General features: G+C 43.4%; 3 protein-coding genes across 3 annotated transcripts; 1 reads left to right on the top strand and 2 right to left on the bottom strand.

The window, feature by feature from the left end:
- Window positions 1–17,447: 17,447 nt before the first annotated feature.
- On the bottom strand, window positions 17,448–52,665 carry abcb7 (ATP-binding cassette, sub-family B (MDR/TAP), member 7). The gene is made up of 16 exons (XM_013133689.3): window positions 52,516–52,665; window positions 48,268–48,345; window positions 48,020–48,094; window positions 43,283–43,402; window positions 39,287–39,419; window positions 34,088–34,356; window positions 32,040–32,128; window positions 31,810–31,897; window positions 30,430–30,604; window positions 29,484–29,641; window positions 28,608–28,771; window positions 28,233–28,362; window positions 27,762–27,933; window positions 26,039–26,142; window positions 20,628–20,735; window positions 17,448–19,681 (listed from the first exon to the last, which is right to left on the bottom strand). The coding sequence occupies exons 1-16, from the start codon at window positions 52,663–52,665 to the stop codon at window positions 19,463–19,465; spliced, it is 2,232 nt and encodes a 743-aa protein (XP_012989143.1). The 3' UTR covers window positions 17,448–19,462.
- A 277-nt stretch (window positions 52,666–52,942) lies between these two features.
- LOC105030080 (uracil phosphoribosyltransferase homolog) lies at window positions 52,943–58,773 on the top strand. The gene is given in 7 exon segments (NM_001304111.1): window positions 52,943–53,302; window positions 53,399–53,441; window positions 54,113–54,182; window positions 55,209–55,271; window positions 55,355–55,516; window positions 57,712–57,810; window positions 58,115–58,773. Coding segments are annotated over 7 exon segments (807 nt in total). The 5' UTR covers window positions 52,943–53,039; the 3' UTR covers window positions 58,222–58,773.
- A 675-nt stretch (window positions 58,774–59,448) lies between these two features.
- Window positions 59,449–71,147, bottom strand: zdhhc15b (zinc finger DHHC-type palmitoyltransferase 15b). The gene is made up of 11 exons (XM_013133698.4): window positions 70,990–71,147; window positions 70,311–70,337; window positions 69,452–69,546; window positions 69,155–69,275; window positions 68,950–69,019; window positions 68,458–68,490; window positions 67,648–67,768; window positions 67,022–67,154; window positions 63,988–64,114; window positions 63,142–63,257; window positions 59,449–60,950 (listed from the first exon to the last, which is right to left on the bottom strand). The coding sequence occupies exons 1-11, from the start codon at window positions 71,105–71,107 to the stop codon at window positions 60,898–60,900; spliced, it is 1,014 nt and encodes a 337-aa protein (XP_012989152.2). The 5' UTR covers window positions 71,108–71,147; the 3' UTR covers window positions 59,449–60,897.
- Between the last annotated feature and the right edge of the window lie 942 nt (window positions 71,148–72,089).

The following is a 72,089-nucleotide window of genomic DNA, read 5'->3' as shown; positions in this document are numbered from 1 at the left end:
TAACAAATCCAGCATCAATCCAAATGTTGTCTCACTTCATCTCTTCCTTATCTTCTTTATCTACCTCCTCCCCTATCCTCCTCCTCCCCCTCTACTCAGCCCCCCACCCTCCCCCCTGCTCCCCACCTTATTACTAATCCAGACCAGAAATGTTCCCTGTCTGTTTGGAACTAAAAAACAGAACAGCAGTTCAGAAGACATCACACCCTGAGACACCAATTAGCTTCCAGCCCAATCATCTGCACACACAAAAAGACACACAGACAAACACATAAAGACACACAGACATACACACACATACAAACACACACACACAGACACAAACCCACAGACAAACTTACACACAAAAACACAGACAGAACCAGAAAAAAAACACCCGCTATGAAGCTGCTTTCTCTCTCGTCATGTTTTAAATGCTGCCGAGATTTTCAGCCCAACACGCCATGTTAGGAATATCCTGGTACAAGTACAATCGACTGAGGAGCTTCACTAAACGCCAGACGTATTTGTGACATATTTTTGGCTTATTCAACTCTGTATTCCAGCACTTTGGATTTTTACTGATACAGTGACTATGGGAATGTGGAGCAGACTGTCAGCTTCAGTTTTAGGGTATTTTCATCCATAGAAGTATTTGGAAAGTTGGCTTCCCAGTTATTTTCCTTTCAGACAGACGTGTTTGTCACCATATTGTCAATGCAGAACAGACATCAGGCAGCCTGCTACACCAAGGAAGACCACTAGAGTGGATGACAAGGAAAATAATGGTGGAGAAATAAAACCTTAACAAAAGTGTTAAAAAACATGTTGTGTGCTCAGATACAACCAAAGGCCTCTAACCTCATTGGCCGACACATAATCACGCAGGACAATGGCCCCAGAAATACACTGCCACAAGCTATAAAGGAGGTTTTCAGGGGACAAAAAGAGAAAAAGTTGTTGATTGGTCAAGACAGTTACTCATCTGAATTCAATTGAGCATGCCTCTCACATGATGAAGAGAAGATTGAAGGCAAAAAGACCCCAAAAAATGACGAACTGAAGATGGCTGCACTACAGGCCTGGAAGAGCATCCCCAGGAAACATACCCAGTACAGGCCTGGTAGAGCAACCCCAGGAAACATACCCAGTACAGGCCTGGCAGAGCATCCCCAGGGAAGATACCCAGTACAGGCCTGGCAGAAGATCACCAGGGAAGATACCCAGTACAGGCCTGGTAGAGCATCCCCAGGAAACATACCCAGTACAGGCCTGGCAGAGCATCCCCAGGGAGGATACCCAGTACAGGCCTGGCAGAGCATCCCCAGGAAACATACCCAGTACAGGCCTGGTAGAGCATCCCCAGGAAACATACCCAGTACAGGCCTGGCAGAAGATCACCAGGAAACATACCCAGTACAGGCCTGGCAGAGCATCCCCCAGGAAACATACCCAGTACAGGCCTGGTAGAGCATCCCCAGGGAAGATACCCAGTACAGGCCTGGTAGAGCATCCCCAGGGAAGATACCCAGTACAGGCCTGGCAGAAGATCACCAGGGAAGATACCCAGTACAGGCCTGGTAGAGCATCCCCAGGAAACATACCCAGGACAGGCCTGGCAGAGCATCCCCAGGGAGGTTACCCAGTACAGGCCTGGTAGAGCAACCCCAGGAAACATACCCAGTACAGGCCTGGTAGAGCATCCCCAGGGAGGATACCCAGTACAGGCCTGGCAGAGCATCCCCAGGAAACATACCCAGTACAGGCCTGGTAGAGCAACCCCAGGAAACATACCCAGTACAGGCCTGGTAGAGCATCCCCAGGAAACATACCCAGTACAGGCCTGGCAGAAGATCACCAGGAAACATATCCAGTACAGGCCTGGCAGAGCATCCCCAGGAAACATACCCAGTACAGGCCTGGTAGAGCATCCCCAGGGAAGATACCCAGTACAGGCCTGGCAGAGCAACCCCAGGGAATATACCCAGCGTCTGGTGGGATCATTGGGTCGCAGACTTCACACAATCAATCAACCCCAAGTTATATAATTTCTAATCCAATGTGCTGAAATAGAGCTAAAAAAATACATTCCAAATACATGTCCAATTGTCTATTTTGGAGTTCACTTAAACAGGAGTGTGGTGTAACCTGTGAAAGCTGACTGTCATGGCCTGAATAACCCTGAAGATAGAAATACAGAGACCCAAGATATCAAGGCCGGATAGAACAAAACAGTTCTCAGCAGAGCAGCATCTTCAAGCTGTTCCTTTATGTCATGTTGAGTGGTTTGTATGGGACCCAGGAAGAGGAGCTGCTATCCACACACACACTTGTTTATACATTCCATGAAAACACATGTATACCAAGGTCACACATATGTACTGAACACTCAATACTGCTGCTGTTACTGTCCACTGGTAGCCCTCTACAGGTTCATAAACACACATAAGCCAAACTCCCATTAGCAGCTCTTCCCTGTCCACAGACCTTCCCTGTCCACAGACCTTCCCTGTCCACAGACCATCCCTGGTAAAAAGACCTTCCCTGTCCACAGACCATCCCTGGTAACAGACCCTCCCTGTCCACAGACCCTCCCTGTCCACAGACCCTCCCTGTCCACAGACCTTCCCTGTCCACAGACCTTCCCTGTTAACAGACCTTCCCTGTCCACAGACCTTCTCTATCCACAGACCCTCCCTGCCCACAGACCCTCCCTGTCCACTGAACCTCCCCGTTAACAGACCCTCCCTGTCTACAGACCCTCCCTGTCCACAGACCCTCCCTGTCTACAGACCCTCTCTGTCCACAGACCCTCCCTGTCCACAGACCCTCCCTGTCCACAGACCTTCCACGTCAGCAAATCCTCACCGTCAGCAGCTCCTCCCCCTCTGCAGACACTATAATGTTATTGATATAATTGTACTTTATTTACTCCTTTATTTCTCCTCTCCCTTCCTCTCCCTTCCTCCCCCCTCCTTCGTCATCCCTCCTCCACTTCCTCTCTCCTCCACTTCCTCTCTCCTCCTCTCCCCTACTCCCTTTCCCCTCCTCTCCCCTTCCTGCTGTGCCCACTTCTACTCTCCCCTCCTCTCCTACAGGACAAGTCGCTGGAACTGTTGCATTCTGACAGACCCTTGGCTCCGAAAAGGAGCAGCCCTTGTCTGCTTGGCTGCCGATGATGGAAGCAGGGGCCATGGCTCTGCCAGAACACACACACAACACACACACAACACACATACAACACACAACACACACACACAACACACACACAACACACATACAACACACACACAACACACATACACAGTGCTACTTCTACAGAGGCCTATCCAAACAGACTTCCAGTTAGGCTCCAATCCAATCAGAGAGTCATGTGAGCACATGCACCAATCAAAGAAGAAATGAGAGAGTGTGTGAGAGTGTAGACCAATCACAGGAGAGCCCATACATCCATGGTGTTAGATTTATTAGCTCACCTGTAGCTCACTGGATGACAGCATGACACCTATAACACCAGGTTGGTGGATTGGATTCCCACAGGGGGCCAATATCAAACAGCCCATGAAGTTGATGCACTCCCTAGTGGAAGTCGATCCGCTAAATGATTGAGTTTCTGATCAGTCTGTTTGTGATTCTGCTAAATGATTGAGTTTCTGATCAGTCTGTTTGTGATTCTGCTAAATGATTGAGTTTCTGATCAGTCTGTTTGTGATTCTGCTAAATGATTGAGTTTCTGAATGGTCTGTTTGTGATTCTGCTAAATTATTGAGTTTCTGATTGGTCTGTTTTTGATTCTGCTAAATGATTGAGTTTCTGATTGGTCTGTTTGTGATTCTGCTAAGTGATTGAGTTTCTGATCAGTCTGTTTGTGATTCTGCTAAATGATTGAGTTTCTGATTGGTCTGTGATTCAGAGTAGCTGAATTAGAATACACACAGAGTTCTATAGACACAGAGATGTTGAACCAGGACTTCTTCAGATTAACACTGTTCCCCTCTAAGCTACAGTGTGTGTGTGTGTGTGTGTGTGTGTGTGTGTGTGTGTGTGTGACACCCACACCCACACACACACACAGTGCAGGGCCCAGTCTTGTTCAGTCCCTTGGGGATACTGTGGTTCACTCCCTAAGGCAGACCTGCTTCTCTCTCTCCCTTCATGTCTCTCTTTCACCTGCTAGCTCTCCCTCTCTCCCTCTCTCTCTTTCTCTCCCTCCTTTCTCACTCTCTGTTTCTTCAGGTTGGGGTTCGTGGGGGTGCTGAGGTATTCCGCTGTGTCTAGATTGAGATGTAAATCAGTGTACATATATCTTTTCATACAGCCTGTTATTCCCAGGGGAATCACTCCAGTCCGTTATTCTGTTTCCTGTGACTGAATCTGGTTATGATGCATCTGCACCCCCCCACCCAGTTCTAAAGGGATTCAGCTCATCAGATCGTCAAATTATATTCAAACCAACAAGTAGAGATTACGAATGAATGAATGAATGGATGGATGAATGAATGCATGAATGGTTCCACAGTTCTGTGGTATTGTTCACTGAGATGAATCAGAACCCAAGCAGGGTCTGAGAGGACCAGCCTTGGAATGCAGAGGCCAGATCACAGCCGCCTGTCTCCTTCCTCTGCACAGCCCCTGAACAGGACGCCTCAGCCTGCTGACACCATGCCCTGCTTCAAACTACCACGACGAAGCAGACAACGAGGACCACCAGCTGGTCAGTATACAACATTATCGCTACAGCAACATGGTGAAATCACATTCCAGTGTAAAAAAAGCAACAATAATCAACAATAAACAACAACATCCCTAGTACTTTGTTGTGTAAACTAAATGTGCCTGTGGCTGTCCGCATGGGCCCTCCCGCCTACACCTTTCACATTCCCCGAGGACTGCATCTAGACCTGACAGGTACCAGGAAAAACACACACCTGTCATATAGGTCGACAAAGTAGGCAGCTCGTGTGTGATCTCTGGAAGCTCTCAGAACAGCTGCGTGTCAGGTTCTGACACGGTGCTGAAGAAATAATCTGCTCCATAAGGGTACTTCGATATATATAAATAATACGTATAATTTATAAAAGACTGTGGAGCTGGGACCCACAGTTCAGGTGGTGTGTCTATGATGCGTTTAAATGTCTGTAATTCTGAGATTTATTCACCATGGCCTACACGCAGTACAAATAATTGTCTCTCCGTCTCACCCTCAACAGCATTTCTCAACCTGTCAATATGACTGAAAAACAGACGATTCAATATAACGCCCACAAAACCGCTTGTTTGTCTGCGGTTACAAAACTAAACAGGTAGATACTGTCGAACGTTCTTTATGTCCGCAAGGTAAACAGCTGATATGTTTAACATACATGCCCTTTGATGGCTAAACTGATATACACGTTTACACGTGGCATATTTTAAAACGTCGCTTCACTGTATAGTGTGTAGGACATACGGATACTCTCTGCTGTAATGTCATGTTTTTTTTCGCAGAGAGAGAAAGAGAGAAATTGGGGAGAGAGAGGAGAGAGAGAATATGGTAATCTATCGAGCAGTGACGACTGACTGATGGATCTTTCCTACGACAGCTGTCCCAAGAACCAGCGCATGCTTGGAGTAGCCCATGCAGTTCTTCATAATATGGCTGTTATTTATATATAAAAATATATATAATGTCTGTTTTGTTTATTTACGCATACACAGAGCTGTAATTGGTATTCGCACAAACACATCCCCCAATAATAAGGCATACCCTAGGGCGGCAAAAAAAAAGCTGCTGTGAGCCTGTGAATAACGGCGTAATATCGAACTTGCTTCCTACCTCCAGCTCCTGCAGCAAAACTGCGTTTTTCCCGGTTGTGAAGTGATCCCTCTCCGTCGCCTTTTGGACCGATATCAGAGATGTGTCTTTCCACTAAAACACGGACACGACCGCGGCATGATCCCGTGTTCCTCCGCCGCCACCAGATCAACGGGCCTCGGCTAGAGGAGTCGGGTGGACGCGCCTCTCTCTCCCTCAGCGATGGAGGAGATGGCAACGAGATTCTCCTCTCCCCCGCCGCTCCATTTTCAATTAGCCTACACAATGATTTGTATTCCAGAAAGAAAGTCAGCAGTGAACCATGTCATGTAAAACCTCAGTGTGACTGATTCAGATCGTCCGGTAGCGGTTTATAACTCCGGCTCCTTTCGCGGTGTTGGACCTTCACGAGGTGCTTGATGCTGCCATTGTCACCGTGGCGTTGGAGGATCGTTTTTTTCTTCCTTTTTTGCAGCTGGACCTCTCCCCCTGCTTACCGGGCGCCGTCTCGAATGCGCGCTCTTGCTATGCTCCCTCGCGCTCTCCGTCTTTTTTCTCTCAGTCTTTTACCCTCTCCTCCTCTCTCTGAGCCTAGGATAAGCAAAGGACGTGCACACCAGTCGACGCAAGCAAGGCCAGGCACGGACGCACACATCGCTCTGTGTGTGCACGCGTGGCGTTCGTGCATGATAAAATAGGTACCAGGCCAGTACTTGGGCCCAGCGGCTCTAACCGCTTTCTTAATTACAGTGAGACACTGCAATGGCATGAATAATAACGACACATAGAGCCGTACATGCTGACAATAATATATTACAGGCCTGGAATTATTAGATTAGATTATATTCAACTTTATTGTCATTGAACAAGTACAAGCACAGTACAACGAAATGCAGTCAGCAACTAAATAGAAGTGCAAATAGAAGAGGGCTGAAATGTACATGTACTAAGTAAATCTATATTACAAGTGGAATGTATAGATGTGCAATGAAGGTAAATGCAGTAAAATGGCAATTCTAAATGGCATTTTAGATGTGCAATGGAGGCACATTGAAGGAGTAGGGTAGCATGTGCAACCCGGATGCAGAGATAGCAGCAATGAGGTCCCCGACTACTACATCATAGGCATAGCGACTGGGATTATCAGCTAAATCATAGGCATAGCGACTAGGATTATCAGATACATCATAGGCATAACGACTGGGATTATCAGCTAAATCACAGGCATAGCAACTGGGATTATCAGCTACATCATAGGCATAGTGACTGGGATTATCAGCTACATCACAGCGACTGGGATTATCAGCTACATCATAGGCATTGCAACTGGGATTATCAGCTACATCATAGGCATTGCGACTGGGATTATCAGATACATCATAGGCATAGCGTCTGGGATTATCAGATACATCATAGGCATAGCGACTGGGATTATCAGATACATCATAGCGACTGGAATTATCAACTACATCATAGCGACTGGGATTATCAGATACATCATAGCGACTGGGATTATCAACTACATCATAGCGACTGGGATTATCAACTACATCATAGCGACTGCAAATATCAACTACATCATAACGACTGCAAATATCAACTACATCATAGCAACTGCAAATATCAACTACATCATAGCGACTGGGATTATCAGACACATCATAGCGACTGGGATTATCAGATACATCATAGCGACTGGGATTATCAGATACATCATAGCGACTGGGATAATCAGATACATCATAGCGACTGGGATTATCAGATACATAATAGCGACTGGGATTATCAGATACATCATAGCGACTGGGATTATCAACTACATCATAGCAACTGCCTATGGAATGTAATCATCCACTAAATGGTCAAACCTGCTCATAGCATCACGTCTCTGAATGTATGGAAAGTAGACCCAAATGTGAGTCCCTGGGCACATCCTAAATAACACCCTAACCCTAGACAGTGCTCTGGTACTTCTGACCACGCTCCAGGGCCATTCATGGAGAGTAGGGAGACATTTAGCACACAACCCTTGTATAGTCAGAGGATGACCCCTGACCCATGATTCGAGGCAGCGCGACCCCATTAGTAGGTCCCAGGAGTCACAGGTCACAGTACACAGCACAGTGTAGTTGCCTAGTGGATCGTTGCCTTTAATACTCTTGTTCCAATTCTCTGTGCAGCTCAAGCTGTCATCACATTCAAATTAATAAAGGACCCATAACAGCTCAGTGTAGGTTGGGAGTAGTGGGGGTGTGCACGTCAGTGGTGAGTAGTGGGGGTGTGCACGTCGGTTGGGCGTAGTTGCCAGGCAGGGGGGTTGCCAGAACTTTGGGGCCCCATGAAAAAAAAATATTATGTGCCCTTAACACAGAAATCAGAATGTTTCAGATTAAAATAACATGCTGAACAATATGTGTTATTAAATGTACTCAAATGTGTAAACGTCTGTGGCTCCAAAATACAATTGTGCAGATTCTAGTTTCCACCCGTTGCCTATATTAACAGTATTGTAAAAAATTTTACTCCTAATGTTAACAAAGGCTGTTAAGAAAAACCTCATGAGATACACAACTGGTGACTTACTTCTTAATATATGATATTATAGTCAGTTTTAATGAAGAAATTACCAATGGTCTATCTTTCAGATTAAATAATTTATTACAAATTCTTATAAACAAGGCTAACCGCATTCTGCCTTATGCATAATTCCTTAATATATGCTTAAATAACCTACCTAAAATAAATAAAATCTTGAACTATATGAACTGCATGTATAAATGTGGTACCTACAGAGAACAAGCACCCGTGAAACTGCAACTGTAGTGTCAAGACATTATGTGGGCATTACTGAATAAGTTCAACAGGAGATAAACCATAGCAGAAAATACTCTGAAACAGTATTGTGCCATTCCCCGGGCTGGTTTGGGTATTTGTTCTTGTGTTTGTTCCCTGTAAACAAAACTCATAGGTTACGCTGCATCAAGAGCCCAGAGTTGAGCCTTCTTGTGAGCAAACTCATTTATAATGTCTCCAAAGTTGCATTTTCTTGCTAACTGGTTTTCACTTGAAAGGATGGCACGGCTGTTCGATCTGTCTTGGCATATTTTAGATCTTAGATAGTTCTTTATAAGTTTCAGCTTACTGAAGGCACCCTTTAGCAACTGTTACAGGCATTTCACAGTAGATTTGCAGTGCATGGCACGTCTCCAGAAATGCTCTGTAACTGCATCTTGTGGATGGCATTTAGGAGCGCTGCAGGAGAAAGGCCATCTGAAAAAGAAGCACCATACATTGTCTGTGGATGGCGCACTTCATTCTCAAATCTGGGAGATCTTTGGAGTACTTGTTTCTCAATTTGTGGCAAGATACACAAATCTGGTTACCAGTCATTTTCCTAAATGTAAGTATTGGTGAAAACTCATGTAGCTGCAATCGTGTGGATAATATCCAAATTACTGATTAGACTATCCAGAGCCCCATAAAACACTGTTTGGAAATACAGTGTCTGACTTCTGTTCTTTTGTTACATCATCTTAAGTCTCATCAGGGAAGCGTTTTTGTGTTTTTTGGTGGTTCCTCTATTCACTGGGGAACTGAGTAGTTAAACCCATTTTATTGGCCACTGTGGAGGCTTCTGCCTGAAGAGCGTCCCACCAATTCCGCAGAGCCTGTACTTCTTCCTTTAGTGCCTTAATGTGAGCCGCTTCAGTGTCCAGACAAATATTCACTGACTGAAGAATTAGGCCTTTATTCTCAATACACTGCAAAAAAAAAACAGAAAGTGTAAAAGAAGATGTCTGGAAAGACATGAAGTAGCTCTTCAGACCTTTCTCTTCAGATTTGGCCTAGTTTGTCAGGCTGCAGATAGCAAGAAGCATGTCTAGGGCCTTGAAGATAGACGGTAAATGAGTTGCCTCTGGTCAGGCCACAGCAATACATGCACAACATCATGTGTCTGAAAGGCAGTTAAGACTGCAGACAGTCTTTTCCTTGAGACACAGTCAAAACAGGCAGATACTTCTGGGCACCACGGAGCTGCGTGTACACCCATAAGATTAAGAGTATGGGAGGCACAAGGTGAGTATGTGGCCAGGGGATTATTTTACATTATGTGTGCATGAACGCCCTTCTCTTTCCCTGACATATTAACCCTATTATCATAGCCTTGACCTCAGCCTTCTGCTATGTCAATACCATGCTGTTCTAATTCACCCAAAATCATTTCAGATATAGTACTGCCTGTCTTTCTAGCAAAGTCTTTAAATTCAAGAAAACGTCCAGTTATTTCCCATTCACCTGTTTCCTGAACTTATCTCACCTATAATACATTTTGCTCAGTATGGGAAATGTATGGAGTTGCATCACATATAACTGAGTAATAGATTGCATCTTCTCTTTCATTTAGTTTTGTTTTCAAAACCCTTCGACCACATATTCCCTAAAACGGCTCTCAGGGCAATGAGTTGAGTAATGAGTTGGTCGTGCTCCTTTCTTTTTGTACCTGAATTTCTGTATGTGCTAACATAATAGCGAGTCATTATTTGACAAATGTTCAAGTAAGCCTAGTCCATTATGTACATCATCAAGATTGAGTGATTTCCCCAAGAATGGCAGATTCTTAGATGCTAAGTACAGTGTCACATCCATAGTCTCTGTTTTTATACATTTCTGACTGGATTTGTTTCTGCAGCTGTCTCCGCCATCCTCATGCTCTGGTAGTTTGTCATGTATTCTCTGCCATTTCACTGATATCTATGAGATCCTCTCACCATTAACATCCTTTGACTGAACCTTCACGCCCTCTACCTGCAAACATGACACACTCTACCTGCAAACATGACACACTCTACCTGCAAACATGACACACTCACAGCCTCTCACAACTGAACCTAACTCTCACCCCAGATTACATCACCAGAGTTTCAGACACCTGTTCTCCATCTCCACTTCCTATATATTGTTGCCCTCTGCCACTTCCCCGTTGTGGGGTGTTGTTCATATTTGACTTATCAGGCCTGTGTTCGTGAAAACCATTTGACTCAGATTTTCATGTACTGTTTTTCTTGTTGTTTGTTCTTCCCCACTCCTGCTTCTACCTGTGCTTTCACTAGCAATCTGAACCCCCGCTGATGAACCTGGCCTGGCTGAGCCCCCCCGCTCCTACCTGGCCTGGCTGACCCCCCCCGCTCCTACCTGGCCTGACTGACCCCCCCCCCCCTACCTGGCCTGACTGACCCTCCCCCCACCCTCCTACCTGGCCTGACTGACCCCCCCCTCCTACCAGGCCTGACTGACCCCCCCCCCCCCTCCTACCAGGCCTGACTGACCCCCCCCCCTCCTACCAGGCCTGACTGACCCCCCCCCCCCCTCCTACCAGGCCTGACTGACCCCCCCCCCCCCTCCTACCAGGCCTGACTGACCCCCCCCCCCCCCCCTACCTGGCCTGACTGACCCCCCCCTCCTACCCGGCCTGACTGACCCCCCCCCCCCCCCTCCTACCAGGCCTGACTGACCCCCCCCCCCTCCTACCAGGCCTGACTGACCCCCCCCCCCCCCCCTCCTACCAGGCCTGACTGACCCCCCCCCCCCCCCCTCCTACCAGGCCTGACTGACCCCCCCCCCCCCCCCCTCCTACCTGGCCTGACTGACCCCCCCCCCCCCCTCCTACCAGGCCTGCTTGTTTCATTTCCTGCGGTGGGTGGGGGTGGGGGGGCATCTTGAAAATACTCTGTATTTGTGTTTTACATCCTGTTTTTCTATTTTATTATCACAACCAGAAGCCAGTACATATATGGCAGGAACACGTGTATATACCGTTCCATGAGTTTTGTTGTGGGGGGTCATCTTGAACCCCGGCCTGGTGTCACCACGCCAGTGGATTGCTCCCGAGAAAAAATAACACATGGAATGCAATTTTATGCCTTTACACTCCTACTATAACTTAGCCAGTAGTGAATCTACATATTGTTAACTGTTAGGCTAATAGTTGTTCATGTAGAATTCTCTGTATATTTTCGCTTCTGTTTGCTGACTTACTGTACCTGACATTCTCACTGCATCACCTTCCAGGAGAAGGTTCAGGGGAGAGGCCCAGGGAACAGGTTGAGGGGACAGGTTGAGGGGACAGGTTCAGGGAACAGGTTGAGGGGACAGGTTCAGGGAACAGGTTGAGGGGACAGGTTCAGGTTCAGGGGAGAGGCCCAGGGAACAGGTTGAGGGGACAGGTTGAGGGGACAGGTTGAGGGGACAGGTTCAGGGGAGAGGCCCAGGGAACAGGTTGAGGGGACAGGTTCAGGGGACAGGCCCAGGGAACAGGTTGAGGGGACAGGTTGAGGGGACAGGTTGAGGGGACGGGTTGAGGGGACAGGTTGAGGGGACGGGTTCAGGGGACAGGTTGAGAGGACAGGTTGAGGGGACGGGTTCAGGGGACAAGTTGAGGGGATGGGTTCAGGGGACAGGTTGAGGGGACAGGTTGAGGGGACAGGTTCAGGGGACAGGTTTAGGGGACGGGTTCAGGGGACAGGTTGAGGGGACAGGTTGAGGGGACAGGTTCAGGGGACAGGTTGAGGGGACAGGTTGAGGGGACAGGTTGAGGGGACGAGTTCAGGGGACAGGTTCAGGGGACAGGTTGAGGGGACGGGTTCAGGGGACAGGTTGAGGGGACGGGTTCAGGGGACAGGTTCAGGACATAATAAGTGGTAGAGAAAGGGAGATGATCTGTTTTTGTAGTGGGAGAGCTTCCTGTACACACACACACAGTCACACATACAGACATCATCTTCATATAACATTATTTTCTCCTGTTGTTTTGAGCAGTTATTTTCAAGAAGTTAGTTGTAAAGGGTCTTTAAACTCTGAACTCTGTCTTTAAATACACTATAAGCCATTTGATATAGTGGGTATTTGAAGACTGCTTTGAAATAAATAATAAACAGTTATTATAAAGCTTTTATACTTCACATAGCGGAAGGCAAGAAGACTTAAACGATCGCCATAGTAACAAATTATGACGACAACGTTGGATTTAATGAAGTACATTTCCTTCACAAGGAAATTATTTTAAGGATGGCAACACCATAGAGACCAAACGCCTTACTAACCGCGCAGGAACAGGTTGACCGTAAGCGTTATTTTTTTACTGGTGAAAAAAATATATATATTTCAGCCAGGTGGCTTAACCAATCTGTGTCTCATTATTGAAACAGATTTTTTTTTTCTAGCTACACTACCTGACCAGCATATCTTGTATTACTATTTGTTCTCTGATGATGAACTATGCTAATTGTAACACTATTATGGAAAATGTGCCACGCTAACCTCAGTCAATGCGCTCACATGGACTCTGATGGTTGCTGGAACATTATCTTAGTTCTTGTCATTTCACAATACTTTTATTATCGACCTTAATCGTAAACCATATTTCAGGAAACAGCTCTCTTGTGTGATGACTTGTTTGTTCTCTCTGCTATAGGCCTATAGCAAATATCACCATTAATCCGTCACTCAGCCAACCGTGATTGATTAAATAGACCGTAGTCTGTCGATACAAAAGGCTACAGCATGACCGTGCTAGAAGTACGAGGTATCCGATTTATTGTGAGGGTGCAGTAGCTCTCAAAATAATTCAGCCCCTTAGACATTTCTACATTTGATTGTTACAACTTAAGATCAAAATGGATTTAATTAGGAGTTTTTACAACTGATCGAAACAAAAACATCCATAATGTCAAAGTGAAACACAAAATAGTTCTAAACTTATTACAAATACAAAACAAAAAAATATTGATTGCATACCTACTCACCCCCGTTGTTGTAAAAGACCTGCATTGATTGAAGTAGTCAACGCATCATAATCGCCATAGACGTTTGCGGCAAAATGTGATACCAGTTCTTTTTGCATTTCACCATTCATTTATTCCATAAGTAATTTTAGAATCACTCCAGAAAGTTCTGTGTTCCCTTTTGGATTACTCCAGCTCTGTATTTTGCTGACCGTGTAAATCTCGTCAGGCCAAAGTGACGTTTGTCAGCATACTCGCTTCAATTAGTTCTAGAAGAAATATAAAGCTCCGAAAAAAATTAAGAGACCACTGCACCTTTTTCTTTCCTTTCCAAAAAAGTCGAAAAGGAAGGTTTTAAGTGAGGAACAGAAGGGTTCATATTAAGAGACCACTGCGAATCGAACGCTTCTGTTCCTCAAAATTTTCCTTTTCAATGTATTTGGAAAGGAAAGAAAAAGGTGCAGTGGTTTCTTAATTTTTCCCGGAGCTGTATTTGTTTATATTTGATAAATCATGAAGGCTAAGGAACACTCAAAACCAGTCCGGAATAGTGTTCTTCAGAAGAACTGATCAGGGGTAGGATATAAGACCATCACAACTGTGAATCTGTCTAGAACAGGCTGAGGTGTGAAGTCAGGGAGGCCATTGGCAATTCTGAAGGAGTTACAGTCTTCCTTGGTTGAACTGTGATACTGTTCATACTGCAACAGTAGCCTGGGTGAATCACAACCGTGACCTTTATGGAAGAGTGGAAAGACTCACATTGAATCACCACTAGTCTCCCTGAAGGCATGTGGGACACTCTGAGACCAAGAGGAAGAGGATTATATGGCATTGTTATTCAAATCTGGACCTCCACACCATTTCTTCATTGCAACCCCCAATCAGGGATTTATTTAGACCTGGAACACCTGGTGTGCAATTACTGATGAGATATTATGGAAAATGAGCAAGCTCCGGACCTCGTAGGGTAAGAGTTGAATAATCCCGTCTGTTCGGATGAGTCCAATGAGACTTTTTATTTATAATTTACCATCCCTCATTGTGGTTTCAATATGCACCTCATCCATCCATAAAAATAGTTGTTTTATTCTTAATATCTACTGCACATATTATAATGTATTTTTTTATTGTCTTTGATCGCTTATTTTCTGCATTTGATACTCTTGTGTAACTACGTGTTGTCTTAAAGTTGTTATGCCTTTGGCCAGGTGTGATGGTAATTTGCTTCAGAAACTTCCCCAACACCAGTTCACCATTGTTCTCAATCTGTCTACCTGATTAAGAAACTGTGAAATTAAATAAAAACAATTTAAAACCCAAGGCAGGAGAAGTGAAGACAATCATCAACTATACAAAAAACATGTACTTAGAAACTAATCAAATCTGTAGTCAGACTTACAGAATGTGCGTTCATATGAAAGGTTGTGGTCAAAGATTAACATTATCATTCTGCACACCCACACCACTACAGAAGTTATGTAACTCTTCCTTCTTTCTTGGTATGAGTTCAAATTGTATAGGGCCGAGTTCAAACATGACCAAATCACAAAGCAATTAAGGGGAATTGTGTCACCATAATTGTGTCACCCCCTCATATAGAGGCCCCCTCATATAGAGACTCCCTCATATGGAAGCCCCCTCATATAGAGGCCCCCTCATATAGAGACTCCCTCATATGGAAGCCCCCTCATATAGAAGCCCCCTCATATAGAGGCCCCCTCATATAGAAGCCCCCTCATATAGAAGCCCCCTCATATAGAGGCATCCTCATATAGAATCCCCCTCATAAGGAAGCCCCCTCATATAGAGGCATCCTCATCAATCAATCAAATTTATTTATAAAGCCCTTTTTACAACAGCAGTTGTCACAAAGTGCTTTACAGAGACACCCGGCCTTAAACCTCATAAGGAAGCCCCCTCATATAGAGGCCCCCTAATATAGAAGCCCCCTCATATAGAGGCCCCTCATATTGAGGCATCCTCAGTGTAAATCATCAGTATCATTAGCATTGTGTAATAAGTCCCAGTGTAAATCATCAGTATCATTAGCATTGTGTAATAAGTCCCAGTGTAAATCATCAGTATCATTAGCATTGTGTAATAAGTCCCAGTGTAAATCATCAGTATTATTTGCATTGTGTAATAAGTCCCAGTGTAAATCATCAGTATCATTAGCATTGTGTAATAAGTCCCAGTGTAAATCATCAGTACTATTGGCATTGCTTGGTTTGTTATATTTTATACGTTTGTATATTATAACATATGATTCTCACATCAATATGCTTACACAGTGCAATCTATCTGCCTCCTTTTAGATCTACATCTCGAGGTGCTAGATCACATTAGGGGTGTGTGTGTATTTCATGTGTGTGTTGTGTTTGTGTGTGCATCCTGTCTATGTTTTCTATGTGTGTATTCTGTGTGTATTGTGGAAGTGTATGTATTGTGTGTGTATCCTGTCTGTGTATGCCTTCTATGTGTGTATTCTGGAAGTGTGTGTATTGTGTGTGTATTTGGTGTGTACTGTGGAAGTGTATTTATTGTGTGTGCATTCTGTGTCCTGCTGCCTGCTGTCCATATTAAAGACATTATTAAAGGCTTTTTGCTCTGCTCTGCTGCCTTCCTGCTGTCTGTGTGTGACAGACCAAGGATATTTCCCTCATTACTTTCTGAGGAACACACACACACACACACACACACATTTCTCAGCCATCTTCCTACAGTGAAAAGCTGTAGACTCATAGCATTCTGTTCACAGGCCAACCTAATATTATATGGAGATGGTCACTGAAGACATGCCTTAAGATCTACACATTAAACATTATATATAGATGACTAAATACATCTTAAGATCTATATACAGATGGTCAGTCAACATGTCTTAAGATGTACAATACATTGATCTATTGAGTGAATAATTGCACCCTCTGAAAACTTTAGAATTTGTTTACCTATTTGGAGATCTGGGCTGTATTCACAATCTCCAACTGAGCTTGTTTAGTCCAGGACTTAATCCTGGTATACGAAACCTATCTATGGTGTTCATGTTAACACTACTGACTAATAAAGATAATTAATACCTGTGTAACACCTGTCTATGGGGTTCATGTTAACACTACTGACTAATAAAGATAATGAATACCTGTGTAACACCTGTCTATGGGGTTCATGTTAACACTACTGACTAATAAAGATAATGAATACCTGTGTAACACCTGTCTATGGTGTTCATGTTAACACTACTGACTAATAAAGATAATGAATACCTGTGTAACACCTGTCTATGGGGTTCATGTTAACACTACTGACTAATAAAGATAATGAATACCTGTGTAACACCTGTCTATGGGGTTCATGTTAACACTACTGACTAATAAAGATAATGAATACCTGTGTAACACCTGTCTATGGTGTTCATGTTAACACTACTGACTAACAAAGATAATGAATACCTGTATAACACCTGTCTATGGGGTTCATGTTAACACTACTGACTGATAAAGATAATGAATACCTGTGTAACACCTGTCTATGGGGTTCATGTTAACACTAGTGACTAATAAAAATAACTAATACCTGTATAACACCAGTCTATGGTGTTCATGTTAATACTATTGACGAATTATGAAAACAAATACTGGTATAAAACCCCAAAAAATGTGTCTGGCTTCTCTAGGTTTCTTCCTGGGTTCCTGAATTTTTCATAACCAGTGAGCTGCAACATGTTGTTTATGAAGTAAATATGTGTATTTTCTCTTAACCCTTGGAAAGTACACATGCTTAATGCTCTAGGTCAAACTGACCCAGGGCTTTATAAGGCACCTCAAAACAGACATTACCATGCAGAAATTTATTGTAATGACCATCAAATCACTCAGCTATAATTAAACAACCTTTTATGTCATGTATTTATTACATATATTACATATATAGCACAGCTAATAGTATATAATCATCTACTCGTTTCCACCATAAAGCACAATTTGCAAACATATTGTTATAATAGCAATCACATTATCTGCAGAATGAGTTAATAGTATTTCACAAACATTGTTTTGGTCTGTATTGGATATAGACATATGGAAACAGATTCTGTACGGAGAAAAGGATCCCAAATAACATATGATAACAACATGATAGGACAAAGGGCTGGCCGTGGTCTTCGTAGGGCGAAAAATGGACTGAAAACAGGAGTGACAGTAAATGTAACTCTTCAGCAAAAATACACGTACAGGTTCGACAGGTTGTTATAAAACAGAGATCATTAGCTGCGATATTTCATTCTGATTTCTCGGCAATCATTTTATTGGGGCATATGTACAGTACATACAGCGAGGGTGTGTATTCCTCATGATGGCGTGTTGTGTTCAGCACCCTAGACAACAGAACAAGGGTTAAAAACCAACTGTAAAACCTTCTAATCTGCCCAAATATCCCAGGAAAATTAGACATTAATCAGGAAATACATACAGTCTTCCACATTCACATGCAGTAGATATAGAATTTGAATGAGTCCTAGAAAAGAAGCTTCTGGGTGTTCAGAAGAGCATATGTATGTAGGATGGATGAAGGTCGTACTCCTGTGTTGTTTCCAGTGTCCTCTGCAGACCAGAGAGGGTTTCATTCAAATACGTGAACATTAACTGCCATTGAGACAGTCCGCTGATTTGATAGGTTGGACTATAGAATGTCTATCTGGCAGAGGCCATGAGGGAGAATGACTACATTTTCAATATCACATGTACACAGAATAATCAGAAAACCTTCAATAAGGTTTTTTCATACATTATCTTTTTAATATGCAGGTGTATTTTATACGGAGACTAGTCAGCCAATTAGATTACTCTGTCAGTGGTGGTGGATGTGTTCAGGGCAGCTATATAAAAACAGAGGCTTCTAGTGGTCACCAGTGTGTAGATATTCTTGACCTTTGAGTCCTTCGGATGGTAACGTACGTCCTGGATTGTAATTATGTTATTTAAAGAGTGCGATTCTTGTTGCAACCTTCAAAATGACTGATTCATACAAGTAGATGTTCTTTGTTGGAGAAAAATACATTTTATAGCCACAGATACCTGGACAATGTGTGACAGAGGTTTAGTCTTGAGAAACCTTTGAATCCTGACTTAGACAATATACACATCCTTAACAAAAAACACCTACATACCTTCCTAATTATATGTAAAAATAATTAACAAATAAATTCTGTCAACATATGTTATCAAGGCATATCTCTACTTCCTACAGAGGTTAGGGTCAGTTAGAAATACCAACACCACCTCTGAAAGGGACCTCAACCACCCACCAAGAACAGAACCCATGGAGACAAACATCATACTGATCAATGTCTTCCACCTTCTCACTCATCTTATGTTTGGCTGAACCGATTTGCAGAACAATGTCTCCCCGTCTCGCTCTTGCCCAGTTCTGACAGTCCAAATGAGTCCCCGTCACCTGCTGAGTCAATTAACAATTTCAGATGTCAGTGAACCAGAGTGTCATTCAAGAGAATACCCGATCCAAGTTCAGTTAACTACCCACGAGCATTGGAACTCGTCACAGAACGGTTGCCTTGGCGCTGGTCCTGATGCATTGTGGTCAATTTCAGCCTGATGAGCATCCAGTCGCGTCGACGTGGTTCACGGGAACAAGTGAGAGGAGCACAGAGCAACACAACAAGGTGTCACCCACAAGCATCTGAAGAGACAATGTGGTGAGTGACACTTCATGTTCTCTGTAGGATGGGACCTATTCCTCTGTGTAGGCAGCCAATGACGGCCTTCCATAGTTTCCTCCACCAATCACCTTTTCAGGAGGAGCTGGGGGAGGGGCTGAGTGCACGCTGGTGATGAAGATAGGAAGGAGGTGTCGGTGGAGGTGGGACCTCCTGCCCTTGTCTCTCCTGTCAACAGGAGCAGTTTCCACAGCCCTTGACACTGTTCATGATCTCCTCCTGCAGTTTCTTCCTCTCGGCCTCCTTCTGGCTCAGTCTTTCTGGTGGAGGCGCGTCCACCCCGCTCTTGCTGTTCAGGATCCGGCTGTTTTGGGTGTTCCACAGGTCAGCGTACAGGGAGCCCGTCGTGGCCAGGAGGGAGTGGTGATCTCCTCGTTCAGCTACCTTCCCCTGAGGATAGACACACAGGAAGACAGAGGGATGGGAGAAGGGAAGGGAACGGAGAGGAGGAGAGAAGAGGGACAGAGATCGACAATGTACAGTGTTAAACTTGCCCTGTTAAATGTACTTAATGGGGAATGAAAGAATGAGGGTTATTCTGGTTGAAGCTGGTTGAGTCAGCCTGCAGCCCATGTAAAGACCTTGACACAGACCGAGCAGGACTGAATGACAGCATCTTGATCAATAGAAGACAAACTCTACAGTAATCAGTTGGGTTGTTACATAACACAGAGACACCCCCACACACACCACACACACATCCAGACACACACCACACACACATCCAGACACACACCACACACACATCCAGACACACACCACACACACATCCAGGCACACACCACACACACATCCAGACACATCCTGATCTCTCTATACAGAACCTCATCTACACCAAGACCACTTCCTGATCTCTCTATACAGAGCCTCATCTACACCAAGACCACTTCCTGATCTCTCTATACAGAGACTCACCAACACCAAGACCACTTCCTGATCTCTTGTTGTGGACCTCTGCTTTTCCACCGAGGAACATGGGAAACAGATTTCCAGAAAGCAAAGACACACAACACGCCAATCTCACCACCCTAATGCCCCCCCCCCTCCCATCAACTGCAGTCTGAGGGACAGTTCTGGTCATCCCTCCCTGGTTACACCTCCTGCTAACTGTCTCGTTAAATACACTGAACACTGTTTTACACTAATCAGAACAATTATATAATAGGCCGTTTCAGACAAGGCCAGGGAAATGGTGAAACAGGTACAAATGGTCGACAGAGGATGGAATTTCAGATGGTTTGAGGACAGTCAACAGATATGAGGCCTGTCAATCAAGAGTCCTTACCAGAGAATCCAACACATGAGGTTTTTCACCTGTATGAAAAGGTCCTCTTACCTTGTTGAGAACAATGATTTCATCTGCGTCTACGATGGTGGACAATCTGTGAGCGATGAACACTGTTGTCCGATCCTGGACCAGACCCTTCATCGAACTCATTATGTTCTAGAAACACACAAAAATATTATACAATAGTTATACAATGTTCTAAAACAGTGGTCTCAAACTCTGTTCCTGGAGAGCTACCCTCATGGAGATATTTGCTCCACAAACAATTCACTTTTTTTAATCAGGTGTGCCAGAAAACAAATGGCTACGGTAGCTCTTCAGGAACAGGCTGATGAAACATACATATCATGGAGTATTTGAAACAGTTCTAGAAGCACACAGGAACACCCCGGTTGTTAGAGAATGTTCTGGATTGTTCCAGAAACACAAAGGACTATGTAGGGTAGAACTTTGGGGTTTGGTCCCAAGCCCCTCCCGACCATATAACAGACAACATTGATGCAGTACGCATAAATAAACACTACTCCAGCAGGAAACATGCTGACTATGTCACGCTGTCTGTCATTTCCTGAGCTGTGTGTGCACAGGAACACAACACATTTCTCCGTTGATAATTTATTTTTACTTGATTTTAACATTTTACTAGGATTTACTTTTTAAACAAGTCTATAAAAAATATATTTTAACATTTCCTGACCTATACCTTCACTAGATTGTAAGATGGAACCTTTCAGCAGAGTCCAGGCATTTCATAACTGATTATGCAATTATTGCAACAGTTTGGGAGTAACATTTATAGATACATTTCAGGAAATGTTTATTTTATGAGGCAGACGGCATCCACCCAATTCCTGGATTTTAACTCAACACTACGAGGCAGCCTTAAAGAAGTGAGTGGGAAAACCAACCTCATCCAAGGATATCACTGATTTTAACTTGCAGTCCCATTGCTCTACCTCTGCCTTAGCTGAGGAGATGGATTATGTAAACGACGTAACCCTATTTTGTACAAATAATGTCAGCTCAACCTATGCTATCAGTAGTATAATATCTGACTATTGTATTAGTGCACACCTGCATAAACAAGAGCTTTTGTAAGCAAGCTGGTCCCTGTACAGTTAATCCGTGTATATATATAACTACCATTATATATACCCCGATCAGCCATAACATTATGACCAGTGACAGGTGAAGTGAATAACACTGATCATTTCGTTATCATGGCACCTGTCAGTGGGTGGGATAGATGACGGAGCAAGGGAACATTCTGTCCTCAAAGTTGATGCGTTAGAAGCAGGAACAAAAGGCAAGCGAAAGTATCTGAGCTACTTTGACAAGGGCCAAATTGTGATGACTGGATCAGAGAATCTCCAAAACTGCCCTTGTGGGTTCTTCCTGGTCTGCAGTGGTCAATAACTCTCAAAAGTGGTCCAAGGAAGGAAAAGCAGCGAACCGGTGACAGGGTCATTGGCAGCCAAGGTTAACTGATGGACATGGGGAGCGAAGTCTGGCCAGTTATGTCCGATCAACAGACAAGCTACTGTAGCTCAAACTGCTGAAATAATGCTGGTACTGATAGAAAGGTGTCAGAACATACAGTGCATCACCGTTTGTTGTGCATGGGGCTGCGTAGCTGCAGACCAGTCAGGGTACCCATGCTGACCCCTGTCCACTGCTGAAAGTGCCTACAATGGACACGTGAGCATCAGAACACAGAGCAATGGAAGAAGGTGGCCCGGTATGATAGGATGCACTATCAGAAGAAGGCAAGCTGGCGGAGGCAGTGTGATGCTTTGGACAATGTTCTGCTGGGAAACCTTGGGTCCTGCCATTCATGTGGTTTTTACTATGACACGTACCAACTACCTAAGCATTGTTGCAGACCATGTGCACCCTTTCATGGCAATGGTATTCCCCCAATATAATTTGCTCTTTCAGCAGGATAATGCGCCCTGCCACAAAGCAAAAATAGTTCAGGAATGGTTTGCGGAACAACAAGTCCAAGGTGTTGACTTGGCCAAGAAACTCCCCAGATCTCAATCCAATCGAGCATCTTTGGGATGTGCTGGACAAACGGTCCGATCCATGGAGGCCCCACCTCGCAAATTAAAGGACTTAAAGGATCTGCTGCTAACGTCTTGGTGCCAGATACCACAACACACCTTTAGAGGTCTAGTGGAGTCCATGTAGCAATGGGTCAGGACTGTTTTGGCGGCAAAAGTGGAACCTACACAATATTAGGCAGGTGGTTATAATGTTATGGCTGAACAGTGTACATACCCTGCAGTTACATATACCTACACTACCGCTATACTGTATATACCTACACTACCGCTATACTGTATATACCTACACTACCGCTATACTGTATATACCTACACTACCGCTATACTGTATATACCTACACTACCGCTATACTGTATATACCTACACTACCGCTATACTGTATATACCTACACTACCGCTATACTGTATATACCTACACTACTGCAATATCCACGTACACAACCGCTAGATACAGCTCCGGTGTGTATAGAGGTAGTGTATGTGTGTGTATATAGCGGAAGTGTGTGTGTGTGGGTATATAGCGGAAGCGTGTGTGTGTGTGTATAGCGGAAGTGTGTGTGTGTGTGTGTGTATAGCGGAAGTGTGTGTGTATAGCGGAAGTGTGTGTGTGTGTGTGTGTGTGTATAGCGGAAGTGTGTGTGTATAGCGGAAGTGTGTGTGTGTGTGTGTGTGTATAGCGGAAGTGTGTGCGTATAGCGGAAGTGTGTGTGTGTGTGTGTGTGTATAGCGGAAGTGTGTGCGTATGTGTGTGTATATAGCGGAAGCGTGTATGTGTATATAGCGGAAGCGTGTGTGTGTGTGCATATAGCAGAAGTGCGTGTGTGTGTGTGTGTGTGTGTGTATATATAGCGGAAGTGTGTGTGTGTGTGTGTGTGTGTGTGTGTATATAGCGGAAGTGTGTGTGTGTATATATAGCGGAAGTGTGTGTGTGTGTGTGTATATAGCGGAAGTGTGTGTGTGTGTGTGTGTGTGTGTGTGTGTATATAGCGGAAGTGTGTGTGTGTGTGTGTATGTATAGCGGTAGTGTGTGTGCGTATGTGTGTGTATATAGCGGAAGCGTGTGTGTGTATATAGCGGAAGTGTGTGTGTGTGTGTGTGTATAGCGGAAGTGTGTGTGTGTGTGTGTGTGTGTGTGTGTGTGTATAGCGGTAGTGTATAGGTGTGGATATAGCGGAAGTGTGTGTGTGTGTGTGTATAGTGGAAGTGTGTGTGTGTGTGTGTGTATAGTGGAAGTGTGTGTGTGTGTGTATAGCGAACCACTGCACCTTTTTCTTTCCTTTCCAAAAAAATTTAAAAGGAAGGTTTTAAATTAAATGATATTGTCAAAGCCTCAGATGAGAAATAAAGCTGTGTTGCTCTGTTTGTTGACCTGTCGAAGCGGTTTGATACAGTAGATCACTCAATCTTATTAAAACAGCTGTCTTCATTGGGCCTGGCCAAGGACACTTGCCTCTGGCTTTAAAATAACCTTAGTGACAGAACACAGTCTACTGTAGTTGATGGAATTAAATTCACTGTTCAAAAAGATTAAGGGAATACTTCAATCACACATCAGGCCTCCATGAAGGAAACATATTAAAGATACAAATCTTTACTGGACATTGTGTAATTGGTTGAGAACCAACTGATATAACCACGGTAAATGGAAAGCAAAATCTCCAACAGATTGAGAGCTGGATTCCTGTATGCACTCCCAACAACATCTGAGCATGCTCCTGATGAGACAGCGAATGGTGTCCTGTGGGATCTCCTCCCAGACCTGGATCAGGGCATTAGAGCTCCTGGACAGTCTGTGGTGCTACTTGGCCACGTCGGATGCACTGATATCCCAGAGGTTCTCAAGTGGATTCAGGTCTGGGGAACGTGAGGGCCAGTCATTGGCATCAATGCCTTCATCATCCAGGAACTGCCTACACACTCTGGCCACATGAAGCCGGGCATTTTCCTGCACCATGAGGAACCCAGGGCCCACTGCACCAGCGTAAGATCTGATGATGGGTCTGAGGATTTCCTACCGGTACCTAACAAGTCAGGTTACCGTTCGCTAGCACATGGAGGTCTGTGACCCTTCAAGGACATGCCTCCCCAGACCATCACTGACCCACCGCCAAACCGGTCATGCTGGATGATGTTGCAGGCAGCATAACGTTCACCATGACGTCTCCAGACTGTTTTTCAATATGTTCAGTATGAACCTGCTCTCATCTGCGAACTGCCAATTCTGATTTTCTCTGGCGAATGCCAATCAATCTGCACGGTGCTGGGCTGTGAGCACAGGTCCCACTAGAGGATGTCAGGCCCGCATTCTGCCCTCATGGAGTCTGTTTCTAACAGTTTGGTCAGAAACATGCACACATGCTGGAGGTCATTTTGTAGTGGTCTGGCAGTGCTTCTCCTGTTCTTCGCACAAAGGTGCAGATATCGGTCCTGCTGCTTGGTTGATGCCCTTCTACAGCCCTGTCCAGATCTCCTCATGTAACAGCCCGTCTCCTGGTATCTCCTCCATGGTCTTGAGACTGTACTGGGAGACACAGTACACCTTCTTGCAACGGCACGTATGGATGTGCCATCCTGGAGGAGCTGGACTACCTGTGCAACCTGAATGAGCTGCAGGTACCGCCTCATGCTACCAGTAGTGACAAGGACACTAGCAAAACGCAAAACTAGAGAAGAATCAGTCAGGAAGGATAAGGAGAGTGGCCACCACCTGGAAGGATAAGTGTCTGTGGCCACCACTTGCAAAACCCTTCCCTTTTTGGGGGTTGTCTTGCTGTTGCCTCTTGACATGGCAGGAAAGATTTTGCCAAATGAACGCAACTGGTGTGACCTTAAGTTAAATGTTCTCATTCCTGTAAGACATTTTACATTTCTTATAAATTATCTATTTACTGTCAATTTGTTTTTCTTAATATGTCTTATTTCCATTTTAAATGTGTTTTTATAGTCATAATACAGGACTCAGCTGTAAAAGAGACCTTGGTCTAAGATGATTTCTCTGGATAAAGGTAAATAAATAAAATGTGACAGGCAGGACATACACTCTGGAGAGAAATTACATTAAAACTTCAGGCAACTAAGTCAACACACACACACACAATATTATTCCTCCTCCCTCGCCTGTGCTCTCTATGCACCATATTGTATGTGCATGCCAATATGAAACATCTTCACAATAAGCAAGTAAGAACATTGTCAATTTCATTCAATATGAAATTATAATATCAAATGTGGCCCATTCCCCCTCCATGGAAGTCGGTGATCAGAACACAGCTCTCGTCCGAGTCTCTACCACAGGGGCACTCAAAGTTTAATGAATTGTAGTCGTTATGAATTAAAGGTTACACAAATGTAGGTTTTGATGCTGAAACATTGATAGAGTATGTGTTCATTACCTCCTCAGTGATGGAGTCCAGTGAGGATGTGGCTTCATCATAAAGAAGAATAGGAGGGTTCTTCAGAATGGCCCTGGCTATCGCTACACGCTGCTTCTCTCCGCCTGACACACACACACACACATACAATAATCAAGTCATGACAAACAGGGCAGCAGGTGAGATCACAAAGAATCTTCTGGCTGAAAGTGGTTTGTCATTCAGTCAGTCAGGCTGGTATCAGACTGGTATTATAATCAGCCAGTCAGGCTAGTGTTAACAGACTGGTATTATATCAGTCAGTCAGGCTAGTGTTAACAGACTGGTATTATATCAGTCAGTCAGGCTAGTGTTAACAGACTGTTATTATATCAGTCAGTCAGGCTAGTGTTAACAGACTGGTATTATATCAGTCAGTCAGGCTAGTGTTAACAGACTGTTATTATATCAGTCAGTCAGGCTAGTGTTAACAGACTGGTATTATATCAGTCAGTCAGGCTAGTGTTAACAGACTGGTATTATATCAGTCAGTCAGGCTAGTGTTAACAGACTGGTATTATATCAGTCAGTCAGGCTAGTGTTAACAGACTGGTAGATATAAAATTTGCTAGTAGTAGAACAGTGTGTGTGTGTGCGTATAACCAGCAGCAGTACAGAACAGTATGTGCGTGTGTGTATATAACCAGCAGCAGTACAGAACAGTGTGTGTGTGTATAATCAGCAGTACAGAAGTGTGTGTGTGTATAATCAGCAGCAGTACAGAACAGTGTGTGTGTGTGTATAATCAGCAGCAGTACAGAACAGTGTGTGTGTGTATAATCAGCAGTACAGAAGTGTGTGTGTGTATAATCAGCAGCAGTACAGAACAGTGTGTGTGTGTGTATAATCAGCAGCAGTACAGAACAGTGTGAGTATGTGTGTGTGTGTGTGTAACCAGCAGCAGTACAGAACAGTAGGTGTGTGTGTGTGTGTAACCAGCAGCAGTACAGAACAGTAGGTGTGTGTGTGTAACCAGCAGCAGTACAGAACAGTGTGTGTTTCTGTGTGTGTGTATAATCATCAGCAGTACAGAACAGTAGGTGTGTGTGTGTGTGTAACCAGCAGCAGTACAGAACAGTAGGTGTGTGTGTGTAACCAGCAGCAGTACAGAACAGTGTGTGTTTCTGTGTGTGTGTATAATCATCAGCAGTACAGAACAGTAGGTGTGTGTGTGTGTGTAACCAGCAGCAGTACAGAACAGTAGGTGTGTGTGTGTAACCAGCAGCAGTACAGAACAGTGTGTGTTTCTGTGTGTGTGTATAATCATCAGCAGTACAGAACAGTAGGTTAGAAGCAGCCTGACTCTGGATGACCTCGTGTTCAGCTCCTGCTAACTCTCTGCTAGTCACGTACAAACACTGAGTCATTAACAGTCCTAGTACACTCCAACATACTGGGGAGAAGACTCCCCTCCCCCTCCTCCCCTCCCCCTCCTCCCCTCCCCTCCCCTCCCCTTCCACATCCCTCTCTCTCTGTATTCACACCAATGACTGTTTTTGAATTTCTGAATACTGGCTGAAATTAATTGCTTTTCAACATTTTGTGAAAATGTATCAAGGTTAAAACTTTATATTTAATTTTGGAAGTATTTTCTCATATTCACCAATGAAGGCAGGCTGAGTCTGAGTTTTTGTCCAAGTTTAGTAGAGATTATGTAACCAAATGTTCTCTCTGACTGTGTGTGTGTGTATATATGCTTGTGTACCTGAAAGTTTGAGGCCCCTCTCCCCGACCTGTGTTTCATATCCATGTGGCATCCTAAGAATAGCATCGTGTAGCCCTGCGAGCCTCGCCACCTCGTGCACCTCCTCTGGGGTGGCGTGGATGTTCCCATACTGCAGGTTGTAGAAAATGGTGTTGTGGAAGAGCACGGCATCCTAGGTAAGAAGAAATGTTTTATAGGGAAAACAAATGTTCTAGGACAACAACAAAGGTTGAATCAGTAGACAACGACTGAGACCCAAACTTTCAATGTGAAATTACTAAAACACTTAGTTTTTGTTTGTTCATGTCTTCTAATTCAATAGGGCACTGGTGAAACTGGTTTAGTTTGCAGTGATTCTGCACCACATGTTGCTGCTGGATTGAGGATCAGAATCAAATTAGCCGATTTTCGCTAATGCTAACGTAACTTGACTTCACCAAAACGTGATCAGAGCCCACATGTTAGTCATACCTGGGGCACTACTCCTACAGCCCGCCTCAAGCTGTCCAGGCTCACATCTCTGATGTTCTGTCCTGCAATGTAGATGTTCCCTTTCTGGGGCTCATAGAAGCGGAACAACATTCGCACTATCGTGCTCTTTCTGAAATGAGGCTGGGGTTAATTATTCTTCCTCCAAAACAACAAGCGGAACATGACATCAAAACCATAGAAACAACAAGTGGAATATGACATCAAAACCATAGAAGATATAGCTGAGATTAGATTGAAGCTGATTTGTAAAACTCATGTAAATGTTAAAACACAGATCATATTAGTGAAGTTGTCAAATTGTTTAATATCAAGTAGAGGTCCCTGACATAAGGGTTTCCCCAAAGGCAGACCTACCCAGATCCACTGCCTCCTACAATGGCCACCTTTTTCCCAGCTGGCACTTCGAAGGTGACCCCATCTAGAACCTTCTGTCCCTCCAAGTACTCAAAGTAGACATCCTCAAACCTGATGGTGGCTTCCTGGGGGGTCACGAGGAGAGGAGGGGCCAGATCCTTCTCCTAGGAGCATACAGCAACACAAGAAAATTGATATAACAAGATATAATAATCAGGTCTCTATAGTCAAGCATGTAAACCAGGTCTCTGTAGTCAAGCATGTAAACCAGGTCTCTGTAGTCAAGCATGTAAACCAGGTCTCTGTAGTCAAGCATGTAAACCAGGTCTGTAGTCAAGCATGTAAACCAGGTCTCTGTAGTCAAGCATGTAAACCAGGTCTCTGTAGTCAAGCATGTAAACCAGGTCTCTGTAGTCAAGCATGTAAACCAGGTCTCTGTAGTCAAGCATGTAAACCAGGTCTCTGTAGTCAAGCATGTAAACCAGGTCTCTGTAGTCAAGCATGTAAACCAGGTCTCTGTAGTCAAGCATGTAAACCAGGTCTCTGTAGTCAAGCATGTAAACCAGGTCTCTGTAGTCAAGCATGTAAACCAGGTCTCTGTAGTCAAGCATGTAAACCAGGTCTCTGTAGTCAAGCATGTAAACCAGGTCTCTGTAGTCAAGCATGTAAACCAGGTCTCTGTAGTCAAGCATGTAAACCAGGTCTCTGTAGTCAAGCATGAAAACCAGGTCTCTGTAGTCAAGCATGTAAACCAGGTCTCTGTAGTCAAGTCAATTTGAAATTACAAACGGTTCTGAGAAACAACCACCAAACCCTCAAAAATCCTTGTGTGTCAATCTAGCCAAAAGGTTTTTCCTCCCTGGTGCAGGTTGTTACCTTGATCTTGGTGTCAACACTGAGCAGGGTGAACAGGGTGTTCATGTCAATGAGAGCCTGGCGTGTCTCTCTGTACACAGTGCCCAGGAAGTTAAGAGGAAGAGAAAGCTGGAAGAGCAGACCATTGACCATTACCAGATCCCCAACTGTCATGGAGCCTAGCAACAACAAAGAACAACATCAACAATTAAATGAAGAAAACACAAAATCATGGGTTTGAATCAGTAAACTGTCGTGTAGTAATATCTCTCCCCCAACACTACCGTAGTTTCCCGTTCATAAAGCGCGGCTTATATACAGGTTTTGAAAACATAACTGACCTTTCCCAAACCCACACCTATCTTAGTTACTGTTGCTACGCCCGTCAAGCTGTGCTTCTTTGTAAGTGGCAACTACTATAAACAGCCAAGCACGGAGGGGAAAAGTAGCATTTTACCACTAAGCAATACCTCCGCGATATACTCCAGATCAAAGAATGAGAAACCCCATGAATTCAAAAGCAACCAACACAGCCTTGTCACCAGTCATGCTCTTGCAATGCCAGGAAAGTTTGGTTTGTATAGCTATTATTGATCTCTATCTGTGAACATCATCCTATCAGCTTGACAGAGTTGCTAAGGTAGGATTGGACAAGGACCGTTTGGGGGAGAGGTTTTGTGAAAAGTCAATTCTCTGGGCGGTTTATATATGGGTGAGGTTAATACTCGGGTTTGTTTACATACAAAGCTATATAATTAATGGTGTGGTTTATAAACTGGAAATTACGGTATATCACCCCTAACACCGGAAACTTCCCTAACGCCCTGTGTCCCCTAACGCCCTGTGTCCCCTAACGCCCTGTGTCCCCTAACGCCCTGTGTCCCCTAACGCCCTGTGTCCCCTGATGCTACACTGCTCAGACGCTACATTTCTCAGAAACAATGCATCTCTCTAACAATCTCCTGACCTGCCATGATGCCCTTGCTGGCCAACACCATGATAGCCGTCAGGCCAACACTGAAGATGGCACTCTGTCCAAAGTTCAGCATAGCCAGAGTGGTGGTGGTTTTCAGGGAGGAGGCTTCATAGACCTTCAGAAAACCGTCGTACCTCTCTGCCTCATATTTCTCATTGTTGAAATACTGTAAGAGAGCAAGGGGGGGGGGGGGGGGGGTGAGACTGGATGAGCTGGGTCAAGTAAGGACAGAAGTAGAATAAAGACTAGTGAGTTTGAATGACAGCTGATCCCAGTCTTGGGGCCCACCACAGAGCAGAGTTAGATGCATCGTCCTGGTTTTGCTATGAGACTGAATCAGGATGTGAATTGTGGTGGAAGGAGTGGGAGGATCATTTGACACACTGGATCAGTGGGCGCGTCCCCACCCTGCCAGCTGGTAAATGTGGCCATGATGTTGGAGAAACAGGACATGGAGGAGAATGAAGCACACAAGAAGCGGATGGAGGGAAGACGTGCCAAATGACTGCCCTTCATAGGGAACCACTCCTGATCACAGCCCTACTGGCTCTGTGAAAGAGGGAGTCATTAGAGACAAAACCAAGAGATCAGGTTCCTGTATGAGCCGTGCCTGTGTGTGTGTGTGTGTGTGTGTGTGTGTGTGTTGCGTTGTGTGAGGCCTGGTGGAACTGATGCCTGTGTGGGTGTATATCCAATTACATATTCATACTGAGACACCAGAACTAGACAGGAAGACACTATCAGGACAATAGACAGAACCACAGACACTAAACATCAGGACAACAAACAGAACAAGAGACTCAAAACATCAGGACAACAAACAGAACAACAGACTCAAAACATCAGGACAACAAACAGAACAACAGACTCAAAACATCAGACCAAACAACAAACATGTTTTAGCCTGACACATATACAACAATATGTCCAAAAATCTGTGAACACATCTTCAAATGCAACATTTATTGGCCACACCAAACCGCTAAAACTTGGTATTAGAAACCAAGTCTTGATTGCAATTGTATCTTAATTATGTCAGGTTATTCATAACGGTTTTCTATATTTATGCTGTTAGCAAAGAGTAGGCACATCTTTTTTTTTTTATTGCAACTCCAAAGCAGGTGCACGAGGGACTAAGAACAACATGTCTTCTGATGCACCTCCGCAGTAGCTCTGCTTCCTGCCATGCTGATCACTCAAAAAGATAGAGATTGCAGGCACTCAACCAACCACAAGGAATCACTACAGCACATTGAGGCAAGGCAGCCCTGACACACATCCAGGTCCCACCCACAAAGGACAAAGAGGACAACAGTAAAGAGAGAAGAGAAACAGAAGTAGCTGAAGAAAAAGAGAGACAACGGTTCAAACCTTAACAGTCTCGTAGTTAAGTAGAGAATCGATAGCGGCGTTGCCAGCATCATTATCTGCTTTGTTCATCTCAATCCTAAAACGAGTCCTACATAACAAGGCAAGAAAAGTATACATGTTACAAAACACTAATTCCGACAAACCAAGACAAAACTGCACAAAAAAAAGTACAAAAGACAGCAGCAACTATGAGTTCAGAAGAGGAATCACAACATCATCATCATCTCTACCTCCACTGTGTGAACGCGATGGTGAAGGCTGTATATGCTCCCAGAGTACCAAGAGTCACAGCCGCAAAGTCCGCACCACACTTGTAATACTGCGGAAAGAAAGACAGATTAAAAAGACATTAGCAGAGTCAGGAGAGGGAGACAGACTGTACATTACAATACTACAAAGACAGAGGAGACAAAGAAAGAGAGAACAATCCAGAGCAACACACAGAACCGATTAGGGTTACATACCCCGAGGCAGTGCAGACTCAGGGTTGACTAAAGGATTCAAACCGTTAAACACAGATGGGTCCAGGAATTACTAGAGCAGTACTGACAGACCTGGGTCCTGGACCTACTACAGCAGTACTGACAGACCTGGGTCCTGGACCTACTAGAGCAGTACTGACAGACCTGGGTCCTGGACCTACTAGAGCAGTACTGACAGACCTGGGTCCTGGACCCACTAGAGCAGTACTGACAGACCTGGGTCCTGGACCTACTACAGCAGTACTGACAGGCCTGGGTCCTGGACCTACTAGAGCAGTACTGACAGACCTGGGTCCTGGACCTACTACAGCAGTACTGACAGACCTGGGTCCTGGAATTACTAGAGCAGTACTGACAGACCTGGGTCCTGGACCTACTAGAGCAGTACTGACAGACCTGGGTCCTGGAATTACTAGAGCAGTACGGACAGACCTGGGTCCTGGACCTACTAGAGCAGTACTGACAGACCTGGGTCCTGGAATTACTAGAGCAGTACTGACAGACCTGGGTCCTGGACCTACTACAGCAGTACTGACAGACCTGGGTCCTGGACCTACTACAGCAGTACTGACAGACCTGTGTAATCCTCCTCAGATTACACAGTCCCACAAAGAATTTGAAAACAAGTCAAATGATTAATCAACTCTGATATCTGTTAGATTAAATATTGTAACATTCAATCACAGCAGCAGATATGGTTCCTGTCGCCATGAAAATTAACCAACCAGAAGGGCTCAAACAACATTGAGCAATAATTGTTTTTTTTATACTTCACACTGTTATTTGCAAATTGTTACAACACTAAATATCTGATATTATAATTTCAACTGACTTTTGAAACTTTGAGTGTAATGTTTAGAATTTCTGATTTCACTATTGTTAATTACATTTTTTATTATTTTCCACTTTGGCTTAGTAAATGTTCACCATGATAATGAAGCCTTTAAGTTGAATTGAGAGGAGGTCAAGCAGTAGTCATGTCCAAATAACAGGGTCCAGTATAATATAATGATGTTTGGTGTTCAGTATAATATTATGTTTGGTGTTCAGTAGTCATGTCCAAATAACAGGGTCCAGTAAAATATTATAATGTTTGGTGTTCAGTAGTCATGTCCAAATAACAGGGTCCAGTATAATATAATGATGTTTGGTGTTCAGTATAATATTATGTTTGGTGTTCAGTAGTCATGTCCAAATAACAGGGTCCAGTAAAATATTATAATGTTTGGTGTTCAGTAGTCATGTCCAAATAACAGGGTCCAGTATAATATTACAATGTTTGGTGTTCAGTAGTCATGTCCAAATAACAGGGTCCAGTATAATATAATGATGTTTGGTGTTCAGTATAATATTATGTTTGGTGTTCAGTAGTCATGTCCAAATAACAGGGTCCAGTATAATATTATAATGTTTGGTGTTCAGTATAATATTATAATGTTTGGTGTTCAGTAGTCATGTCCAAATAACAGGGTCCAGTATAATATTATAATGTTTGGTGTTCAGTATAATATTATAATGTTTGGTGTTCAGTCGTCATGTCCAAATAACAGGGTCCAGTATAATATAATGATGTTTGGTGTTCAGTATAATATTATAATGTTTGGTGTTCAGTAGTCATATCGAAATAACAGGGTCCAGTATAATATTATAATGTTTGGTGTTCAGTATAATATTATAATGTTTGGTGTTCAGTAGTCATGTCCAAATAACAGGGTCCAGTATAATATTACAATGTTTGGTGTTCAGTAGTCATGTCCAAATAACAGGGTTCAGTATAATATTACAACGTGACCCACCAAGACAGTAGAGACCAGGCCCATCTCGAACATGGTCGGTCCCAGATTGAAGACAATGGCCGAGAGGACGAAGGAGATCCCTCTGGTTCCCCGGTCGATGGCCTTGGACAGCGCCCCCGTCTGGCGGGACAGGTGGAAGCCCAGGTCGAGGTTGTGCAGGTGCAGGAACACGTTCTTAGCTATGCGGCGGATGGAATTCTGGGCCACCTTCCCGAAAACTGCATTACGCAGCTCGTTGAAGAGGGCAGAGCCGGCACGGGACACGCCGTCTGGGGAGGGGAGGACAGAGGGGGAGGGGGGAGGACAGAGGGGGAGGGATAGAGGGGGTTAGGGAGGGGGAAGGGGTAAAGAACAAAGGAGAAAAATAAGATTTTCATCAGGGTTGCATAGTGACTGAACTCAGCAGACAGGAGAGAGGAGAGGAAACCGAGAAGGAGAAAGAGAGCCAGCAAGAGAGAGAGGGAAAGAGGGCGAGTAACCCTTCATAGTAATCACAGAGAGAAAACAGACATTAAGATCCATGAATGTGATTGTATTGGGCAAGTCAAATCCAGGGATCAAATACTATCAGCTGTGGTTCAAACTGTACTGGAATAGATGAGGTTTATCAGAGACGGCAGCATTAAAGTGTCTTTAATGTGGCGTATAATAGTCCTGTTCAGCTAATGAACAAACCGCTCCTCTGACTGAAACCGTACAGGGAATTCACTCCCTATTCAGGCATGAAACATATTAATATTACAACTCCACACACACCACACACATTCACACACACCACACACACTCCACACATTCACACACACACATTCACACACACACACCTGGAGCAAACAACAGTAGTGTTGAATTTCAGTGGCTAGGAAAAACGCCCTAAGAAGGCTGAAATTTAGAAAGAAACCTAGAGAGGACCCAGGCTCAGAGGGGTGACTCCACACATTCACACACACAAACTCCACACACATACACAGTACACACATATACACAGTACTAGAGATTAAACGGTTGCCAGTTCCACAATGGTAAAATTCCCGTCGGTAAGTTTTACCATTTCAAACATAAATTATCATTATACTCATGTTTGATGACCGTGGTCTAAAAAATGGTAAATACCGTCCAGCATCAAGCAAAGTTAGCAACAGCCTGACACTGATGCAGCGTGCAACCAGTGTTGCCAGATGGGGTGGTTTCCAGCCCAACGGGGCTATTTATGTTGACAATGTGTGGGCAAAAAAGGGCTTGGGCAGGTTTATTTACAGATTCACAGGTTTGTATAGAAAAAATAGTGTCCGCGGGTGATGGGGCAGTATACTGTCACTAAAATATGGCAACAGTGCATGCAATGTGGGTTTTGTTGTGTGTGAAATCATGGCGGAAGGCAGTGACAGCGGCGGGAGACTTTTCAGCCTTCTAAGAGGACCAAATCTGAAGTGTGGTCATATTTCGGGTTTTTCAAGAGTGCTGAGGCAAACTTAATCGAAGATGGTCACCCTGACTGTTTTTTGACAGTGACAATTGTTTTTTTCAAAGAACACTTCACATCTCGTGACCACCCACTACTTTACAGTGAATTACTGTCCATGTTTCCTACAGGCCAGTCATTCTATAGTTCCATGTATCCTACAGGCCAGTCATTCTGTAGTTCCATGTATCCTACAGGCCAGTCATTCTGTAGCTCCATGTATCCTACAGGCCAATCATTCTGTAGTTCCATGTATCCTACAGGCCAGTCATTCTGTAGTTCCATGTATCCTACAGGCCAGTCATTCTGTAGTTCCATGTATCCTACAGGCCAGTCATTCTGTAGTTCCATGTATCCTACAGGCCAGTCATTCTGTAGTTCCATTTATCCTACAGGCCAGTCATTCTGTAGTTCCATTTATCCTACAGGCCAGTCATTCTGTAGTTCCATGTATCCTACAGGCCAGTCATTCTGTAGTTCCATGTATCCTACAGGCCAGTCATTCTGTAGTTCCATGTATCCTACAGGCCAGTCATTCTGTAGTTCCATGTATCCTACAGGCCAGTCATTCTGTAGCTCCATGTATCCTACAGGCCAGTCATTCTGTAGTTCCATGTATCCTACAGGCCAGTCATTCTGTAGTTCCATGTATCCTACAGGCCAGTCATTCTGTAGTTCCATGTATCCTACAGGCCAGTCATTCTGTAGTTCCATTTATCCTACAGGCCAGTCATTCTGTAGTTCCATTTATCCTACAGGCCAGTCATTCTGTAGCTCCATGTATCCTACAGGCCAGTCATTCTGTAGCTCCATGTATCCTACAGGCCAGTCATTCTGTAGTTCCATTTATCCTACAGGTCAGTCATTCTGTAGTTCCATGTATCCTACAGGCCAATCAGTTACATTGGTAAACAGGAACTCATTAAAATGTCTCAACAGGTCTAGCTGCTAGTGTTACTGCATGAGTGACCGACTGCCTGGCTAATGGGTTGACTGAACTGACAGTATGTCTAAACTAACCCTTGGCCCAATCCCTTGGTCATTAAAATCTACTGAATGTGCACAAGGCTGACCATGTGACAGAATGTCAGAATGAGGACAAATTAGATTGAGTGTTAAAGCCTGGTGTTTGACAGAGTTCAGAAGGTAGCTCAAAATGAGCTGGGATCCAAACATTTATCCAAAGCTGTCCAGTATCCAGGGGTCACAAAAATAAATATTGACAGGCAGCTGAGGGTCCTTGACAGGACAACAAATACTACATGAAGACATTAGCGACCAACCGTTATAACCGCAATCATTCAGGCACCAACAGACAGCAGCTGTCATTCATCTACATTCATTGATAAAGATGATACAATTTAACAAATCACACCAAATACCTAACAATTGTACCATAAATGCAAAGAAAATGTTAAATAAAAACCTGTCCATTAGTCTCTTCCATTGGTGGGGTGGAATGTGTCTTCTTTAAAGCACTGTTCAACTGTGTCATATGAGGGCTTTCTTGCATGTATGGGCCTGAACTCAGCCATTCCATTACACACACGTTCTTCTTTTTGAGCCGTTCTGTTGTAGCTTTGCTTGTTTTGTATCACTGTCCTGAAGCCAGATCCATGGTCGTTCAGCTTCCGCTTTTTGACCTCACAATCGCCTCAAGAACGCTCTGCTACGTTTTGAAATTCATAGATGACTCAGTGACAAATGAGATTTAGTAGAGAAAAAAAGCAATGAATAGGTCTTTTGATCTTGACATGAAGTGTTAACACACAACCAAATGCTTAACACTGTCAAGACCAAACCAGACCAAGTCATTCTAAAATGATTTTCTGATAATCCCCCCCGCCAAGACACACTTGCAGAGTAGCTGTCTTCCATAGCAAACTAAATCACCCCAATACTATTCCTATAAGCTACTGGAACTGGCCCCTAAATCAGAGGCTAAACTTTAACCCCTGTACCTTAACACTTGACTCTAAACCCTGACCCCTGATTCCTAACCTAGGACAACTCTGAACCTAGGACAACTCTGAACCTAGGGCAACTCTGAACCTAGGGCAACTCTGAACCTAGGGCAACTCTGAACCTAGGGCAACTCTGAACCTAGGGCAACTCTGAACCTAGGGCAACTCTGAACCTAGGGCAACTCTGAACCTAGGGCAACTCTGAACCTAGGGCAACTCTGAACCTAGGGCAACTCTGAACCTAGGGCAACTCTGAACCTAGGGCAACTCTGAACCTAAGGCAACTCTGAACCTAAGGCAACTCTGAACCTAAGGCAACTCTGAACCTAAGGCAACTCTGAACCTAAGGCAACTCTGAACCTAAGGCAACTCTGAACCTAAGGCAACTCTGAACCTAAGGCAACTCTGAACCTAAGGCAACTCTGAACCTAAGGCAACTCTGAACCTAAGGCAACTCTGAACCTAAGGCAACTCTGAACCTAAGGCAACTCTAACCCTCGACCACTAAATGAAGGCAGCCCTGACCCTTAACATGAGCACAATAAAATCCACAACCTCAGGTTTCTCTGTGTTTAACGGTTTCTGCAGATTTTTTTTTTGTTGCTCAGCCTATTTTTACCAAGAGTGCCAGTGATAGTGTAGGGAACTGTAAAGTAAATACTGAACTGGTCCACAGTAATACGTAGGGAACTGTAAAGTAAATACTGAACTGGTCTACAGTAATACTTAGGGAACTGTAAAGTAAATACTGAACTGGTCCACAGTAATACTTAGGGAACTGTAAAGTAAATACTGAACTGGTCCACAGTAATACGAAGGGAACTGTAAAGTAAATACTGAAGGGACTGGTCCTCTAGAGCTTTTGCCAGTGATTCTGCCTCTGGCACTGAATAGGTTGAGAAACATAAGCTTTGGTCTATTCACACAAAACTGACATTAATGTCAACACATAGACCACAGAGAAGAGAGGAGAGCCGGGGACACACAGACCACAGAGAAGAGAGGAGAGCCGGGGACACACAGACCACAGAGAAGAGAGGAGAGCCGGGGACACACAGACCACAGAGAAGAGAGGAGAGCCGGGGACACACAGACCACAGAGAAGAGAGGAGAGCCGGGGACACACAGACCACAGAGAAGAGAGGAGAGCCGGGGACACACAGACCACAGAGAAGAGAGGAGAGCCGGGGACACATAGACCACAGAGAAGAGAGGAGAGCCGGGGACACACAGACCACAGAGAAGAGAGGAGAGCCGGGGACACATAGACCACAGAGAAGAGAGGAGAGCCGGGGACACACAGACCACAGAGAAGAGAGGAGAGCCGGGGACACATAGACCACAGAGAAGAGAGGAGAGCCGGGGACACATAGACCACAGAGAAGAGAGGAGAGCCGGGGACACATAGACCACAGAGAAGAGAGGAGAGCCGGGGACACATAGACCACAGAGAAGAGAGGAGAGCCGGGGACACACAGACCACAGAGAAGAGAGGAGAGCCGGGGACACACAGACCACAGAGAAGAAAGGAGAGCCGGGGACACACAGACCACAGAGAAGAGGAGAGCCGGGGACACATAGACCACAGAGAAGAGAGGAGAGCCGGGGACACACAGCTACAGGAGAAGAGAGGAGAGTTGGGGACACATAGCTACAGAGGAGGAGAGGAGAGCTGGGGACACTTAGCTACAGGAGTCCCAAGTATCTACACCTGGACTGTGGCCAAAAAGTATTAGTTTGTGCAAAAGAAATTATAATATCTTGTGTGGGACTTACAGCCAATCAGAACGGCGGTTGCCATTGTAGCCACAGTGCTGGGGGCGTCGCTGAGATTCAACATGTTTCCTGATAGACCGTTGAGTTCGTCCACAGCATATTTAAACATGAACGGCACCATCACGTTGGTAAACTACAGAGACAGAGAAACAGGAGGTTACGCACACATTCAAACCTTCTGATGCCTGCCTTTCTTTTGTATATCTACCTTTCTGCATGCATCTTGCTCAACCTCTCCCCCCTTCAGGCAGTCAGTCAATCTCTCAGTCAATCAGTCAGTCAATCTATATATCTCTCAGTCAGTCAGTCAATCTATCTTAGTCAGCCTCTCAGTCAATTGGTCTGTCTGTGAATCTTTCAGTCAGTGAGTCAATCTCTCAGTCTCAGTCAGTGAATTTCTCAGTCGGTCTCTATCTGTGCCTGGTGCCTCTCCTTCTGCCTGTCTCTTTACTGGATGGTCTGTACCTATCATCATTGGGCAGCTGGCTTTAAAACAAGACTGTACTTTACCGTTGAGTAGAAGCCATTAATATTGGTTGTGTGTGTTTCACTAATGACAGTGACATGATTGTCAGGGCTAATTCAAAACACTGGGAGAGCTGTGTGATTCAACCGTGGAAAGAGAACACAAACGGATACGCACAGGCGCGCGTGCGCGCACACACACACACCACACACACCACACACACCACACACACCACACACACCACACACACCACACACACCACACACACCACACACACACACCACACACACCACACACACCACACACACCACACACACACACACCACACACACACCACACACACGCCACACACCACACACACCACACACACACACACACACACACACACACACACACCTATTCATTTGGATCCCATCTTGGATAAACCTTTTAACCTTAAACCATTTTCTGTGAATTAAATCGAATCCATTTAACGGCAGATGTTCAGAATTATGTATTCAGGGATTCTATTCAATGTTTTAACATTCTGAACATGCAAACATCTATGCTACACAAGACATTGCTTGCATTTTTTCCAAAACGCACCGAATCACCCCAAAACCATGAACCCTAACCATGTGGATACACCTTGACCCCTGTCCCGAAACCTTCAAATCTGAACCCTGACCTGGGACATCTCTAAACCTGGATTGCCAGGCCAACTCTAAATTCTGACCTCTGAACTAGGACCTGATCAAATATTTGTTTCTCTGAGTTTTAAGGTGTTCTGAACCTTTAAAAGAAATGTACAAGAAAGAACTAAGCATACCTAGTTCAGCCACGCCACAATGTGTTCATTATGACTTCCATTGTGTTGCAAGGAAAGGATGAACAGTATTGGTTGTAGCCAAATAATTCCAAGCGCTTGAGCGTGAGGACTGAGATACCGGGGTGGTAACTGTAATTCATTGAGGATGAAAATTAAATGCATGTACAGACATGGCTTAAATGTCCCCCTGGAGAAGAGCAGAGTAAGACATCGATGCAAAGATTATCGCACATAGAGGCTGACGGGTTCATCCTAGCATTGGAATGCGAGGGTTTGAATGTTTTATATTTTTCTTTTCATTGTAAAGCACATTGAATTGCTTCTATGTATGAAGGGCGCTATATAAATAAACCTGCTTGCTACTCAAATAATAGCTGACCAATGGAGAAGCTTCATCCACACCTCTCACTAAAGCCCGCCGAAGCTGTGGGGTCAAAAGTGCAAGCGAAGAACTGTTTCAATCCAAAACATGACCAACAAGGAAAACTAGTAAGAAATATAAGTATTAAAATGGTTTCGCCACAAAATGTGGGTGGAACTTGGTTGTGGCGGGTAACGCAGTCACTCTCACTAGCCACTTTGGCGGGTGGCATTCTATATGTCTATCCACAGGGTTTTGCCTGCATTCAAAGCTCAATGGCTACAGCCTAAACCTCAAACTACATCTAATCCGCATTAAAATATAATAAATTACTTTTCAAGTGACTTCTAGTAGCCTAAATACACTGGTTTGTTTTTAAAGAGAGATTGTGAGACAAATGAAGTTGACTGGTGAAAAGACCATCAGATTAGGGTATGTATTATCACCAAAAACTTTAGTCATATATATCCAATATATAGATTAAAAAATATATATAATTAACATATTAAAGTTACTAAAAATATATGGATGTGAAGACGCTGGATCAGCGACAGCAGCAAAGCCAATTACAGCTGAAGGAAGTCGAGGGACAAGGCAAGGATGGGGAAACAATAACGTGACAAGGCTGTAAAATAATACAGCTCTGTTACGTTTTTAGGCATGTCTATATTAACAAGAACATAGCATAACAAAAATAGACAACAATAATATTGACTGTGATTAATTATAAAGCTGTTGGGTGATTTCATATTTCTTTTAAATAACATGTTAATAGTTCTAGGTTATGTTAAGAATAAATATATTGCTTGCATATTTTAGTTGATATTAGGGAGGACATTGGAGCGTGCATTAGCTGCTCAAGCTTACTAGTATCTACTAACTTCTTAGGAATAATGATAAGAATTGAGCAATTTCCAGCCAGACTGAAGATGAACTTTTCCATGCCAGAAACAGTCACAATATAACCGTATACAGTTTCAGGTATTGGTTTTAGCAAGCAAAGTTTTTGTCAATACGGGATAATACACAATGCGTTCTTCGCTTCGCCTGCGAGGAGATACGAGCTCGGGACCTATAGTTCACAAGTCAGCTTCTCTAACCACTACGCTATTTAACAAGGTGTAGGCAGTCAGTCAGTGACATTCGCTCTTCTTAGCCGGGTCCGCTTACACAGTCCGGCAAAAAAGAACGTACACAAAGTCTTAGACAGTACATATCCAAAAGTTGATTGGCCAATAGGCTTATTCTGTGCATTAAATATAGTTATTTAACAGGTGAATTTACAGACGCAAAGACCCCAATGTCGTTTCGTAGTGGATTTTAGCTCTGCATTTGAAAGGCCAGTAAACAGGACCGCATTTGTGGTGTTCCAAACCTGGTTCTAATGCTTAAATGACATCAGGAGACAAAAACACATGATTAGTTGCGTTTCTATTGCACACTCATTTACATTATTGCTAATAGCTACACAAAAATGGTTGCCCACACAACATTGTGGACTAACAGAACATGCAAACCTACAGACCACTAACATCACAGACAACCTACAGTTCAAATACCTAGCTACCGAGGTTTCCTTGTACAACAAAAACTATAAAAAGTTTTCTGCATTTATTTTAAATTAATTCCCAATATTTTTTAAGAAGTTGTACTTGCTGTGTTATCATGGTGGTTTTCTATTGTGTTTTAGGCAACTACTTTATTTATTAATTTAACTTTCATATTAGGAGTATTCCAACTTTCATATTAGAAGTATTCCAACTTTCATATTAGGAGTATTCCAACTTTAATATTAGGAGTATTTGATGCACAGAGGTCTGGTTCAGCCTGCCAAGATGGGCTAGGAGCAGACTGAACCAGGTCTGTGTAAACATTAACAATAGTCTCAACACCAAACCATCACAATTTCTACTGCAACAGCAAAGATAAGATCAGAAGAGGCTCCATCCTAATGATGAAACCAGAGAGATATTAGCTCTCCTTCAATACCTTGTCCATGTGTTCCTGTAGATATCTAGGGACATCACAGACAAGACACAGAGCCCCCTGCCTGCCTGCCCGCCCCCAGGCCACAGGAGAGGAATTACGGATATATTCTGACACCACGAGATATACCATGTCTGATAAACATTTTTGTCAGCCACAGAAGAAGCAGAGGTGCGTGTTTCCATTCTGTGTTGTGGCAGAATAGGATCATGTGAAGATTTGTTGTTCAGTGTAAATTAGGAGAAACAGAGATGGAATCACAACTCAGAATAATACATCCACAGACCGGTCCTCCACACTGTGTCTCTCTCTAGGTCTCTATCTGTCTCTGTCAGTCAGCCTCTGTCTCTTTGTCAGTGTGTTTCATCGGCTTACCTTGGCACCAGCCAGTAACCCCAGGGCTAAGGCTACTCTAGCGCGCAGATCGGGCCGATCCTTTGGCCAGACATAGGATAACATGTTGGAGAGGATGATCCTGGAATTCACCTCCTTCAACTGGCAAACAGAAGACAAACACAATGATAAATGACAATAACATTGTTTAAATGGCTTTGCAGTTACAACGAAAAGGATAAGCGTTCCTTGGACGGACGGACGGACGGACGGACGGACGGACGGACGGACGGACGCACGCACGCACGCACGCACGCACGCACGCACGCACGCACGCACGCACGCACGCACGCACGCACGCACGCACGCACGCACGCACGCACACACACGCCTTTAGAAAAAGGTTTGGCGGACCAGACACAAAACACAGAGAGCTAGAAATACATAATATTGATCCTTTCCACCAATTTTGCCAAACATATCTGGTCGTAAAACTATAAGCCCTTTTCTTGTGTGAGCACCAAAGAGGTGTGGAGCAGAACAGACATGGAAAGCCTGTCTGACACTACATCTCCCAGGGGGCCGTGGGGCTGTCATCCCAGCTGAGGGGCATAGTGCTGTAGATCCAACCTGTGAATCAGCCAGCTGCCAAGAGCGACCAGGTAGGGTTAGGGGCTGGGGATGGACCTCGCTGTAATAACTTTTCTAATCCAGGCAATATGGTAACGTAGCTCCATCACACACAAGACACACACACACACACACACACACACACACATCCTGACAACATGGTAATATAGAGATGTTGATAATTGTGTGTGCGTGTGTGTTAAAACAACATCTGGCGTAATCACAGCCAATGATGACAGAGAGTGGCTGCTCTGGTAGTTAATTAAAACAATCAGTTGGCTACAAAAGTAAAGGTGAATGTCTCCCTGCAGAGTAGAATCAGAAACATAATGTATTCTGATGGATTACTGAATTTAACCTAACATGCTTCATAACATGCTTCATAACATGCTTCATAACATGCTTCATCATCTGACACCGGAAGTAAGAATGCACTCATTAGCTTTTTGCTCTTTTAGGGCAACATTGATTGTCAATAGTTTTTATGCTAGATTGGTCGATCATTAGCCAATACCAATCTATCTTTATTTATTTTTCTATACACTTTGTGGGTTGGCAGATTTTTGGCAGTTTTAGTAATATTGCGCTCCTCCACCTTCCGTTTGAGGATGCCCCACAGATGCTCAATAGGGTTAAGGTCTGGAAACATGCCTGGCCAGTCCATCACCTTTACCCTCAGCTTCTTTAGCAAGGCAGTTGTCATCTTGGAGGTGTGTTTGGGGTCGTTATCATGTTGGAATACTGCCCTGCGGCCCAGTCTCTGAAGGGAGGGGATCATGCTCTGCTTCAGTATGTCACAGTACATGTTGGCATTCATGGTTCCCTCAATGAACTGTAGCTCCCCAGTGCCGGCAGCACTCATACAGCCCCAGACCATGACACTCCCACCACCATGCTTGACTGTAGGAAAGACACACTTGTCTTTGTACCTCTCACCTGGTTGCCGCCACACACGCTTGACACCATCTGAACCAAATACGGTCTTGGTCTTATCAGACCACAGCACATGGTTCCAGTAATCCATGTCCTTAGTGTGCTTGTCTTCAGCAAACTGTTTGTGGGCTATCTTGTGCATCATCTTTAGAAGAGGCTTGATTCTGGGATGACAGCCATGCAGAACAATTTGATGCAGTGTGTGGCGTATGGTCTGAGCACTGACAGGCTGACCCCCCACCCCTTCAATATCTGCAGCAATGCTGGCAGCACTCATACATCTATTTCCCAAAGACAACCCCTGGATATGACGCTGAGCACGTGCACTCAACTTCTTTGGTCGACCATGGCGAGGCCTGTTCTGAGTTGAACCCGTCCTGTTAAACCGCTGTATGGTCTTGGCCACCGTGCTGCAGCTCAGTTTCAGGGTCTTGGCAAACTTCTTATAGCCTAGGCCATCTTTATGTAGAGCAACATTTCTTTTTTTCAGATCCTCAGAGAGTTCTTTGCCATGAGGTGCTATATTGAATTTCCAGTGACCAGTATAAGGGAGTGTGAGAGTGATAACACCAAATTTAACACACCTGCTCCCCATTCACACCTGAGACCTTGTCACACTAAGTCACATGACACCAGGGAGGGAAAATGGCTAATTGGGCCCAATATGGACATTTTAACTTAGGAGTGTATTCACTTTTGTTGCCAGCGGTTTAGACATTAATGGCTGTATGTTTAGTTATTTTCAGGAGACAGCAAATGTACACTGTTATACAAGCTGTAAACTCACTACTTTACATTGTAGCAAAGTGTCATTTCCTCAATGTTGTCACATGAAAAGATATAATCAAATATTAGCAAAAATGTGAGGGATGTACTCACTTTTGTGAGATACTGTGTGTGTGTGTGTGTGTGTTTGTGTGATATCACAAATACAAGAAACTCCTCTGAAAACACAAGTCATGTATTACTCTGGAGGCAAATCAATATTAATATTACAGCCAAAAATAGGACCTGATTTTCTAAATAAATAATAAGCCTGTCTGTTCAATATTGCTATCCTGGATAGATCTCTGCATCCAAAACAAAAACTCCTTGGCGCTCATTTAAGTTTTTTACTCCCGCAACCTAAAGCTGCTGGAAAACATGGTCCTGACGCACGTCTACAGGGCCATGAACATAAATCAGTCTACAGGGCCGTGAACATAAATCAGTCTACAGGGCCGTGAACATAAATCAGTCTACAGGGCCGTGAACATAAATCAGTCTACAGGGCCGTGAACATAAATCAGTCTACAGGGCCGTGAACAAAAATCAGTCTACAGGGCCGTGAACAAAAATCAGTCTACAGGGCCGTGAACATAAATCAGTCTACAGGGCCGTGAACATAAATCAGTCTACAGGGCCGTGAACATAAATCAGTCTACAGTCACACATTTGTAGTAATATTTGTAACTGTAACAATCAGTAACCTAAAGAAATTAGACATTTGAACCAAAACAGCAGTTTATAGACAGTGCATAAGCCAACATCACTATGCATGTTTGACTGACAAACATTTATGTCAAAAAAGCTAAATGTCAACTCTGTTTCTAAAAAGGTTGGGACGCTGTGTGAAATGTAAAGAGAAACAGATGCAGTGACGCGCAAACCCTATATTCAATAGAAAATAGTACCATGAAAACTTATCAAATGTTGAAACTGAGAAATGTTACTGTTTCTTGGAAAATACATGCTCACTTTGAATTTGATGGCAGCAACATGTTGCAAAAAACCTGGGACAGGGGCTACAAAAGACTGGAAAAGTTGTGTAATGCCAGAAAAACAAGGAACCAGGCAAGCCCAGTCAATAGAAACTGTTGCCATTTTGAGATTCGAACCCTTGTCACCCACGTGAAAGGCTGTGTTGTTAACCACAACACCACAGAGCTGTACCGGGTGTCAGTATAGCCTTGTCTCTATCCTGAAGAAATCCTCTTTTGCCACTGGCTGTTTTAATAGTTAATTTGCCATTTGTGAATGAAATTGATACAGTTAAACTGACTAACGTTTCTTACCAAGTTTACCTCCACCACAAATAGCGTCTATGTATGGCGTTTGCCACTGGCCGTTTTAACAGTGTATTAGCCAGTAATACGCATTACCGGTATCTACTAACTTACTGGAATAGAATTGAGCAATTGCTAGCGAGTCTGCCAAAGCTAGTTCATTTCATGGCATAAGAAAGTATTTTTTTCTTTCATGGCAAAACAACATACTTTTTTCTTTCATTTGAAAATGACATTTATACAATGAAGGCAACATAAAGGATAAACAATATATATAGGTTTTGGAGCAACATTCTACCATCCAGACAGTGTCTTTCTCAGAGAAACCCTCGATTATTTCAGCAAGACAATGCCAGACCACATTCTGCACAGCATGGCGCCGTAGTAAAACAGTCTGGGTGCTAAACTGGCCCGCCTGCAGTCCAGACCTATCACTCACTGAAAACAATTGTCACTTTATGAAATGAAAATTACAACAAAGGAGACTGAATTGTTGAGCATCTGAAAGCCTATATCAAACATGAATGTGAAAATATTTCACCTTCAAAAATACCACAATTGGTCTCCTCAGTCCCAAAACGCTTACAGAGCGTTAAAAGAAGAGGTGATACAACACAGAGGTAAACATGCTTCTGTCCCAACTTTTTTAAAACATGTATCTGCATCAAATTCCAAATGGGCATATATTTTTCCAAAAACAATAACATTTCTCAGTTTCAACATTTGACATGTGGTCTATTGTACTACTTTCAATCAAATACAGGGATAAATGGTTTGCATATCATTCCATTCTGTGTTTATTTGCATTTTACGCAGTGTCCCTGTGTGAACTCTTTTGTAGACGGGGTTGTAACTATAATTGGTTTTCTTCACCATTTTATGCGATCAGACAACATAAATATTAACTGGAGACAGAACAGGTTTGACCAGACATCCATCTTATTAACAATATCCATATCTCACAGGTGGTAGAGCTGCAGACGTGTTAAATGAGCCAATGGAGGGCAGATGGGCCCATCTCTGGGGCCCATCTCTGGGGCGGCCATTACAAAGGGAGATCAACTGATTTCGAATGTTAGGCACATATTTGACGGTTCCAAAGGGGCTGTTCCAAAGGCTTGGTGACCAATCGGTGCATCACAAATTGGGGGAGTTGTTTTGGTTTGCTTACCACATTTCTGGGGTCTGCGTTTAGTCTTCCACCTGCGTTCCCATGCCAACATGTCCGCTCCGTCACCTGCAAATGCTGTGGGCACGGAAACGTACCCCCACACACACACACAGAATTAAGGCCATATCAGTCCCATTCCACATATCATTACATTCTTCAGAATTCTTAAGTGGTACCGGCCCAGTGCACCGGCCCCACTGGCGGTGTTACAGCAGCAATTACAATTCTGAAACACTGGTCCAACACACCTTTGCAGCTTCCAGTATCCGCCGGCTGTTATCACTCCTGCTGACAGTCCACGTGGCTGTCCTCAGGTTGGGGCTCAGCTGGGGGAGGGATCCGGAAAATATCAGCAATATATGAAGCAGCCTTTCTCAATTACACTCACCTAAAGGATTATTAGGAACACCTGTTCAATTTCTCATTAATGCAATTATCTAATCAACCAATCACATGGCAGTTGCTTCAATGCATTTAGGGGTGTGGTCCTGGTCAAGACAATCTCCTGAACTCCAAACTGAATGTCAGAATGGGAAAGAAAGGTGATTTAAGCAATTTTGAGCGTGGTATGGTTGTTGGTGCCAGACGGGCCGGTCTTAGTATTTCACAATCTGCTCAGTTACTGGGATTTTCACGCACAACCATTTCTAGGGTTTACAAAGAATGGTGTGAAAAGGGAAAAACATCCAGTATGCGGCAGTCCTGGGGGCGAAAATGCCTTGTTGATGCTAGAGGTCAGAGGAGAATGGGCCGACAGATTCAAGCTGATAGAAGAGCAACTTTGACTGAAATAACCACTCGTTACAACCGAGGTATACAGCAAAGCATTTGTGAAGCCACAACACGCACAACCTTGAGGCGGATGGGCTACAACAGCAGAAGACCCCACCGGGTACCACTCATCTCCACTACAAATAGGAAAAAGAGGCTACAATTTGCACAAGCTCGCCAAAATTGGACAGTTGAAGACTGGAAGAATGTTGCCTGGTCTGATGAGTCTCGATTTCTGTTGAGACATTCAGATGGTAGAGTCAGAATTTACCACTGTGCAGGCTGGTGGTGGTGTAATGGTGTGGGGGATGTTTTCTTGGCACACTTTAGGCCCCTTAGTGCCAATTGGGCATTGTTTAAATGCCACGGCCTACCTGAGCATTGTTTCTGACCATGTCCTTCCCTTTATGACCACCATGTACCCATCCACTGATGGCTACTTCCAGGAGGATAATGCACCATGTCACAAAGCTCGAATCATTTCAAATTGGTTTCTTGAACATGACAATGAGTTCACTGTACTGAAATGGCCCCCACAGTCACCAGATCTCAACCCAATAGAGCATCTTTGGGATGTGGTGGAACGGGAGCTTCGTGCCCTGGATGTGCATCCCACAAATCTCCATCAACTGCAAGATGCTATCCTATCAATATGGGCCAACATTTCTAAAGAATGCTTTCAGCACCTTGTTGAATCAATGCCATGTAGAATAAAGGCAGTTCTGAAGGCGAAAGGGGGTCAAACACAGTATTAGTATGGTGTTCCTAATAATCCTTTAGGTGAGTGTATATGAGAAGGCCCGGGAAACAATGGAACTCTTCCAGGGGAGAATGCTTGCATTGAAAAATCAATATGGACCAACACTTTATTATAAACACTTTAATACAATATCTATGATTCAAGCTACCATAACACACTGAACTGTTATAACCTGGTCTACCAAGGAAATCCCAAATTTCAAGGCAGATGGGGCCAAACAGAAAACAGGTACGTGTTCCTGAGAGTTATCTTTAACTGAAGAACTAATAACAGATAAACACTCCAACCATTTTAAAGGCAGAGTCAGATTCATAGCAGTAAAATAGAAGGCACTCCTGTTACCACGGCTAAATAGTGGACATCGCTGGTTCCTTGACTTGGGGAGGATTCTCATGCTGTTCATCAAAAAAAACGATTTAATTGCTAGTCCAAATAGTTTTCCAGGCATATACCATAGCATGTATTTAATGAAACCATGGCAGATAGCAGGACAGTGCCCTGTTAAAGGTTAAGGGTAAATAAATGGACGCTTCCTGTTTAAATGTGCACAAATAAATCAGAATAATAGCCAAATGTCATATAGCCACATTACAGCTGTTTGGAGTATCTTACTTCAATGATGAATTGGCCTGCGCTTGAAATTAGGTCACCCATCTATTTATCAACAAGTCACTCTACATAGAAGCATCTCTTAAGTTACTTAAACAGAAATTAGATCATAGGACATGGATATCTGTAAAGTACAATTTTGTGGCAACAATCATAGGACAGCGACTTCCAAAATGCGGAACATGTGAGCAATGTTCCCAGCTCCATGGAAAACATTTTAGAATTGCAGGAAACTTGCTTAAAAATGTCAAATATTACTATCAACTACTTCACATTTTTTTTTGTAGAATTTGAGAAGTTGTCTGTTACACCACATAACCCTAACCCGGTTATAAAGACAGGGAAGGGGCTCTAAAACGTGTGAATCCTGTGAGGTGACGGGATGTTTTCTGTGTCCTAATCAACTAAATTGCCGTCTCCCTTAAATGACAAACTTGTGCCAACCATCTGATTCCATTTTTAGGAATTATTTACACCCAGTAGCCTGTTTGTTATAGCCAACCCCCCATTGATAACAATGTATTGCTCTTACAAAACCACATGACTACAAATCACTTGCCATGTAATGCAGAAAGAGACATCTCTTCAAACAGCCACGACCATGTGACTAACTGCCTTTAGGAGCAATCCATTTGTGAATGGGGGAGGGTGAACTGATAGTGGCAGTAGAGTATATTTAACTTTATTTAAACATTAGTAAACAATAAACAGTCACATGACAAACATTTAAACAGGCATTGGACACTTGGCCCATCTACCTCCTCTTCCTCTGTCTCGACATTTCCACCTTCTGGACACCTCTGAACCATGATGAATAGAAGGGTCTCATTTGTTTCAGTGTGAATTCATGACACAGACAGCCAGAGTGCACTAGAAACACCGTCAGCCCACTGAGCGGGTTTCTCCATCTGATGCAGGTTTCACTTTTGGCTTTACAGAAATTTGCACCAAAGCCTATAGTTTACTAGCACTTCACCCTGGTGGTATAACTACCGGAACCAGATTTTTTAATGATTCGCTGTGAGGATCTGGACACATCATTGTCCATATGAAGCAGTTTTTTTTTACAGCAGAATAATTACTGTTATATTGATTTCAATCGACTATATCAGGAAAGATGCTGGGACTAAGTAATAACTGATTTTGCCAGATAACTGATCTGGAGAACCTATATTCACTTGAGTTATTGATTTGGAGAACATATATTCTGGCTAGTTAATGACTTGGAGAAAATTTATTCTCACCAGCGTGAAAACAATAACATTTGCAACTTGCATTGGGCAGACAGGCTAAATCTCTGCATCATAGCAGAAGTAATGGCTAAGATACCACAAGGCGTCTTAAAAACTCAGCTCTGCAGAGTTTCACATGCAGCCAATATCAGTCGGTCCAAGGGTGGCCTGGCCTCTGTTATCTCATGGGACATATCGTGCCCTGTCACTGTAAACACGACTTACTCACTTGCATCCAGAACCAACACAGCTAGCTATGTAACGTTAGATAAGGTGTGCCTTCAATCCAGCTATCTGACCAGCTAACAACAAAACATATTCAATATTTAACCTATTTATATCAATTTCTATATAAAACCTATTTTTTTATATATATTATACTCCAACTATTCAACAGACTCTTAATCTCCAAAATTCCATTGTGTAATTAAATCACACAGATTGTTGCAGACAAATCGAATTGTACATAGGTAGAGGCTTAGATGAGCAAATATCAAATAGGAAAACGTCCGTGGTTAGAATAAATACTTTTTAAAGTATAAATTGAAGCGCCCAAGGGGATTGTGGTTGTACAGGATAAATACATTAATATGTTTAGTAATGAAATTGATAGGTACCATGTTATAAGAACATTTTTATTTTACTTTTTATGTTATAGGAACAGAAATTGAAGATTTGGGTCATAACACGATGTTACTAAAATATTTGACCATATCGGTAGACAAATGGATGGCGCAGTAAACACTTTCACTTTCACAATTAGGCCACTGGCTGAAATTATACAACAACTGTGGAATGCATCTTTAACTAATTACTTGTCTTGAGTTAGTCAATTTAGTGGGTGTCTAAGTCACTTTCAACTACATTTTCCAGGTTCCTGCTATCGCGAGCAAACCAAGTTCACTACCCAAAAAAGCAACAAAACAGACAGCTATGACAAGCATATGCTAACATAACGTTTATTTATCTGCCAGAACTATAAGTTGACGTTACCAAACACACTGTCAAGTCTAGCTGGTAACTGCAGCCTAGTTAACTTTATACTTTGATCTGTCCTTGTTTTGTGTTGAGTAAGACACTCAGAACAGTGTGTCCTTCTTTAGCTCTCCAGGTGAAATACTCACCAAATACGTAGTCTGTTGTTTCCGTTGCTTGCCGTGAAGTTTGTCATTTCCTCTCCAAATATGATGCGAACTTGCCTGTTGAAGTAAAAGTGCACATTTTCGTCTTTGAAAGTGAAATCCACATTTCACCGGGACTAACAACGCCGCCATCTTGCTATAGGAAGGCGGGTTCAATAATGAACAAAGTTGCGTAATTTCCGATTCGAAAGACCCTTCCCTTCAACGTCATTCATGTATTTCACAGTAAAATAAAATGATAATGACTATTTTTGTCAACGCTTCATAACTATTAATATTTATATAATTAAAAAAATATTACAATCTTAATTTTTGTAATTCGGTTTATTTAAGGCGTCTACTAATGTGATTGACAAGATATCCAACCAATCACATATTTGGGACCTTGTTAGGAGTTGATTTCCTCCAAACCACGCGGAGGACGTCAACATTGTTGCACGTATGCCTCGTTGTCAGAACATTTTAGAAAAAAATTGTTTTCAGTAATATACAGGAACTACTGTAACATGCCTTGCCAAAACCAGCCGTTAAATAACCTTACTACAGGCCAAGAACACAACTTAACGAAGCATGTTCGGTTCGCCGCGAACAGGAACAGTAGCGGTCCGGAGGTACCGAGCGCTGGAGCGCTTGATGACGTTAGGAAACTGTGTGTGAACGTGCCAAATGGGGGTGGGCTCGGACCCGAGGTGTTAAACCTTGGACCTCAACTGAGACTGCTTCCCCTTAACAATCAGATACTAGAATTACAGACCATCATCAGAGACAAGTGAGTGGTGTCGATTAACTCTTTCTATTTGGCTACACCGTTTGTTTGTGCGTGTCAACTAGGTTGGGAGATATATTGTGGCTCCATGCTTTGCAGGTCAACCAGCAGAGGGGATTTTGTGTTCTGTGCTGACCGCCTGGTAAGATCCACTCATAAGCGAACAGCTTATTAATTACTTCAATGCTGTGCAATGAAGTAATTCATTGCACAGCAGTCACCACTAGGGTTGGTTTAGATTAGATTCAACTTTTCTAGTCATTGAACAGTACAAGTACAGTACAACGAAATGCTGTAAGCCTCTACACAGGAATGCAAATAGAAGGCAGAAAATGTAGAACTGCAAATAGAAAGCAGAAATTATACGTTTATGTATATTACAAGTGGAATGTGCAGTAAAGGCAAATGCAGTGCAAATGGCTATACTAAATGTGCAATTAAGGCAAACAGGACAGAAAGTTTACTAGTATTAGGTATAGTGTATGTTACAAGTGGAATGTGCAGTAAAGGCAAATGGCTATACTAAATGTGCAATTAAGGCAAACAGGACAGAAAGTTTACTAGTATTAGGTATAGTGTATGTTACAAGTGGAATGTGCAGTAAAGGCAAATGGCTATACTAAATGTGCAATTAAGGCAAACAGAGGACAGAAAGTTTACTAGTATTAGGTATAGTGTATGTTACAAGTGGGATAAGATTTTTTCAGGTAAAAATGGCAATTTCTACTCCCCAAATGGTCCGATCTACTTTAACATTCATGCTGATATACGGCTGGTCCAGTCCACTCTAACTTGTTTGATATCTGTCCTCAGATCAGACTAGTGGTGGAGGAAGGACTCAACCAGCTGCCCTACTCTGAGTGCACTGTGACCACTCCTACAGGTACCCTGACCTGTCTCCACTACACCCTGACCCCTGACCTGTCTCCACTACACCCTGACCCCTGACCTGTCTCCACTACACCCTGACCTGTCTCCACTACACCCTGACCTGTCTCCACTACACCCTGACCTGTCTCCACTACACCCTGTCCCCTGACCTGTCTCCACTACACCCTGTCCCCTGACCTGTCTCCACTATACCCTGACCTGTCTCCACTATACCCTGACCCCTGACCTGTCTCCACTATACCCTGACCTGTCTCCACTATACCCTGACCCCTGTCTTATCTCCACCACACCCTGACCCCTGACCGGTCTCCACTACACCCTGACCCGTCTCCACTACACCCTGACCCGTCTCCACTACACCCTGACCCGTCTCCACTACACCCTGACCCGTCTCCACTATACCCTGACCCCTGACCTGTCTCCACTATACCCTGACCCCTGTCTTATCTCCACCACACCCTGACCCCTGACCGGTCTCCACTACACCCTGACCTGTCTCCACTACACCCTGACCTGTCTCCACTACACCCTGACCCCTGACCTGTCTCCACTACACCCTGACCCATGACCTGTCTCCACTACACCCTGACCTGTCTCCACTACACCCTGACCTGTCTCCACTACACCCTGACCTGTCTCCACTACACCCTGACCCCTGACCTGTCTCCACTACACCCTGTCCCCTGACCTGTCTCCATCACACCCTGACCCCTGACCTGTCTCCACTACACCCTGTCCCCTGACCTGTCTCCACTACACCCTGTCCCCTGACCTGTCTCCATCACACCCTGACCCCTGACCTGTCTCCACTACACCCTGTCCCCTGACCTGTCTCCATCACACCCTGACCTGTCTCCATCACACCCTGACCCCTGACCTGTCTCCACTACACCCTGTCCCCTGACCTGTCTCCATCACACCCTGACCTGTCTCCATCACACCCTGACCCCTGTCCTGTCTCCACTACACCCCATCGACCCAAGCCGCTGTTGCTGAGGACGTGTTTCTCTTTTTTCAGGACACTTGTATGAGGGTGTGAAGTTTGAGAGGGGTAACTGTGGCGTCAGCATCATGAGAAGTGGTGAGTGTTGGCGACATCTCAGATGTCTTCATACTGAAAATGTGGTCCAGGCTCAACACTGCTGGTGCTGTTTGGCCCCCCAGGTGAGGCGATGGAGCAGGGCCTGAGGGACTGCTGTAGATCCATCCGCATTGGAAAGATCTTGATCCAGAGTGATGAGGAGACCCAGAAGGCCAAAGTTTACTATGCCAAGTTCCCTCCAGACATCAGTAGAAGGAAGGTCCTCCTAATGTACCCTATCCTGAGTGAGTAATTTCCACTAAAGAAGTCTCATTCGATGAAGTGATTGTTTTTTGTTCCTTTCAATATGTGTTGAGTTTAGACCTAGTGTAGAAAACCTAGTGGATGGATTCCCCACCTTACAACCTGCCATACTCATGAAGACATGTCATGTCTGGGCTGTTGCAACACCGTTGAGACATCTCCCTGCTTGTGCCATCACATCCATGAGATTTACCCAGAATGCTTTAGCCAATCTGGTGTTGCACCTTCCCATGTTTTGCCATGTAAGATGCTCCCCCAATCACTCCAGACCTTATTCCTTAATGCAGGGGCGTATGTTTCATTATACATGAGTGGGACATGTCCTCCCCACTTTTTGAAAATGGCATTTTGTCCCCCTCACTCACTTTTTATCAACACAACTATTTATTATAAGAAAAGTTCTAACTCTTTATAACGTTGCAGTGCCAGTACGGTAAGCAATTGCATAATTCGAATCAGACTGGTTTTAGGACCACACACAGGCACTTCGCTTTGAGGTAGTTGCTGGTCTGGTTACGGTAGTAGAGGCTATGGCTGCCTGCCTCATTAAGGTTTGGTAACCTAGCTGACATTACCTCGAGCTAATTACTGTACCTCCAATGACGTATGAATGAGGTAGATATTTGTAGGTTCAGAGTGTTTTTCTAAAACCGGTAAGGTGTGGTTAGGCTAACGTTATATATGAATGACAGTTGCAAAATATGTATCAGCTTGCTGGCTAACGTTATATATGAATGACAGTTGCAAAATATGTATCAGCTTGCTGGCTAACGTTATATATGAATGACAGTTGCAAAATATGTATCAGCTTGCTGGCTAACGTTATATATGAATGACAGTTGCAAAATATGTATCAGCTTGCTGGCTAACGTTATATATGAATGACAGTTGCAAAATATGTATCAGCTTGCTGGCTAACGTTATATATGAATGACAGTTGCAAAATATGTATCAGCTTGCTGGCTAACGTTATATATGAATGACAGTTGCAAAATATGTATCAGCTTGCTGGCTAACGTTATTTCACTAGCTAACAAACAGTCTACATTACAGTAGGTTCGCCTCTCTCACAGTTGGCACCGTGGGACACCAGCCAAGTAAAGACTGAAGTTAGACAAACAAGTGTTTTTTTTTAAGACAAAGACAAAGTGAGTGGTACAGCTAGTAAGCTATGAGACATTAGAAGATATAGCTATCTGACTAGCTTAATAGTTGATTTCTTAAAAAGTTGGCTAACGTTGTAGTTCCCTACATAAGTAGTTGCATTTAACATTTCAACATAATGTGGGTCTTCCATATCAAACAATGCCACCTGGTTGTGCAGGCGTCAGTGTAGATCAAGTTAGTCATGTTATATGTCCTGCATTTTAGCAGGATCAGATGGTGACCGTGAGAAGTACCTTGTCACAGCTGGATCAGACAGCCAGGGAGAAAAGGTCAACGTGTAGCTGAGGTGAAATGTTGTCTTTAAAGGTGGATAACTTAAATACTATTAGTTATGTTGTGTGTTGACCATATCTTGAATGTTCATATTTATTAGCAGAACCAGGATGTTGAGTCAACCAGTGTAGTCATGCAAGAGTGGTGGAGCTTGGGAGGTGAGGTTGTGCAGTACAGGCAAAATGTAGATCACATTATATCAGCCACACACACTGAAATACAGAGGTCTGTAGTAGCTCTTCACTAAGAGCACACATCACAGACAATATCTTAACAATGTAATATTAAATGAAATGGCTGAAAGCTGTCTTTTGAGTGTTTTTTGTAGCAGAATCAACAAGATGTTTTTTTGTAATTTTATTTTATATTGTGTGTTTCTATGTGGTTATCATAGACCCCAGGATTGGCTTTCCATGCATATATACCGCCTCACAATTTTTCATCCCGAGGGGGGTCCATGTAAGGACAGCTTGCACCCCGGCCCGGCGTCACCACACTACACCAGTGTTCGTCCCCCTCACATTTGAAATCCAACCGCCGCCCCTGCCATCATGTACCTATATTTGAATTTGAGACTAGCTTTCGTTGGGAAGGCCGATAATGTTGGGCTCATTGCTGAGAGGATGCAAATGAACGTTGACCCAGGGTAAGACATGTATAACGGGCCAGGAGCTAAATCCTGGACATTACGTTGATACATGTTTGTGTTAGCATAGATGTTTGTTTGTGTTTCCAGGTTCGGGGAACACTGTGATTGAGGCGGTGAAGGTGTTGATAGAACACGGCCTCCAGCCCAAACACATCATCCTCCTCTCTCTCTTCTCCACTCCACATGGTAGGTTGACTTCATCCCTCCCCACACATTATCCTTTCCTCAATAAAATCCATTTCATTTTACAAAGCCTTTTTTACATCACAATTTGAGAGGAACCAGGCTCTGAAGGTTGGTCAGTCCTCTTCTGGCTATGTCTGGTGATGACTAAAAGAGTACATTAAATGTTTTGGGCCACATGAATGGTTTTGCATGTTCAGAGGAACAGCGAGTCAGTAAATGTATCTGGGCTGCATTTAACTTATCTTCATCCCAGTCCCAGTCTCATCCTCTTAACTCTTTCTCCACCTGTTCTGTGCTCCTCCAGGATCCAAGGCCATCCTCCAGGAGTTCCCAGACATCACCCTGCTCTCCACAGAGCTACACCCCGTGGCCCCAACACACTTTGGACAGAAGTACTTTGGCACAGAATGACAGCAGTTTGATGCCATAAGACGAGCTCTAGCGTGTATTTTCACTGATACAGATGTGGTGTTTTAACATTTGAAACAACAAGATGTCTGTGGTTCTATTTTATCTCCACCTCCCCAAGATGTCCTCCCCATGGTCAAGCAGGGTTCTGATAAATGCTGAAAACACTACCTTCCATACAGCTCCTTAAGGTTGGCTACACAACTAACCCAAACCCACCTGTCCTCAAGTTGCTCCCAACACACTTCTAAAAGTCACTTGACCCTGTTTTAGACTTCTCCACCAGTCACCATCAGTCTGAGGTTTGTGTGTGCTGCCTGGTCTTTTTCGGGAGGGGAGGCACTGCTTTGATTCAATGGGTTACAGTCTGTTGTCAGTATTCTAAATTGGGACTTCTTATGTATGATCATGGGATGTCTTTAGGATCTAGAGATACTATACCACATGAACATATATGAGTTTAGTTTTTTACAGATATTCACAATCATGTAAAACTCAGGGGAATTGTATTCGTTTTACTTTGGTTTAAAAACTTTGCATGGAATGATAAAAGCTAATAAAAAAAAAAAAAGCTAACAACCCTTTGGAGTTATTGCTTGATGACTGAAATCATTAGTTACATGTTTCAGTCTAACACTTCTTCCATTTCACTCTTATATTTGTGGAAATGATGGGTGTTGTACAAAACAGTTATCAGGGACTGGATCTCTAACCCATAAACAGGTGTTGCATCCAGCAGGCAGGTTTAGCACTGTGTTAAAGTTGACTACATTATTTTTAACTGGCCAACAAGGTATCTCAAAACTAAATTACATATATGGCACAAGCAGCAATGAGATTCTTCATGTAAAATAGTTTTAAAAACACAATGCTTTATCTGCCTTCCAAATGAACACTAGTATAAACATTTTACAGAAGAGACAATTTGTGGACCATGCTCCAAGCTGCCTTGCTGATAACATCAAAAGGCTTCAGATGAGCGTTCTATTTCAGAAGTCTGTTACCACCATCTCTAGATGAAGTGGCTGGTCAGTTTGCCCCAACCTAGACCTACAGAACCCCCTGCCCGAGAGTTGCTTTACCTACGGCCCATCAGTTTCTGGGACCAATCAGATGACTGCCTGCAAGAGAAACCTTGTGATGGTCAGATTCACACTCTTGCAGAGAATTGTTGACCGTGTTTGTGCCGTTTTGCTGGAGGTAGGAGGTAGGCTATCTAGGCAAATTAACTCATTTGATAATCAGAATGATCAGTGTATTTATTAATAAGCTGCACAGGGTTTGGTTTGTACAGGGTTCGGCAGAAATACCCACACAACCATACATAAAAACAATGGTAGAACAATAAATAAACACGCAAGAACACGAACTCAACAGTCAAACACACACACACCCAATCATTCCACACAACTCAGATTTACAAGACATGATTGTAAATGAAACTTGATAAACAGAACATTTAAAATGTATTTGGTCTGTACAGAGTAGAAGTGTCTCTTGATGATTTGAAAACAGTATTGGTGATGGTTTCCTGAAATACAGTAAATAACCTTTTATACTAACGTCTTATTGGGCTCTATCGTGCAGAACTCAGTTTAATCTGTCTGGAAACCACCCAAAAAATACTTTTTTTATTTGGATATTTTACAAACATCTTAAAGTTGTAATTTACAACAATATAATAAATAGTGGTAGATAATAATAACAAATTAAAAGAGGATCCTATCTGGCAGACAAGCGAAGGGTCATTACTGAGGCTAGTCATTTAGATACAGGTCTGCTCAGACGGACTAAAATAGGGCTCAACAATAAATCTATTGTTTTTCTGCATTTTTAAGTTGTTTTTGTTACATTATGGTGGTAATAGGCTGTATTTTACATTTTTCAGAATCAGTTTCAAATATGCAGCATGACATTAGAACGGCCACAAATGATTTTTGTTTCAATTAATGGTTTAAACCAACTTTATCCATTTGTCTACCTACAGGCCCTCATTGTGGAGGGAATAGGCTGTGGTTTGGGATGCTATGGAGGGAATAGGCTGTGGTTTGGGAAGGTATGGAGGGAATAGGCTGTGGTTTGGGATGCTATGGAGGGAATAGGCTGTGGTTTGGGATGCTATGGAGGGAATAGGTTGTGGTTTGGGATGCTGTGAAGGGAATAGGTTGTGGTTTGGGTGAATCACAACCACATTACAGTATAGGCAGCTAAACCACGACCCAAAGAATCACATTCTGTAGACTCAAAACACAACTTCTGATTTTCTCTCTTTAAAAAAGAATAGGAGAGATGAAATATGAGAGGAAGAACAGGAAAGAATCAAAGGGAGAGAATGAGTCCACAGTGCTAGAAATGCATTTCCTCTCAACAATCCTTTAGTCGGATAGAATATAACACTAGTTGACTTCTGATCCCCTGACATTGTCCTCCTTGGTGAAATGAAACTAGACATGACATTCAACCGTTAAGGACATATATATAAGGACATATTATATATATATAATATAAAGGTGATGTGTAAGAAGGTTTTGGCGCCATACTGAGTTCTTCAGAGTGTCTGATGACGGATCCACTAAGTAGGGAAGACTTCTGTCAGTTTCATCCAGTCAAGGTTACCTTAGTAACAGTGTGGTTGATTATCACACCTCACAACACGAACTGTACGTGATGCTTCATCCCCTACTCCTCTTCCTCTCCCATCTCTATGGTAACTGAGAGATCTCTTTCTCCTCCTGGAAACATACAGCGTTATATTCAAGGATGTCTTTGTGGTTGGAGAACCAAACATAGTTCAACAATCGATATTGTACAGACAACACGTTCTACCAACGTGAACCATTTTGTCCTGCAGTATCATGTCTGAGCACCAGGGGGTAGCAGAGACCACCACTCAGAAACAATTCAGTCAGACTGGAAATAGGTTAGTAAACACAGCGTAGAGGGAATCACAAAGCACCTCAGTGCTATGCATTCATCAGAGTTTCTTGTGTTGCTGACAAAACTCTGTGTGACTTTTAGAGATAAACCCATCAATTTCAAGACAATTGTGACTAATGATGTTATTTATGAAACAGAACTATTAAACATTTTACTTAAGAGGAGTTTAGTCTTTGTGCCAGATGAATCAATTCTCAGACATGAAAACATTTATATACAGGTGCTGGTCATAAAATTAGAATATCTTCAAAAAGTTGATTTATTTCAGTAATTCCATTCAAAGAGTGAAACTTGTATAATGTATACATTCATTCCACACAGACTGATATATTTTAAGTGTTTATGTATTTTAATTTTGATGATTAGAACTGACAACTAATGAAAACCCCAAATTCAGTATCTCCGAAAATTAGAATATTGTGAAAAGGTTCAATATTAAAGACACCTGGTGCCACACTCTAATCAGCTAATTAACTCAAAACACCTGCAAAGGCCTTTAAATGGTTTCTTAGTCTAGTTCTGTGGGCTACACAATCATGAGGAAGACTGACTGACTTTACTGCTGTCCAAAAGACGACCATTGACATCTTGCACAAGGAGGGCAAGACACAAAAGGTCATAGCTAAAGAGGCTGGCTGTTCACAGAGCTCTGTTTCCAAGCACATTAATAGAGAGGCGAAGGGAAGGAAAAGATGTGGTAGAAAAAAAGTGTACAAGCAATAGGGATAACCGCACCCTGGAGAGGATTGTGAAACAAAACCCATTCAAAAATGTGGGGGAGATTCACAAAGAGTGGACTGCAGCTGGAGTGAGTGCTTCAAGAACCACCACGCACAGACGCAAGACATGGGTTTCAGCTGTCGCATTCCTTGTGTCAAGTCACTCTTGAACAAGACACAGCGTCAGAAGCGTCTCGCCTGGGCTAAAGACAGAAAGGACTGGACTGCTGCTGAGTGGTCCAAAGTTATGTTCTCTGATGAAAGTCAATTCAGCATTTCCTTTGGAAATCAAGGTCCCAGAGTCTGGAGGAAGAGAGGAGAGGCACAGAATCCACGTTGCTTGAAGTCCAGTGTAAAGTTTCCACAGTCAGTGATGGTTTGGGGTGCCATGTCATCTGCTGGTGTTGGTCCACAGTGTTTTCTGAGGTCCAAGGTCATGCAGCCGTCTACCAGGAAGCTTTAGAGCACCTCATGCTTCCTGCTGCTGACCAACTTTATGGAGATGCAGATTTCATTTTCCAACAGGACTTGGCACCTGCACACAGTGCCAAATCTACCAGTGCCTGGTTTAAGGACCATGGCATCCCTGTTCTTAACTGGCCAGCAAACTCGCCTGACCTTAACCCTATAGAAAATCTATGGGGTATTGTGAAGAGGAAGGCGATACGCCAGACCCAACAATGCAGAAGAGCTGAAGGCCACTATCAGAGCAACCTGGGCTCTCATAACACCTGAGCAGTGCCACAGACTGATTGACTCCATGCCACGCCGCATTGCTGCAGTAATTCAGGCAAAAGGAGCCCCAACTAAGTATTGAGTGCTGTACATGCTCATACCTTTCATGTTCATACTTTTCAGTTGGCCAACATTTCTAAAAAAAAATTTTTTGTATTGGTCTTAAGTAATATGTAATTTTCGGAGATACTGAATTTGGGGTTTTCATTATTTGTCAGTTATAATCATCACAATTAAAAGAAATAAACATCTGAAATATATCCGTCTGTGTGTAATGAATGAATATAATATACAAGTTGCACTTTTTGAATGGAATTACTGAAATTAATTTTATGTCCAGCACCTCTATATTTAACTCAATGGAAGGGGTCACTGGAGTGTAGTTAGCGTAATTAGCTCCACACCCTCGATCATTTTAACTCGCTCAGCTCTGGGACTCTTGAGCAAATGGTGGCGGCGCCTGGGAATGTGTAACTGAAGGTAGAGGGGGAGGATTCATTGAGCTATATTCATCCTGTTCAGTTTGACTCACCCATGTTCTCATCATCAGACTCCTCCTCATCCTCTTCCTCCCACTTCTCATTGGCTAGCAAAGAGGTAGAAGACTCATTCAGACTCCTGACGGGGAAGTAGTGGCCATCTCCCTGGCTACAGAAAACATGTGAAACAAAACAACTTTATTAACACTGCCCATAACACAACACCTGTTTTAGTGCTCTGCAGAGCTAGGGACTAGGGTATATGGTGTAGGGGTTAGGGACTAGGGTATATGGTGTAGGATATGAGGGTTAGGGACTAGGGTATATGGTGTAGGGGTTAGGGTATATGGTGTAGGATATGAGAGTTAGGGACTAGGGAATATGGTGTAGGGTATCTGGGTTAGGGAGTAGGGTTTAGGGGCTAGAGTATATGGTGTAGGGGTTAGGGACTAGGGAATATGGTGTAAGGTTATGTGGGTTTGGGACTAGGGTATATGGTGTAGGATATGAGGGTTAGGGACTAAGGTATATGGTGTAGGGTTTCTGGGTTAGGGAGTAGGGTTTAGGGGCTAGAGTATATGGTGTAGGGGTTAGGGACTAGGGAATATGGTGTAAGGTTATGTGGGTTTGGGACTAGGGTATATGGTGTAGGGGTTAGGGACTAGGGAATATGGTGTATGGTATCTGGGTTAGGGAGTAGGGGTTAGGGCCTAGGGTATATGGTGTAGGGGTTAGAGACTAGGGTATATGGTGTAGGATATGAGAGTTAGGGACTAGGGTATATGGTGTAGGATATGAGGGTTAGGGACTAGGGTATATGGTGTAGGGGTTAGGGACTAGGGAGTAGGTTATATACAGTAGGAGTTAGGGTATATGGGTTAGGGAGCATATGGTCATACCTGGTACAGACTGGTATGAACCAGAGTCTCTTGTCCTCTCCAAACACCTGCTGCAAGTTCCTCTTGATCCCCATGTTGAATCCATTACGATCTGGTCCTGTAGTGAAGACTGGGGCTGAGAAGGCCTCTGGATGAGGAGAGAGGAATATTAGGACTGGTCTTGGTACTCTATAAAACCTACTACCAGACTGGTCTTGGTACTCTATAAAACCTACTACCAGACTGGTCTTGGTACTCTATAAAACCTACAATCAGACTGGTCTTGGTACTCTATAAAACCTACTACCAGACTGGTCTTGGTACTCTATAAAACCTACTACCAGACTGGTCTTGGTACTCTATAAAACCTACAATCAGACTGGTCTTGGTACTCTATAAAACCTACAATCAGACTGGTCTTGGTACTGTATACAACCTACTACCAGACTGGTCTTGGTACTGTATAAAACCTACTACCAGACTGGTCTTGGTACTCTATAAAACCTACTACCAGACTGGTCTTGGTACTGTATAAAACCTACTACCAGACTGGTCTTGGTACTCTATAAAACCTACAATCAGACTGGTCTTGGTACTGTATACAACCTACTACCAGACTGGTCTTGGTACTGTATAAAACCTACAATCAGACTGGTCTTGGTACTGTATAAAAACCTACAATCAGACTGGTCTTGGTACTCTATAAAACCTACTACCAGACTGGTCTTGGTACTCTATAAAACCTACAATCAGACTGGTCTTGGTACTGTATAAAACCTACTACCAGACTGGTCTTGGTACTCTATAAAACCTACAATCAGACTGGTCTTGGTACTCTATAAAACCTACTACCAGACTGGTCTTGGTACTGTATACAACCTACTACCAGACTGGTCTTGGTACTGTATAAAACCTACTACCAGACTGGTCTTGGTACTGTATAAAACCTACTGCCAGACTGATCTTGGTACTGTATAAAACCTACTGCCAGACTGGTCTTGGTACTGTATAAAACCTACTGCCAGACTGATCTTGGTACTGTATAAAACCTACTGCCAGACTGGTCTTGGTACTGTATAAAACCTACTGCCAGACTGATCTTGGTACTGTATAAAACCTACTGCCAGACTGGTCTTGGTACTGTATAAAACCTACTGCCAGACTGGTCTTGGTACTCTATAAAACCTACTACCAGACTGGTCTTGGTACTCTATAAAACCTACTACCAGACTGGTCTTGGTACTCTATAAAACCTACTACCAGACTGGTCTTGGTACTGTATAAAACCTACTACCAGACTGGTCTTGGTACTGTATAAAACCTACAACCAGACTGATCTTGGTACTGTATAAAACCTACTGCCAGACTGATCTTGGTACTGTATAAAACCTACTGCCAGACTGGTCTTGGTACTGTATAAAACCTACTGCCAGACTGATCTTGGTACTGTATAAAACCTACTGCCAGACTGGTCTTGGTACTGTATAAAACCTACTGCCAGACTGATCTTGGTACTGTATAAAACCTACTGCCAGACTGGTCTTGGTACTCTATAAAACCTACTACCAGACTGGTCTTGGTACTCTATAAAACCTACTACCAGACTGGTCTTGGTACTGTATAAAACCTACTACCAGACTGGTCTTGGTACTGTATAAAACCTACTACCAGACTGGTCTTGGTACTGTATACTTCATCGTTCAGAGTCAGAAATGTGTTGGCACAGGATGAATATGGAGTAATGTAAACATTGCTATAGCAGCTTTGAGTGAATCCTGTCCAAGTGTTAATACTTTCCGATGAGTGTAGATCAGTTCTTTATCTAGTGTTAATACCTAGCGTAGATCAGTTCTTTATCTAGTGTTAATACCTAGTGTAGATCAGTTCTTTATGTAGTGTTAATACCTAGCGTAGATCAGTTCTTTATCTAGTGTTAATACCTAGCGTTGATCAGTTCTTTATGTAGTGTTAATACCTAGCGTAGATCAGTTCTTTATCTAGTGTTAATACCTAGCGTAGATCTGTTCTTTATCTAGTGTTAATACCTAGCGTAGATCTGTTCTTTATCTAGTGTTAATACCTAGCGTAGATCTGTTCTTTATGTAGTGTTAATACCTAGCATAGATCTGTTCTTTATCTAGTGTTAATACCTGTGTAGATCAGTTCTTTATCTAGTGTTAATACCTAGCGTAGATCAGTTATTTATCTAGTGTTAATACCTAGCGTAGATCTGTTCTTTATCTAGTGTTAATACCTAGCGTAGATCAGTTCTTTATCTAGTGTTAATACCTAGCGTAGATCTGTTCTTTTTGTAGTGTTAATACCTAGCGTAGATCTGTTCTTTATCTAGTGTTAATACCTGTGTAGATCAGTTCTTTATCTAGTGTTAATACCTACTGTAGATCAGTTCTTTATTTAGTGTTAATACCTAGCATAGATCAGTTCTTTATCTAGTGTTAATACCTAGCGTAGATCTGTTCTTTATGTAGTGTTAATACCTAGCATAGATCTGTTCTTTATCTAGTGTTAATACCTGTGTAGATCAGTTCTTTATCTAGTGTTAATACCTAGCGTAGATCAGTTATTTATCTAGTGTTAATACCTAGCGTAGATCTGTTCTTTATCTAGTGTTAATACCTAGCGTAGATCAGTTCTTTATGTAGTGTTAATACCTAGCATAGATCTGTTCTTTATCTAGTGTTAATACCTGTGTAGATCAGTTCTTTATCTAGTGTTAATACCTAGCGTAGATCAGTTATTTATCTAGTGTTAATACCTAGCGTAGATCTGTTCTTTATCTAGTGTTAATACCTAGCGTAGATCAGTTCTTTATGTAGTGTTAATACCTAGCATAGATCTGTTCTTTATCTAGTGTTAATACCTGTGTAGATCAGTTCTTTATCTAGTGTTAATACCTAGCGTAGATCAGTTATTTATCTAGTGTTAATACCTACTGTAGATCAGTTCTTTATTTAGTGTTAATACCTAGCATAGATCAGTTCTTTGTTTAGTGTTAATACCTAGCGTAGATCAGTTCTTTGTTTAGTGTTAATACCTAGCGTAGATCTGTTCTTGGCAACCAGCCAGCAGTGGTACCCAAACAGGAACATGAGACTGACAAAGAACATCAATGCCACGAACATCAGGAACAGAACGTGGAACTTTGCACTCCCGTTGGGCAGGTCCCCCTGTAAAGGAACAGAGACAGATGGAACCAGCACCACAGGTAGAACCATCGACAAGGACATTAGAACTACAGATCTAGAACAATGAGGTTGCAAAATGAACATGGGGGGACATGAGAAGCAGAACTCCAACTGTAGAACCGTAGGGGAGGCAGAAGAGAGGAACCTTTGGCGTTTCACAACACAGCATGCATGTGCCTTGTGATGATTCTGTTGTTGCTGTGTCTCACACCACTAAGTTGCTGTGGCGACGCCAGCATGCTGTGTGATCTGGCTGAATCAGCGGGCCTTTGGGCAAAAAAAATCCCATCATGTGGTAATTCAACTTCCAGACTCGCGTCACATGGCGCTCCAGAGAGATATTCCCCCTAGGTACAGATCTAGGATCTACTTCAGATCCCCAATCCTAACCTTAAATATTAGTTGGGACAATGCAAAACAGACCCAAAATCTGAAGCAACTTCCCCAAACATGAATCAACCGTAAAGTGTCTCACCACCCAGAACTTGATGAAGTATCTGAAAACGGAGGCAGCGATGAAGACACAGTAGACCATGGAGTAGGACAGGAAGAGGAGGAAGAACTTGTAGTTGGAGAACCCCACACAGTTATTCACCCTGGAGGGACAGAGAGACAGATCTCAAATCTGTAGTCATTGAAGTGACAATAATATAAAGGGGTGGCAGATAGCCTAGAGATTAGAGCATCTAATCAGTAACAGAAAGAATGCTACATCAAATCCTAGAGCTGACAGTTAACCCTAATCGCACAATCCTGGCATTCCAAGCACCGTGTCCTACAAAAACTAAGCACCGTGCCCTACCAACTAAGCAGCGTGCCCTACCAACTAAGCAGCGTGCCCTACCAACTAAGCAGCGTGCCCTACCAACTAAGCAGCGTGCCCTACCAACTAAGCAGCGTGCCCTACCAACTAAGCAGCGTGCCCTACCAACTAAGCAGCGTGCCCTACCAACTAAGCAGCGTGCCCTACCAACTAAGCAGCGTGCCCTACCAACTAAGCAGCGTGCCCTACCAACTAAGCAGCGTGCCCTACCAACTAAGCAGCGTGCCCTACCAACTAAGCACCGTGCCCTACCAACTTAGCACCGTGCTCTACCAAATAAGCACCGTGCCCTACCAAATAAGCACCATGCTCTACCAAATAAGCACCATGCTCTACCAAATAAGCACCATGCTCTACCAAATAAGCACCATGCTCTACCAACTGAGCCACACGGGACTCTCAAAAGTAGTGCATTAAGTTGTGAGCTGCATCAATAGTGACAAGACAGTATTTCATACTCACCAAGGACAGTGGTGATCCATCTTCAGGACACACCTGCAACAGACCACACAGAGGTTAGGCTTCAACAGACTTCAAGCCATGACTAACTGTAATTTCAGTAATGATATTACAGTTTGTCAGGGCTTCACAAGCTTCTCCTCGTCACCAGCAATCTCGAAATGTTATTGTAGCCTTGAACTCAGGGCTTGATAATTAGATGACAACTTGATTCAGGCTTTCTAGCTTCAGAGTTCATCAAATACCTTTAATGTCTGGCCCAAGAGGGCTCTGAGAAAACACTGATTTGGACTCCCTTGTGTCTGTTACCCTGTTGGGACTAAAATGAAGTATTTGAGGAAAAGCTGTTTTCCGGAGTGACTTAGAGTAAGGAGTGCATTCACATTCATACTGGCCCCACACGGAAATCAAACTCACAGCTATGGTGTTGAACGTACCATGCTTCACCAACCAGTCATAAAAAGACGACCAAAAACGAAGACAACCAAGACTTACGCTTCACAGACCGAGCAGTGGTGACTGCGGTCCGGCTTCAGGACTTGGCAGCGGTCACAGAACCTGATAGCTGAGGGCGGGAGGATTTAGATAGTGAGTCATATGACCGTCACCACAGGTTCAAAACTGTACTAAACTTAATGAAATACTCTCAAAGCCACTGTTCTCAGAAATAGGGGATTTGACAAAATACCCCCCCCCCCACCTCCAGACGTAGCTCTAGTAAAGATGGGGAGTTTCTTAGCGATATCCACTAGGATCTGTTTCTGAACATCAGGCCTCTCCTCCATCTCATAGCGCTCTTTATCAGAATATGACAGCTGGAACTGCAAACAATATTTTAAGACATTATTAATGGTTACAAGCATGTTATTTTTCATTACTGGTTATAAGCAATTATAAGCAATTTTGATAGCTGGTTTGGCTCTGAGAATAATACAGACATACTGCTGTTCTTAAGATTGGAAAGACCACTGTGGCTTAAAAGCCAATCACGATGTACCTTCTTGCAGGGAGATGCAGGTGGAGTGAAGATGGACTTCCAATAGGTCCAGGAGAACATCAAAAAGCACACATGGAACACCACTAAGTAGGCCACTGGACACAGACAAGTAGATAATTTTTTTACTTGAACATACAAATCAAATATACATCCGAATATGATTACAAAGTTCTGAGAAATCATTGACACAAAAATACCTATTTTTCCAAACAAGGAGGCTGGCCTTTCACACTGACATATAGCGATGCATAGCTAGCTCCTTTGTTCTTGACTTTTGTGCACCTGCAATCTGAAGGGCACGTGTTGCCAGCCAAAACACAGGGGCCAGACTGCTGAATATTGGTAAAGGCAGCTTGCACTTGTAATGAGGCTGTTCAATTGTAATGCAATGGGCTGATACATAAGCAGGTTGGCAGCAAAAGCCTGCTTTATGTAACGGTCAAATGAGCAACTTATTTCCACCCCCCTCTGGGGCGTGCACGGGCAGATGCATGCACGCACGCAGACAGAAACCCACATGCAGACAGACAGACACACAGACGCAGACAGACAGACAGGCAGACACACACACACACGCATAGACAGGCAGACACACACACACAGACAAATGCACACACACACACAGACAGACAGACACACACACACACACACAGACAGACAGACACACACACACACAGAGACAGACAGACAGACAGACAGACAGACAGACAGACACACACACGCAGGCAGGCAGGCAGACACACACACACACACACACAGAGACACACACACACGCAGGCAGACAGACAGACAGACACACAGATAGACCAGGCAAACAGACAGACAACACACTTATTATGGCAAATAGTTGAAAACTCACCTTTCTCCAGCGTGTTCTTGATTGTAACTGTAGAACACAAATGAAAGGTTGTGTATTGACATACAAACAGTTGATCTGGTCATGTAAAAAAGTAAAAGTAATGGATTTAGGGTTGATAGGTCTATCACAGCAGTCTACTAGCACTGTAGTTTGACTACTCTCAACTGAGCTCACTCACGGGTGGCAAGAAAATTACAATAAAACAGGGATTATTTGGCAGAGTGACTTTAGCAAACTTTAGCCACAGACTCAGTATTAAATATCTGGCAATGGCAATCATATCGTAAGGTTATCCAGCTAGGTAGCTAACTAGCTATGTAGTTGGCCCTATATCGTTATCACAACATTCAGAGTTAATACATATGTACTGTATGCTAACGGATTTTCTAGTAATTGTATAGATTTGGTGAATGCAGCTACTGTAGCTAACTAACACTAGTAGTTCATTTTCGTTATCAAACACAGTAAACAACAAATAATGGGTACGCATAATATCTTTGTAAATGACAGCTACATCAAATGCATTTAAAAGGATATCCCGGGGGGGACAAACACTTCCTGGTTAGCATTCTAGCCAGGTAGTATTTGCTCGGTTTAAGGGCTTTTTACATTGGGCTGTGCCAATTGCTAATGCGTGAGTGTTGCGGACAATACCCTGAAAACATAACCATATACTTACATAAACATAGCTCAAATACATAGGCGTAGTATGACCAGAGGACCACGGAGGTGATTATGAGGACAGGTATCCAAGAAAACACCCGGGCACAGAACCGCAGACCTCGGGAAAGAGCCATCGTCCATCCGGCCGTCCGGCTGGCACCACGATCATCTTCTCTGAGCTCTACTTCGCCTCCTGAGGAAATTACCGGTATCTCAATCTGCGATCGATTAATACGTTGACATGCAGTCAAACTGATTGCGTGAATGGAAGTAAGCTATAATCCACATAAATAATGCGGTGTGGTGTATGGTAAAACTGAGTGATAACAGAAACAATATAATATATTGGGACTACACTCACTTCACTGTTTTGGTATTTGGGGACTACACTCACTCCACTGGTTTGGTATTTGGGGACTACACTCAATGCACTGGTTTGGTAGTTGGGGACTACACTCAATGCACTGGTTTGGTAGTTGGGGACTATCAGGAAAATCGACCGTTACAAATGTGATATTCTATGTTATGTATGTGACATTGTGCAAAAGTATGTTTTTCATACTGAGGTTCTCCTGACCAAACATTTGCTCAGTAGTGGCAGTAATACTGCTGTAATACTGACTGCTCTCCTCCAGCATTCATTGGACATGTTCCTAATGGCCCACTATTCATTACGTAGTACACTACTTCTTCACCAGTGTCCATTGGGATCTGGACAAAAGCTGTACACTATACAGGGAATAGGATATTATTTGAGACGCGGTCATGCTTAACTGTCCCGAACTGGCCAAGGTTACATCACCATAGCTTTGTGATCACTTAAAACCAAGCTGAGCACATTCATAGAGAACTGTAAAACAACTCTAATCCGGTCGTGTACACCATGTGTTATACCTGGTCACCAGCAGGAGGCGCAGCAAAACCAAACAAAACGCCAAAGACCTGCTCTGAGCTGTTCTTGTCTCTGATCAGAACCACTTGACAGCTAGTCAGTGAATCCACTCGATAAAGAAATGCTTGTTGGGTCACTTGTGCAAATATATTTATTTATTTTTGGGGAGTCAATCAGCCATGAGCAAGCAAGACATTATCTATGTATAACCATCTATTTGTGTC

The sequence above is a fragment of the Esox lucius genome, chromosome 4 (assembly GCF_011004845.1).
Source record: "Esox lucius isolate fEsoLuc1 chromosome 4, fEsoLuc1.pri, whole genome shotgun sequence".
In the NCBI taxonomy this organism is placed as follows: domain Eukaryota; kingdom Metazoa; phylum Chordata; class Actinopteri; order Esociformes; family Esocidae; genus Esox; species Esox lucius.
The sequence above is the reverse complement of the archived record's forward strand: the minus strand, read 5'-3'. Positions and strand labels throughout refer to the sequence as shown.

Excerpts from the sequence above, each read along its gene's own strand:
- abcb7 (XM_013133689.3), bottom strand. The coding sequence starts at position 52,665 with ATGGCGGCGTTGTTAGTCCCGGTGAAATGTGGATTTCACTTTCAAAGA. Across the intron at positions 28,363-28,607 it reads GTAGGAGGCAGTGGATCTGG|AAAGAGCACGATAGTGCGAA; the intron begins GTAGGTCTGCCT and ends GCCTCATTTCAG. Across the intron at positions 20,736-26,038 it reads TGGACTCCATCACTGAGGAG|AACATAATGAGTTCGATGAA; the intron begins GTAATGAACACA and ends GTGTGTTTCTAG.
- zdhhc15b (XM_013133698.4), bottom strand. The coding sequence starts at position 71,107 with ATGGCTCTTTCCCGAGGTCTGCGGTTCTGTGCCCGGGTGTTTTCTTGG. Across the intron at positions 67,769-68,457 it reads ATGGATCACCACTGTCCTTG|GGTGAATAACTGTGTGGGGT; the intron begins GTGAGTATGAAA and ends CTGTCCCTCCAG. Across the intron at positions 64,115-67,021 it reads CAAGAACAGATCTACGCTAG|AGGCCTTCTCAGCCCCAGTC; the intron begins GTATTAACACTA and ends CTCCTCATCCAG.